General features: G+C 48.7%; 7 protein-coding genes across 7 annotated transcripts; 4 read left to right on the top strand and 3 right to left on the bottom strand.

Moving 5' to 3' along the window:
• The first annotated feature begins 15,944 nt into the window (after nucleotides 1–15,944).
• On the top strand, nucleotides 15,945–19,701 carry LOC138367045 (zonadhesin-like). Its single transcript, XM_069328439.1, has 2 exons — nucleotides 15,945–16,826; nucleotides 18,586–19,701. The coding sequence occupies exons 1-2, from the start codon at nucleotides 15,945–15,947 to the stop codon at nucleotides 19,699–19,701; spliced, it is 1,998 nt and encodes a 665-aa protein (XP_069184540.1).
• Nucleotides 19,702–21,541: 1,840 nt separating this feature from the next.
• On the top strand, nucleotides 21,542–22,834 carry LOC138367046 (oviduct-specific glycoprotein-like). Its single transcript, XM_069328440.1, has one exon. It carries the CDS (start codon nucleotides 21,542–21,544, stop codon nucleotides 22,832–22,834), a length of 1,293 nt encoding a protein of 430 aa, XP_069184541.1.
• A 10-nt stretch (nucleotides 22,835–22,844) lies between these two features.
• LOC138367047 (oviduct-specific glycoprotein-like) lies at nucleotides 22,845–23,219 on the top strand. The gene has a single exon (XM_069328442.1). The coding sequence runs from the start codon at nucleotides 22,845–22,847 to the stop codon at nucleotides 23,217–23,219; it is 375 nt and encodes a 124-aa protein (XP_069184543.1).
• Nucleotides 23,220–23,943: 724 nt separating this feature from the next.
• LOC138367048 (uncharacterized) lies at nucleotides 23,944–24,555 on the bottom strand. Its single transcript, XM_069328443.1, has one exon. It carries the CDS (start codon nucleotides 24,553–24,555, stop codon nucleotides 23,944–23,946), a length of 612 nt encoding a protein of 203 aa, XP_069184544.1.
• Nucleotides 24,556–24,575: 20 nt separating this feature from the next.
• LOC138367049 (oviduct-specific glycoprotein-like) lies at nucleotides 24,576–24,971 on the top strand. The gene has a single exon (XM_069328444.1). It carries the CDS (start codon nucleotides 24,576–24,578, stop codon nucleotides 24,969–24,971), a length of 396 nt encoding a protein of 131 aa, XP_069184545.1.
• Nucleotides 24,972–38,955: 13,984 nt separating this feature from the next.
• Nucleotides 38,956–48,448, bottom strand: LOC138367050 (filaggrin-2-like). Its single transcript, XM_069328445.1, has 10 exons — nucleotides 47,332–48,448; nucleotides 46,819–47,034; nucleotides 46,392–46,526; nucleotides 45,771–46,283; nucleotides 44,480–44,722; nucleotides 43,675–44,187; nucleotides 42,865–43,080; nucleotides 42,411–42,653; nucleotides 39,802–40,071; nucleotides 38,956–39,509 (listed from the first exon to the last, which is right to left on the bottom strand). The coding sequence occupies exons 1-10, from the start codon at nucleotides 48,446–48,448 to the stop codon at nucleotides 38,956–38,958; spliced, it is 4,020 nt and encodes a 1,339-aa protein (XP_069184546.1).
• Nucleotides 48,449–48,527: 79 nt separating this feature from the next.
• Nucleotides 48,528–52,188, bottom strand: LOC138367051 (uncharacterized protein DKFZp434B061-like). The gene is made up of 3 exons (XM_069328446.1): nucleotides 51,261–52,188; nucleotides 49,725–50,048; nucleotides 48,528–49,063 (listed from the first exon to the last, which is right to left on the bottom strand). Exons 1-3 carry the CDS (start codon nucleotides 52,186–52,188, stop codon nucleotides 48,528–48,530), a joined length of 1,788 nt encoding a protein of 595 aa, XP_069184547.1.
• Between the last annotated feature and the right edge of the window lie 17,368 nt (nucleotides 52,189–69,556).

Consider the following 69,556-nt stretch of genomic DNA (forward strand, 5'->3'; position numbering starts at 1 on the left):
GGTATACTTTTCAATCGTGTGCCCATATACCTTACAGTAGCGGCAATATAGTGAGTAGTTCACATCAGCAGAACTCACTTTAGCAGGACTGGTTCAAAATGATTTACTGGAATATGTTTCTGAGGATGATCTGTGGATTATACTGTAGGTGTAAGCCAACTGCGCACATTTAGTAAGGTTGGTCTCTCCTTTGACTGAAAGATAAAGACGTATGGGGGGAAGATAAAATGATGAAGGAATTCTTCCATCAGGATGAGGTTGAGCAGGTCTGCAAAGGTGGTGATCTGGGCTGACTCCAGCCACTTCATTAAATATCTTGTCTTCTCTTGTTTTGGGCGAATTCTAAATTGGTGGTTATCTTGAGGTTATCTTGAGATGATTTCGGGGCTTATGCGTCCCCGCGGCCCGGTCCTCGACCAGGCCTCCACCACCAGGAAGCAGCCCATGACAGCTGACTAACACCCAGGTACCTATTTTACTGCTAGGTAATAGGGGCATAGGGTGAAAGAAACTCTGCCCATTGTTTCTCGCCGGCACCCGGGATCGAACCCGGGACCACAGGATCACAAGTCCAGCGTGCTGTCCGCTCGGCCGACCGGCTCCCGGCTATTATGGTGGCACTCGATTTGATATAATCCCTAAATCTACGTCTGTAGCTCTCAACTGACAAAGGATAGGCATTAAGCACTGCCAGTTTCAGCACATGTAACCAGTCTCTGTAGCAAGAGAACTGAGGGACAAGGTAGATCTACCTGTCAAATGGGATCGGAGGAGTATCGACCATTGATCTTGAGGCCAATTGAGTTGGTTACTTAAAACCTCAAATGAGGTAAAAAAAACATGCATTCACCTCAGTTCCTACAAAAGGTGGCATCAACTTTATACAGTGAGACACACTGAAACGTACCGGGAAGTGAGCTTCAGCTTCCTGGTGCTGAGTGACGTGGGCAGTTTCAAGGTCAAACTCCTGACGTCGGAGCTCAAGAGCGGCGGCAGCCTTCTCTTGTTCCAAACGGAGCTTCTCATGTTCCAACTGGAGGACAAGTGCAGCTTCCTGTTCTTTTACCTGAAGAGTTTCTCGTTCACGTTGGAATGCAGCTTGTTCTTTCTGAAGGGCAACTTATTCTTTATGGAGGGCAGCTTGTTCTTGCTGACGTTGAAGTTCCGTGCGAGCTAATTTGATTTTCAGCTTTACGACTGCTAGTGCAGTCTTATCGGTTATTTAATGTTGTTCGTGCATCTCCAAAGTGAACATGTCGTTATCAGTTAAGTAATCGAGAATCATACTATGAAATTCAGTTTTGGTGGCTTCGGGTGGGGGGGGGGGGGGTGATGAGATGATACTCGGTGGTAATATTCGGTAACTCTGCTTCGGTGGCGCAGACGAGGGTACCCACTTCATCATCTGGGTTGTAACGGAAGGCGGCTAGACGAAACAAAGTTACATCAAAAATTAATTGATTGGTGATTAAGTCATGAATGAACTAAAAATGAACTAAAAAACTAAAAAAAAGTCCACTTATGGATGTCAACCAACAAACTAACGCTTAACATAGGAAAGACCTACTACACCCTATTCGGAAGCAAATCTACAAATGCAATTCAGCTTCAGATTGACAATGTAAACATTAGCAATAAAAATGATGGAAAGTTTCTTGGCATATTCCTAGACAAGAGACTCAACTTCAGTACCCACATACAACACATAACTAAGAAAGTCTCTAAAACAGTTGGTATACTCTCCAAAATCAGATATTATGTTCCTAACTCTGCTCTCATCTCTCTATATTATGTACTAATCTATCCCTATCTCAACTATGGTATCTGTGCATGGGGTTCAACCACTGCAAACCACCTGAAGTCCATCATCACCCAGCAAAAATCTGCTATCAGAATAATATCAAATTCTGCTTTCAGACAACACACAGCCCCCTTGTTTAACTCCCTAAACATGCTAAACATAATCTCACTCCACAAATTCTCTTGTGTCAACTACATTTACAAAACACTGTTCTTAAATGCAAATCCTTGTCTGAAACTCTTCCTGGACAGATGTAATAGGACCCATTATCACCACACCAGAAATAAATATCTCTTTGATATCCCCAGAGTTAAACTTAATCTGTGTAAACACTCTATGCAAATAAAGGGACCCAGTTTATGGAACTCACTCCCTACTGAATTGAAAAGCTGTCCAACTTTTACATCATTCAAAATCAGTACTAAAAAATACCTAATTTCATCTTCATAGTTTTTCACTTTTTGCCTTAAAATTGCACTGTATCAATTGCTACCCAATCTCCCAACCTTTATGTTCCCAATTTGAACATCTTTACCATTGTGATCATTGCTGTTTTCTTATATGTGCTGCCAATCTGTTGTATGGTGTTTATAAATCTTGTTTATCTGTATCTTCTGCTACCCAGTTTCCCAATCTTTATGTACCCAATCTGAACATCTTTACCATTGTGATCATTGCTGTCTTATATGTGCTGTCAATCTGCTGTATGGTGTCTATTAACCTTATTTAAATTACTAATCAAGCTGTCAATGTAATCAATCAGAGCTTTAATATAACAATGTGCTTTAATATACTTACTTATCTCTCTCATCTCATTTTTCTCTTGTAATGTATCTTTATCATTTATCAATTCTGATTGAAATTACCTACTTAAAATTATCTGTTAGATTAAGGACCTGCCCGAAACGCTGTGCGTACTAGTGGCTTTACAAGAATGTAAATACTGTACTATCCAATGTATTCTCACAAACCCAATGTACCTTCTTGTATATATATAAATAAATAAATAAATAAATAAATAAATAAATAAATAAATGAACTGTGAAACAAAATGTTTCGAGGTAGTACAAAAGAATGTAGGGAATTCTATACCCGGTATTATATAAATGACGAGGATAAGGGCAAGAGGTGTCCTACTGAGACTAGGTAATACTTACAGAGTTACAATTCTTTGTGCTCTGGAAAGGAATGGTAAACGCCCTACTTGGGTAAGTAATTACAAACTTTGAACGAAAGCATAGGGTTGCAGCGAGTGTCAATACTGACGAGAACTGCTTTATGTGTTCCAAAGGTACAGTGAAGTCCTAGATGTGAAAGTAACTAAAGTCCGATGCGTCCTCCTACGTTTGTACTGCAAAGTTGAACAGAATACCCTGGAGACAGATAAAAGTACCAGAGTACCCGAGGGGGTGGTCTGTCTGAGTGAGAAGCTTCTTTCGGGACGATACCAAGGTGGATAAACAGGACAGAGCAAAGGTTATCGGATTAACTAACCATTACGAGTATAAATTTGTGCATAAAACATCACGTAATCTAAAGTCAATCCAATAGTAACAAATTGCTACATCTGAAATATATAAAGCATTAGTCAGTATTAAATACTCAAAAAGAGTTCCGAAAACAAACATGTGTTAAAGCCAGGTAACAATTGTACACAACTTTAAGTAATGGAACTAGGAGCATTACCTGAGAAAAGACTCCTAGGACAGGTCCCCCAAATTAATGTGACGTGCTCGGTGATAGGGCAGCCACTATCCTGGCAGGTGATGAGTGCCAAACGTACAATAATAAAAAAAAGGTAACAAAGTAAAATAAACTGCTAATCCATTACGTTGTGTGAGTAAGTCGCAGGGAATAAACAAAATAATAAACAATTTAAATATTTTACTTTAACGAAACTTAACAAAAATTTACTTAAATTGTATAGAAAATAATAATAAACAGTTAATGACAAAAATCCTTGAACCATTTGGCTTATCACAAACAAAGAAAAAGTATGTATAAGGTACATTACATTAATAATAATGTTGAATGATGCACTTTATACAAAATGCTCTAAGCGTCGTCCGTCACCCATCATAAGAACGTTGAGGTGCGGGAAGATGTGAGCTTAATACGAGCACCAGAAGGGTTCTGCTCGACCAGGCCGCTGGCAAGTGCTTATATTCAAAATGGTGACGTCAGACAGGTAAGGTGGCAGGGGCTGGAATGAGAGCCGGCAGAGTAATGGTCATTAAAGGGGTGGTGAAATGGCAGCCGGAAGCACCATTTGGTCACCACTTGGTCCGGGAGACATCTCCCGTCACGCAGGGTGCAGTTGCGCCTCCACAGATCTCCAGTATCATCTTTTGATACTGGTAATGGCTCGAAAGGGCCACCACTTACGGGCTATTCATGCCCGTGCCACCTCTTGGGTGGCTTAATCTTCATCAATCAATCGGCAGCCGGAAAGTCTCATGTGGGCGGTTCTCGTGGAAGGTGGTGGTGGTGGGTAGCGGGGTGGTGTGAAGGAAAGATTGGACAATACCTTTTGAAACGTATTACTGGCGATTCCTGATGTTGAAGGGTAGCATGCTGATATTGAAGACGGTCGGAAGGGGCAGAATCCACTGCTATGCAGGGGGATAACCGTAACAATAGTCGACACTTCCTGCTGTTGGAAAAACACAATCATTTCTTACTTAATATAATGCACTGGAACAGAATGTACTGAGAAGCATTTGGAATATTCCTAATGCACAATGGAATCTTGTTTCAAACACCACAGATAAACTATGAGTGCGGGAATGGCAGCCAACTCATCTTTTATCAAGTCATTGAAAGTAGCAATAATTAATAAACTGGGTTCTTCCCCCTGTTAAAACACTATTATTGTATAGAAAAGTAATTACCAGGAATAATCTACGTAACTTGGGGGTGCATAATAACCCATACAACAGTAGCCAAAGTAGGAGAAAATGGGATGTTTGTTTACATTTGGGCGACAGCAGCGCGACTTGTGACAATGGCACGATGCTTAGGTGGACCCCACAACAAAAATGACGATGTCCGGAGGCCGACGGTAATGCAGAGACGATGATAATACGATGCTGTTTGCCTCACTAGCTTGGCAAAGTTCACTGATGGGTGATGGCGACAGGAGTGGCGGCATGATTGGCGGCGGTGTGGCTGGTGGCATCATTCTTCAAGCGCAGGCGTCACAAATTGTTCTTCAAAAACTGCACAATACATCTGATGAGCAGTTGAAGCTGGAGATGATAATTGACGACGATTGCACTAGCTAGAACAGAAAGGCAAACATACACATGGCTTGTGGTTTGTGGGTGTGTTACGGACCCAAGCCCAGCGTCCGAGCACGGAGCAGTGACGACCGCGCCATCTGTGGGTAGGCTCCCGAAACCCCCTCCAAATGGACGATGCCATCTAGTGAGAACGAGATATACCGGCCACAGAGGCTGGTTTCCCGTCCTAATCAGCTCGTAACATAGCCGCTGCTGACCTCTGGTGAGGTGGCGCTTAGACAGTAACGCCATCTATGGAGTGGATAGGTGGACGTTTGTGTCTAAGCCTGTAAGTGAGGTGCCGTAGAGTGTAACCAGTACTGATGACACGTCTGATTACAGAGTCAACCTGGGACTGCTGAATCGGACGGAGGATCAGTCTACCCAAGGCAGCCATAGGATCTCCACGAGTTTGCTGTAGAAGCTGTGAGTCACCCCCCGGATGAACACTATTGTGTTAGCCTGCCTGTGACGTGGCAGTTGAGGAATTGTCGTGCCCGGGGCTGACTGGCGGAGAAGACTAGCCACTGGGGTGTTGTGAGAGGAGAGTGATCAGCGAAATCACACGAGGCTCCTGCCTAGGGCTCGCAACCCTAGTACCGGTCATGGAGTGGCCTACGCAGCAGAGCTCATTGGAACCTGCCAGCTACAGGCTTGATTTGTGGTTGAAGGCCTCCACGACGGTGCACCCAGTGGGACTGTGATTTGGCTGGCCTGTGGCCAGGGTAGACTCGTTAAGAGAATCTAAGGATTCATCGAGAGGCCACGAGACGAGGACCAGGGCTACGCGTCTTGAGCACCGTGAAACCTCCTGAGTCTTCAGAGGAAGACCATTCTGTGTACATAAGTGTAGTCATAGTAACCGCGTGTGACTGTTTATATATTTATTTATGGTGGTGGTGTAATTATATATTTAATTTTGTGCAGTTTTATCCCTTCCCCTTTAATTTACTTGCGTTATGGAACACACTCCTTGAAAGCCACTACTAACTTGGGGCCGGATACCCAAACTCTAATAACATCAGAGAAAGAACCTAGTTGCGACCCAATAGGGCCGTAACAGGGTGGCACGGGAAATTCAAAATGGCTGGCGTTGGAAGTGTCCTCTCCTCTCACTAATGAAATGGCATTCTCGCTTCTAAATAGTGTACTTATTTTGAGAATGTTGACCTAGAGTAGTAGTTGATAATAGAACCCAGGACTGGTACAATATTGGTGACGAGAAGGTGTAGTGGTGGCGGGTCTAGACACGTGGCAAGTCTGGCAAATTCGAGTTTCTGGCTCAGAAAAAAAATAAGATCCCACTGCTGCTACCAGCACTGGGATCTGTGTGGCGGAGGACAGTGTGGCAGAGGACAGTTTGGCGGAGGACTGAGAGGTGGAAGACTGTTTGACGGGTACGTGTACCCGGGAAGTGTGTACCCGGAAAGTGTGTACCCGGAAAGTGTGTACCCGGAAAGTGTGTACCCGGAAAGCGTGTACCCGGGAAGCGTGTACCCGGGAAGCGTGTACCCGGGAAGCGTGTACCCGGGAAGCGTGTACCCGGGAAGCGTGTACCCGGGTACACACTTCCCTCACTCATCATTACACTCGCCGCGGGTGCAGGATGGGGGAGGAGTGGTTGAGGTAGACAGTGAGGGAGCCCCTCCTCCAGTATAATGTTTTTTTTTATTTTGTTGCTAAATAATTATTAATGATGAGACATGGAAAGTCTCCATGCGAAGATGGGATGTGTATAATAATATTGCTCATCCTTTTGTTTCCCTGTTAGTTTATTTTGATGTTGATATTGTGAACGAGGGAATTGACAGATGATAGATGCGCCATAGTTGTTGGTGGGAGTGACTCCTGGAGCTAGAGGGGGATGCCACCAGATGTGGTGGCGATGGTATGGTGGTAGGAGCATGGTTAGTACCTCAAACGTCTCACTACACTCCAGTCTTCAGCTTGACAAGGCTGTAATGGGATAGAATCTGCGTTTGACCTGATGGAGGGCTGACAGAGGAGACCTTAGGCTAGTGTGTGGTTTTAAGACTCCAGGCTTAATGTGAGTGTTTGTGTTCAACCTCTGGTCTACAAATGAACCAGAAACATTGTTATGTTCATACTCATACATCAAGCGTTTGACATGTGGCGTTGGTGGTAGCTCCAGCACGGGGTACATTCACCTCCTTCTGTACTGCAAAAAACCTTTCAACATCAATATGGAGCAGCCTACCTGACAACCTACACTCACCAAAAACAGTCATCTCCTCCTCCAGCTATTGTGCATGAGGTTTTAAACTAACTCACTCTCACTCTCATGGATCTGTGGATGGGTCTGCCACCAAATTCTGCAGGTCTCAATGCAATAGTAGGGGAAAAATTCCCTGACTATTGTTGTTGTTGCGATTGAGAAGAACTGCATTCAGTCTGATGGCATAAGGAATTGGCAAGTGATTGATGATGCCAGGGGGTGGAGGGAGGGAGCAGGAGGGAGGGGGGAGAGATGTTAATAGAGAGAGAGATGCCTTTTAACCCTCCAGTTTAGTAATGTCACACCTACTACTTCGCGAAGATGTCTCGGGATCCTCGTCTGACTTAGAAACGTTTAGGGGTGACGGACCGCACCCGGACTCCAGGAGTTTTTCTTCTTTTCCGACGTGAAATGGGATATACAGAAAAATACACCAGACGCCCCTGCCGAGATGTAACGTTTAATTACTATGTCATGTGTGAGAAGTCTGGAAGGTAGAAGCCAGGTAATGTCCAAAACACCTTGCTATACTACTGACCATCAGATTGACAAGTCTATGTGCTTGTGTAATACCCAGTAACTGCTCTGATCTGCAGGAGACCTGATGAAGGGAAGACCTTGACAGACCCTTGGTTAGTGTATGGTTTTAATATTCCGAGCCTGTGTGAGAGGGTTGTGGTGGACAGCTAACATTACCGGACATATGACCGCACGCTCCCCTCCCTCACCCCCACCCCATTATTATCCCACACCTCCCTAACCTAACCTTCCACATACTGCACCTGGTCTCCTAGGTCTGGAGATGCCATGTGCTGCCAGCATGCAGAATTCTATACCCTCCCATGCTTAACACTATCTCTAAGCATACACACCTGTACATCTCTACATTCCAAATACATTCACTTTCAATATACACACCTGCACACATGCTACACACCTGCAACACATGCTCACTCTATCCTTACATCATCCCCTCCCACCCCCATTAAACACTTGGTGACGTAAAACGTCCGCGAGCGGGGCACTTCTCTCCCTCTCCCCCACCTGGACAGACGCCACCACAGGTGGCACGGATGCTCTATGTCACAATTTATTCTACTCTCAGCATGCACGAAGGACGACTTGGCGTGCACGGAGGACAGCTTGGCGTGCACGCCGGACGGCTTGGCGTGTATGCAGGACAGCTTGGCATGCACAGAGGACAGCTTGGCGTGCACAGAGGACGGCTTGGCGTGTACGCAGGACGGCTTGGCGTGCACAGAGGACGGCTTGGCGTGTACGCAGGACGGCTTGGCGTGCACAGAGGACGGCTTGACGTGTAGACAGGACGGCTTGGCGTGCACAGAAGACGGCTTTGCGTGCACGTGAGACAGCTTGCCGTGCACGGTGAACAGCCTGTTGTGCACGAAGGTAGGATTGACGTACACGGTGGACGTCCTGGTGTGCACGGAGAATGGCTTAGCGTGTACAGAAGATGGTTTGGTATGCACGGAGGACGGCTTTGCGTGAACAGAGGACGGCTTACTTTGCATGGAGGAGAGCTTGGCGTGCACGGAGAACACGCTCCGGTGCTCATTTGGAGTCTCAGATTCGCTCCCTTTCCTACATTCATCTTTCTCTCTGCTCGTCGTCTCTTTACTTGGGTTTCACGTGGCGGGTTCCTGATGATCTCCTTGGCAGTGACCATTTCCCCATCCTTGTTACCTTTTTCTCTTTTCACCCTCCCCTCTTCTTCCCTAGGTGGCAGTTTGCTAAGGCAGACTGGAACCTATTTACCCTCAGTGCTGCTCTCTCCACCCTTTCCATTCTGCCTCTCCTTCGCGCTCTCCTCCTTTTTCATAACACCATCTTTGACGCTGCCCTCCACTCTATTTCTCGTTCTTCCTTTCGTGGAACGCGGAAGTGCGTTCCCTGGTGGAATGCGGACTATGCTCGGGCTATCCGCTGTAAGCGTGCAGCCTGGAAGAGACACCGCCGCCGGCAGACGGCTGATTCTTTTCTTTTGTTTCGGAAGGCGAGTGCGGTGGCCCATAGGACCATCCGTACAGCTAAGCTTGAGTGTTGAAAGTGTTATGTTTCCACCATTACATCTGAAACTCCTCGGCCGCAGATCTGGAAGTGTAACCGCAAGATAGCAGGTAAGTTCGTTCCTGATGTCTCGCCGGTCCTTCACCTCTGTGGTACTCTTGTGGTGGATCCGTTTAGGTCGTAACGAAACTGGGTTCCCACTTTTCTTCTGTTAGCTCTGGTTCTCATCTTCCTCAACCTTTCCTTCTTCGTAAGCCTGTTCTTGAATCTCGTCTTTTATATTTCTGCACCCATCTTCGTCTTCCCTATAACGACCTCTTCTCTCTCTCTGAACTTCAATCTGCCCTGGCCCTCTGCGGTTCTATGGCAGTGGGCTCCGATGGCTATCATTATGAGATTCTTTGCCATCTCCCTCCGTGCACGTCTCAGTATTTACTGAGTCTGTATAATTAGGTCTGGGAGTCGTCGTCAGTCCCTGAGGACTGGCTCGATGCTGGTGTCCTCCCTGGTTAACGTTCGTCTGAAGTGGTTCTTAGAACACTATCACCGCCTCATCCCTTCTCAATTTGGTTTTTGCAACTGACGCAGCACAACAGATGTCCTGATGAACTTGGAGGTCTATATTCGTACTGCTTTTGCTGCGAAGACCTCCATTGTTACCGTTCTTTTTTACCTGGAAAAGGCTTACGACACAACCTGGTGATATCATATTCTGTCCCACCTTCATTCTTTTGGCCTTCGTGGTAATCTCCCTCGCTTTCTCCTAAGCTTCCTCTCTTGTCGTTCCTTTTGAGTGAGGCTTGGTACCACTCCCTCTGCCTCTTTTCGGCAATATGAGGGTGTACCACAGGGTTGTGTTCTGAGCACTACTTTTTTTCTAGTTGCCTTCAATGGTCTTCTTTCCTCCCTTCTTTCTGGCATCTTCTCCGCTCTCTATGTCGACGATCTTACCCTTTGTTGTCATGGTGTAATTTGCCTCTCCTTCAACTTGTGATTGATTCCATGTCATCTTGGGCCACCGATTATGGCTTCCGGTTCTCTACGTCAAAGACTTGTGCTATGACTTTTACTCAGAAGCATGTCGTTCTTCGTCTCTCTCTGTCGTTCTATTGTCATCCTGTTGAGTACAAGGATTCCACTACGCTTTTGGAGTTAATCTTTGACACTCGTTTGTCTTGGTCGCCCATTATCTCTTACCTCAGAGTTGAATGCTCTATGGCCCTTACCATCCTTAAGGTTTGGTCCTGTACTTCTTGGGGAGCGGATAGGCGCACTCTCCTCGCTTTACATTTCTCTCTCGTCCTGTTTAAACCCGATTATAGCTGCCCTGCTTACTCGTCTGCTTCTCCTTCTACTCTTCTCTGCCTTGATGCTTTGCACCCTACTGGATTGCACTTCAGCTTTGGTGCCTTTCGTTCGACTCCCGCCCTCAGCTTGTATGTTGACACTGGCTTCCTATCTCTCCGGGACCGCCGTGATCGCAACTGTCTTCGCTATCTTGTGCGGTCCATACAACATCCTTCCTCTCGCCTCTGTCATGCTTTGACTTTTACCCCTCCTGTAGTTTCTGTTCCTCCTCACCATCTCCCTCTTTCTGTCCGGTTATCTCACTTACAGGATTCTCTTTCAGTTCGTATTTCTAATGTTTCTCCTCCTGTTGTTTCTTCCTTGTCCCCATGGAGTCCCCCTTCCAAAGTTTTGCACATCCTTAACCTGCATCACTAAATCTTTTACCCCTCCTACGGTTCTGAAACGCCTTTTCCTTGAGCATTTTCTTCGTACTCCCGCTCGGTTTCTATCTTCACCAATGGGTCTAAGTCTGCAGACGGTGTAGGCTACGATGTTGTTTTTCCTGACAACACTTATGTGTCGTCTACCTCCGGAGACCAGCATCTTCACAGCGGAACTTTATGCTATTCTCTATGCTCTTCGTCTCCTGCTTTCTCGTTTTCAATCTTCCTCTGTATTTGTCGTTGACTCTCTTAGTGCCTTCATGGCTCTCGGGTCCTTTAATCCAGTCCATCCATTGGTTGTCGAGATTCAGCAGTGGCTGTTTCTTATTTCCTGTAAATTTAAATCAGTTGAGTTTTGCTGGGTTCCCAGCCATATTGGTGTCTCTTTAAATGAGCATGCAGATGCTGCCACTAGAGAAGCTGTCCGCTCTTGTCTCATCTCCCGTAAAGGTATTCCTTATTCCGACTTTTACCCAGTTTACGATTTCAAAGGATTTCTCCATCCTTACCCGTTGGCAGGATTGTTGGTCTTCTGTTACTGGTAACAATCTGCGTACTCTTAAGAGTAGTGTGTCCTCATGGCCGTCCTCCTGCCACTGTAACCGGTGAAGGGACGTGGCTCTGGTAAGGTTGCGTATTGGCCATACACATTTAACTCACGGTCACTTGATGGAGCGCCACCCTGCTCCTTATTGTTCAAATTGCATTGTCCCTCTTACAGTCATGCATATCTTTGCTGAATGTCCTGACTTCCATGACGAGCCATAGAAGTCTTGTTTTCCGACCGTCCCTCGCGGTCGCTTGTCCCTCGATAGAATTCTTGGTGAATCAGATAATATGGATTTGGTTCGCCTTATGCGTTTCTGTTCTCGTATTAGCAACGTTGGTGATATTTAGCGCCCTCTGATTATTCCGCACATTTGATGGTGCAACATAGCCTTCCCAGTTTGGTGCCTTCTTTTGATACTTACTTACTTGTTGTGCACAGAGGATGGCTTGGCGTGAAGGGAGGATAGCTTGGCACGCAAGAAAGGATTGCTTGGTGTGCATGGAGGATGGCTTAGCGTGCATGGATGATGGATTGGCATTTACGGAGGATGGATTGGCATGCACGGAGGATGGATTGGCATGCACGGAGGACGGCTTAGCATGCACGGAGGATGGCTTGCATGCACGGAGAACGGCTCGGCGTGCACGGAGGACGTCTTGGCGTGCACAGAGGATAGAATGGCGTGCATGAAGGATGGCTTAGCGTGCACGGAGGACACCATGGAGTGCACGGAGTATTGCTTGACGTGCATGGAGAATCGCTTGACGTGCATGGAGTATGGCTTTGATTTCACGAAGGACGGCTTTGCGTGATCGGAGAACAGCTTTACGTGCAAGGAGGATGCCATGGCATGCACGGAGGATAGCTTGCATGATCGGAGAACAGCTTTGAGTGCTCGGAGGATGGCTTGGCGTGCATGAGGGACGAATTTGTGCACGGAAGATGGCTTGGCGTGCACGGAGTATGGCTTGCCGTGCACGGAGGATGGCTTGGCGTGCATGGAGTTTTACTAGGCGTGCACGGAGGACGGCTTATCGTGCACGGAAGATGGTTATTGTGCACGGAGGACGGCTTGACGTGCACGAAGGATGGCTTATCATTCACGGAGGATGGCTTTGCGTGCACAGAGGATGGCTTTGCGTGCACGAAGGACGGCTTTGTCCACACGCATGATTGCTAGACGTGCATGGAAAACAGCTTTGCGTGCACGGAGGACAGCTTATTGTGCACGGAGGATGGCTTGGCGTGAACAGAGAATGGCTTGGTGGGCACCGAGGACGGATTGGCGTGCATGGAGAATCACTTGCTGTGTGTTGGAAATAACCAACAGTTTCATAAATCTCTTGTATTTTTGTACAATATTTTCTATTAACAACAAGTAGTTACTAAAAATTACTAACTTGTAAAATTAATCATTATCAGGATTTTATAATACGCAGTATTTACCAAATCCTTCCTACTACGTGTCCCAACAGGCAGCACCAGGAAATATCTCCACATTGTTGTATTTAAAACAGAGTCCAGTTTATTATTGCCTTTACTAAGGATAATTACTTACTAATAAGTTTGTTTTCGAAGCACATTGCTGCTTACTGGAACTCCCTTATTTAGTTGATATTAAACATTCCAGGGGAAATTATTTAAGTGTAAAATGATTCCACTTTATATTCTTCATTTATTTACGTAGCTTTAATAAACCCGACTTATGCTATGAGGAGTTATATTATAACATGAAAGATTTAAACGTGACATAAATACTCGTCACAATCTCTTCTTTCCTTAGTTAATTCAGAAACATATAAATTCATTTACGCTCGAGGTATCTACCGAGAGCCGCGCATGCGCAATCGGGAGGAGGAAGAAGACGAGAGAGCGTCGATAGCTACCACCTGAGAGAGAGACGCCATTAACAACGTGCCTCTACGAGAGAGAGAGACGTCATTAACAGCGTACTGCAGAACGCATCAACACTTGCCTCTCCGACGCCATTACAGGGAAGCGTGGGCAACTATCTTGCCAAGTTACTGTGTTGCACAACTCCTACTTAACGACTCATAGTTACGTCATCCTACCATCAGCGGGTGCCAGAGTTTGTGGAGATCTACATCTGCATGCAACACAATTTCGGGAGAGCATAATTCAAGTTCCTACTGATGTTTGTGATATAAGTGCACTTAGTAATATTTTTCATATGTAGGTTGCTCGTTCGTTATGCCACACAACAACAACTAAAACAAAGTTAGTTGAATTCAATCTAGACTCCCACTTTTCAATGAGAAATATTGATATTAACGATAGTCTAGACAACTGTTATAAAAAAATGGTGGTCTTGCTATGGGGAAACTAGTGCTATTCAGGGGTAAGGTCAGTCAGAATAAAGATGTATCTATTTGGGGAGATCAGTAAGGCCCGGCCCCCATGGAAACTAGAAGTAGTGCTGACTACTTGGCTACACAACAAGGTCAGTCTAGGGAATGATCAAGATCTCCTACACAGGAAGAACGATACTCTTATAATTCATGTACTTATTTATTAATCCCTTAACAGCCCGCCATATACATTCACACCAATAACAATAATAATAATAACTTTACCACCCTACCTTACGTTAAAAGCCTTGGTCCACATAAGCAGGATACAAGGTTTTACACTGAACACAAGCTAGGGTAAAGCTCTACTATTGAATAACTTGAAGTTAGAGTCAGCTTAGGGTAGGGGACCACGTGGTTCCAATGGGACCCCCTTTAGAATAACTAGTAATATAAACTCTAAACACACCTACTAGACACAAAATATACTACTCTACACATAGAACATGAGTATGCCAGACATGGAATAATAACTCAGTTGGTACTTATCTTGAACAAGACACAGAAATAAGGAAACGAAGAGGAGGGAGAGAAGGTTCCTTTCACCACAGCCAGCCAGCAGAGAAGACCGCTTCAGCCCCGATCATGCAGCCTCCCGCATCGTGTGGTGCCGGGAAGAGCCTAAATGATCGTGCAGCTAAGCACATTAAAACATTTTCCCCTATGCCTCCTATTGTTACTTTACTCGTTCTAAGGATAGTTAATCTTATAACAATGTTACTTAATCCACAACAAGCTCAAGAGTCTGACTGCTTTGTGAGCAACAAGAATTGTCTTACGTCTGGCAGGGAAGATACAAACAAAGACACATTGAGTTGCGCTTTGCTACTCTAACGTAGCCTATTTAGTTAAATTTTGACCTCTGGTTTCCACTGAAGAACCCAGGGTCGTAACAACAACCTTTACATTTAATTTGCCTTCCAGCTTGACTGGGAGCGGCGTGAAGGAGAAGAATTAATTTCATTCCATGTGCTTGCTCGACACGGCGTTGCAATAAGTGTGCTGTCGTTATCGCCCCACATGCTTCCAATTAATTCAGTCGAACAGCTAAACTGACTTGATTTTCTAGTAGTGTAGTATTAGATATACTAACATCTAGTTACATGAATGATTTCCTTCCAAACTGCCATGACAGTTATACTATTTACTAACTACATTTATTTGATTTATATATGATCCATGATATTAATTTGCATACATATTTCTTTCTGACGATTGAACCAGCGTCGGATTATTGGTGCTAGAACTTAATTGTATCCTAGCGCTCGTACCCCCAATTTGTGAAAGTTAATTTGACTCTCATTTCATAATACAGTTTCACTAAGATCCATAGGACACATGTTCTTGGTATCAATCTAATCCACTATCTCTTTTGCTTTTTGTCTCTTCATTTTAATTACAAACATTGTAATTAAAACAATATTGTATCGTGCACGAAGGGTGGCTCGGCGTGCACGGAGGATGGCTTGTCGTGCACGGAGGATGGCGTGGCGTGCACGGAGGACGGCTTGGCGTGCACGGAGGATGGCTTGTCGTTCACGGAGGATGGCGTGGCGTGCACGGACGACGGCTTGGCGTGCACAGAGGACGGCGTGGCGTGCACGGAGTCCTGGGCTGACTCCTTGTCTTCGTTTAGGGAACGGTTATTGCGTGAGGTGTGACCTGGTGGAGGAGGGGCTGGGGAGGCGCCCCCGAGGTACACTGTGTCTCACTGTAACCTCCTGGACGCTCCTTCCTGGACCCGTGTGATGGTGTGAGGCCATTGTGAGAGGAAACTTGCAGGGGACATCAACACTGGTAACCACGACCAAGGAGACGTTGATCCCAGCGAGTTTGTTACCATCATTATTGTGGTTCATGTGTTGCCACAGTTGTCCTCCACCTCGCCCAGCTTGGTCACCTCCATGGTCGCTAGAGTGACCATCATGGTCGCTAGAGTGACCACCATGGTCGCTAAAATGTACACGAGGGTCGCTAAAGTGACCACCATGGTCGCTAAAGTGACCACTATGGTAGCTAAAGTGACCACTATGGTCGCTAAAGTGACCACCATGGTCGCTAAAATGAACACCATGGTCGCTAAAGTGACCACCATGGTCGCTAAAGTGACCACCATGGTCGCTAAAGTGACCACCATGGTCGCTAAAGTGACCAACATGGTCGCTAAAGTAAGCACCATGGTCGCTAAAGTAACCACCATGGTCACTAAAGTGACAACCATGGTTGCTCAAGTGACCAACATGGTCGCTAAAGTAAGCAACATGGTCGCTAAAGTGACCACCATGGTCGCTAAAGTGACGTCCATGGTCGCTAAAGTGACCACCATGGTCGCTAAAGTGACCACCATGGTTGCTAAAGTGACCACCATGGTCGCTAAAGTGACCACCATGGTCGCTAAAGTGACCACCATGGTCTGTAAAGTGACATCCATGGTCGCTAAAGTGACCAACATGGTCGCTAAAGTGACCATGGTCACTAGGGTGACCTCCATGGTCGCTAAAGTGATCACCATGGTCGCTAAAGTGACGTCCATGGTCGCTAGAGTGACCACCATGGTCGCTAAAGTGACGTCCATGGTCACTAAAGTGACCACCATGGTCGCTAAAGTGACCAAGATAGTCGCTAGAGAGACGTCCATGGTCGCTAAAGTTACCATCATGGTCGCTAAAGTGACGTCCATGGTCACTAGGGTGACCTCCATGGTCGCTAAAGTTACCATCATGGTCGCTAAAGTGACGTCCATGGTCACTAAAGTGACCATCATGGTCGCTAAAGTGACCACCATAATTGCTAAAGTGACGTCCATGGTCGCTAAAGTGACCACCATGGTTACCTTGAGATGCTTCCGGGGCTTAGTTTCCCCGCGGCCCGGTCGTCGACCAGGCCTCCTGGTTGCTGGACTGATCAACCAGGCTGTTGGACGCGGCTGCTCGCAGCCTGACGTATGAGTCACAGCCTGGTTGATCAGGTATCCTTTGGAGGTGCATATCCAGTTCTCTCTTGAACACTGTGAGGGGTCGGCCAGTTATGCCCCTTATGTGTAGTGGAAGCGTGTTGAACAGTCTCGGGCCTCCGATGTTGATAGAGTTCTCTCTCAGAGTACCTGTTGCACCTCTGCTTTTCAACGGGGGTATTCTGCACATCCTGCCATGCCTCCTGGTCTCATGTGATGTTATTTCTGTGTACAGGTTTGGGACCAGCCCCTCTAACATTTTCCACGTGTAAATTATTATGTATCTCTCCCGCCTGCGTTCAAGGGAGTACAGATTTAGGCTCTTTAGTCGGTCCCAGTAATTTAGATGTTTTACTGAGTGGATTCTAGCTGTAAAGGATCTCTGCACGCTCTCCAGGTCAGCAATTTCTCCAGCTTTGAAAGGGGCTGTCATTGTGCAGCAGTACTCCACTCTAGAGAGCACAAGCGTTTTGAAAAGTATCATCATCGGTATAGCTTCTCTACTGTGAAAAGTTCTTGTCATCCAACCTGTCATTTTTCTTGCAGTTGTGACGGCTACTTTATTGTGTTCTTTAAAGGTAAGGTCTTCCGACATGAGTACACCCAGATCCTTTACATTGCCTTTTCGTTCTATGTTATGATTTGCCTGAGTTTTGTACGTGGCTTCCGTTTTTATATTTTCAATTTTTCCGTAGCGCATGAGCTGGAACTTATCCTCGTTAAACACTATATTATTTTCTGTAGCCCATAGAAAGACCTGATCTACATCTGATTGGAGGTTTGCCGTGTCCTCTATGTTGCCAACTCTCATGAAAATCCTAGTGTCATCTGCAAAGGATGATACAGTGCTATAGGTTGTGTTCTGGTCTATGTCCGATATGAGGATGAGAAAAAGTACTGGAGCAAACACAGTACCCTGGGGACTGAGCTCTTCACGGTTGATGGGCTGGATTTTATTTTGTTGACTATTACACATTGGGTTCTGTTAGTCAGGAAATTGTAGATCCATCTGCCTATTTTCCCGGTAATTCCTTTTGAACGCATTTTATGTGCAATAACACCATGGTAACATTTATCAAAGGCTTTTGCGAAATTTGTGTAAATTACATCAGCATTTTGTTTGTCTTCCATAGCATCTAATGCCATATCATAGTGGTCCAGCAACTGCGACAGGCAAGAGCGCCCTGTTCTGAAACCATGTTGTCCGGGGTTATGGAGATGCTGTGATTCCATGTATTTTGTGATCTTACTTCTTAGCACTCTCTCAAAATTTTTCATGATGTGCGATGTTAGTGCTATCGGTCTGTAATTTTTTGCCTCTGCCTTATTTCCTTCTCTATGGAGTGGTGCTATCTCTGCTGTTTTTAGTATGTTAGGAATAACGCCAGTATCTAGGCTTTGTCTCCACAGAATGTGGAGGGCCTGCGATAGGGTTTTTTTACAGTTCTTGATGAATATGGAGTTCCAAGAATCCGGGCCTGGTGCAGAGTGCATAGGCATACTGTTTATGGCTTCTTCAAAATCAAGTGGTTATAGGGCGACGTCTGATATATGATTTGATGTTGGTATCATATCCATGAAAAATTCATTTGGGTTATCAATTTTTAGTGCATTTAATAGCTCGCTGAAAACAGAGTCGTACTGCTTCCTCAATAACTTCCGTACTGGTCGCTAAAGTGACCACAATAGTCACTATAGTGACGACCATGGTCGCTAAAGTGACGACCATGGTCGCTAAAGTGACCACCATGGTCGCTAAAGTGACCACCATGGTCACTAAAGTGACCACCATGGTCGCTAAACTGACGTCCATGGTCGCTAAACTGACGTCCATGGTCGCTAAAGTGACCACCATGGTCGCTAAAGTGACCACCATGGTCACTAAAGTGACCACCATGGTCACTAAAGTGACCACCATGGTCGCTAAACTGACGTCCATGGTCGCTAAAGTGACCACAATGGTCGCTAAAGTGACGTCCATGGTCACTAAAGTGACCACCATGGTCGCTAAAGTGACCAAGATGGTCGCTAAAGTGACGTCCATGATCGCTAAAGTGACCACCATGGTCGCTAGAGTGACCACCATGGTCGCTAAAGTGACCACTATAGTCGCTAAAGTGACCACCATGGTCGCTAGAGTGACCACTATGGTCGCTAGAGTGACCACCATGGCCGCTAGAGTGACCACCATGGTAGCTAAAGTGACCACAAAGGTCGCTAAAGCGACCTTTATGGTCACTAAAGTGACCACCATGGTCGCAAAAGTGACCACCATGGTAGCTAAAGTGACCACCATGGTCGCTAAAGTGACCACGATGGTCGCTAAAGTGACCACTATGGTCGCTAAAGTGACCACAATGCTCGCTAAAGTGACCACCATGGTCGCTAAAGTGCCCATAATGGTCGCTAACGTGACCACTATAATAGCTAAAGTGACTACCATGGTCGCTAAAGTGACTACCATGGTCGCTAAAGTGACCACCATGGTTGCTAATGTGACCACCATGGTCGCTAAAGTGACCACAATGGCAGCTAAAGTGACCACCATGGTCGCTAAAGTGACCACTATGGTCGCTAAAGTGACCAATATGGTAGCTAAAGTGACCACTATGGTCGCTAATGTGACCACCGTGGTTGCTAGAGTGACCACCATGGCCGCTAGAGTGATCACAATGGTCGCTAAAGTGGCCACCAAGGTCGCTAAAGTGACCATCATGGTCGCTAAATCAGCACCATGGTCGCTAAAGTGACCACCATGACCGCTAGAGTGACCACTATGGTAGCTAAAGTGACCATCAAATTCGCTAAAGTGACCATCATGGTCGCTAAGGTGACCACCATGGTCGCTAAAGTGACCACCATGGTCGCTAAGGTGACCACCATGGTCGCTAAAGTGACCACTATGGTCAGTAAAAATTATCTTGAGATTATCTTGAGATGATTTCGGGGCTTTTTAGTGTCCCCGCGGCCCGGTCCTCGACCAGGCCTCCACCCCAGGAAGAAGCCCGTGACAGCTGACTATTTTACCCAGGTACCTATTTTACTGCTAGGTAACAGGGGCATAGGATGAAAGAAACTCTGCCCATTGTTTCTCGCTGGCGCCTGGGATCGAACCCAGGACCACAGGATCACAAGACCAGCGTGCTGTCCACTTGGCCGACCGGCTCCCTACCATGGTCGCTAAAGTGACTCCAAGGTCGCTAAAGTGACCACCATGGTCGCTAAAGTAAGCACCATGGTCGCTAAAGTGACCACCATTGTCGCTAAAGTGACCATAATGGTCGTTAAAGGGACCACCATGGTAGCTACAGTGACCACCATGGTCGCTAAAGTGACCACCATGGTCGCTAGAGTGACCACCATGGTCGCTAAATTGACCACCATCGTCGCAAAAGTGACCACAGTGGTCGGTAGGGTGACAACCATGGTCGCTAAAGTGACCACCATGGTAGCTAAAGTGAACACCAAGGTCGCAAAAAGTGACCAGTATGGTAGCTAAAGTGACCACCATGGTCGCTAAAGCGACCACTATGGTCGCTAAAATGAACACCATAGTCGCTATATTGACCATCATGGTAGATAAAGTGACCACCAAGGTCGCTAATGTGCAAACCATGGTAGCTAAAGTGACTACCATGGTAGCTAAAGTGACCACCATGGTAGCTAAAGTGACCACCATGGTAGCTAAAGTGACCACAATGATTACCTTGAGGTTACCTTGAGGTGCTTCCGGGGCTTAGTGTCCCCGCGGCCCGGTCGTCGACCAGGCCTCCTGGTTGCTGGACTGATCAACCAGGCTGTTAGACGCGGCTGCTCGCAGCCTGACGTATGAGTCACAGCCTGGTTGATCAGGTATCCTATGGAGGTGCTTATCCAGTTCTCTCCTGAACACTGTGAGGGGTCGGCCAGTTATGCCCCTTATGTGTAGTGGAAGCGTGTTGAACAGTCTCGGGCCTCTGATGTTGATAGAGTTCTCTCTCAGAGTACCTGTTGGTCGCTAAAGTGACCACCATGGTAGCTAAAGTGACCATTATGATAGCGAAAGGGACCACAATGTTCGCTAAAGTGACCACAATGATCGCTAAAGTGACCACCATGGTAGCTAAAGTGACCACCATGGTCGCTAAAGTGAACACCATGGTCGCTAAAGTGACCACCATGGTAGCTAGTGACCACCATGGTAGCTAAAGTGACCACCATTGTAGCTAAAGTGACCACCATGGTCGCTAAAGTGACCACGATGGTCGCTAAAGTGACCACCATGGTAGCTAGTGACCACCATGGTAGCTAAAGTGACCACCATGGTAGCTAGTGACCACCATGGTAGCTAAAGTGACCACCATGGTCGTTAAAGTAAGCACCATGGTCGCTAAAGTGACCACCATTGTCGCTAAAGCACCATGGTCGCTATAGTGACCATAATGGTAGTTAAAAGGACCACCATGGTCGCTAAAGTGACCACCATGGTAGCTAAAGGGACCACTATGGTCGGTAAAGTGACCATAATGGTCGCTAAAGAGACCACCATGGTCGCAAAAAGTGACAACTATAGTAGCTAAAGTGACCACCAAATTCGCTAAAGTGACCATCATGGTCGCTAAAGTAAGCACCATGGACGCTAAAGTGACCACCGTGGTCGCTAAAGTGACCACTATGGTCGCTAAAGTAAGCACCATGGTTGCTAAAGTAACCACCATGGTCACTAATGTAACAACCATGGTTGCTCAAGTGACCAACATGGTCGCTAAAGTAAGCAACATGGTCGCTAAAGCGATCACCATGGTCGCAAAAGTGACGTCCATGGACGCTGAAGTGACCACCATGGTCGCTACAGTGACCATTATGGTTGCTAAAGTGACCATCATGGTCGCTAAAGTGAACAACATGGTCGCTAAAGTGATCACTATGGTCGCTAAAGTGAACACTATGGTCGCTAAAGTCACCACAATGGTCGTTAAAGTGACCACCATAGTCGCTAAAGTGACCATCATGGTCGCTAAAGTGACCACCATGGTCGCTAAAGTGACCACCATGGTCGCTAAAGTGACATCTATGGTCGCTAAAGTGACCAACATGGTCGCTAAAGTGACCAACATGGTCGCTAAAGTGACGTTCATGGTCACTAGAGTGACCATAATGGTCGCTAAAGTGATCACCATGGTCGTTAAAGTGACGTCCATGGTCGCTAGAGTTACCACCATGGTCGCTAAAGTGACGTCCATTGTCACTAAATTGACCATCATGGTCGCTAAAGTGACCACCATAGTTGCTAAAGTGACGTCCATGGTCGCTAAAGTGACCACCATGGTCGCTAAAGTGACCACAATAGTCACTAAAGTGACGACCATGGTCGCTAAAGTGACTACGATGGTCGCTAAAGTGACCACCAAGGTCACTAAATTGACGTCCATGGTCCCTAAAGTGACGTCCATGGTCACTATAGTGACCACCATGGTCGCTAAAGTGACTTCCATGGTCACTAAAGTGACCACCATGGTCGCTAAAGTGACCAAGATGGTCGCTAAATTGACGTCCATGGTCGCTAAAGTGACCACCATGGTCGCTAAAGTGACGTCCATGGTCACTAAAGTGACCATTATGGTCGCTAAAGTGACCACCATGGTCGCTAAAGTTACCATAATGGTCGCTAAAGTGACCACTATAGTCGCTAAAGTGACCACCATGGTCGCTAGAGTGACCACCATGGTCGCTAGAGTGACCACCATGGTCGCTAGAGTGACCACCATGGTCGCTAGAGTGACCAACATGGTCGCTAGAGTGACCACAATGGTAGCTAAAGTGACCACCATGGTCGCTAAAGTGATCACGATGGTCGCTAAAGTGACCACCATGGTCGCAAAAAGTGACCCCAATGGTTGCTAAAGTGACCATCATGGTCGCTAAAGTGACTATAATGGTCGCTAAAGTGACCACTATAACAGCTAAAGTGACCACCATGGTCGCTAAAGTGACCACCATGGTAGCTAAAGTGACCACCAAATTCGCTAAAGTGACCATCATGGTCGCCAAAGTAAGCACCATGGTCGCCAAAGTAAGCACCATGGTCGCTAAAGTGACCACCATGGTCGCTAAAGTGACCACCATGGTCGCTAAAGTAACCACTATGGTCGCTAAAGTGACCATCATGGTCGCTAAGGTGACCACCATGGTCGCTAAAGTGACCACCATGGTCGCTAAAATAACCACTATGGTCGCTAAAGTGATCACCATGGTCGGTAAAAATTATCTTGAGATTATCTTGAGATGATTTTGGGGCTTTTTAGTGTCCCCGCGGCCCGGTCCTCGACCTGGCCTCCACCCCAGGAAGAAGCCCGTGACAGCTGACTAACACCCAGGTACCTATTTTACTGCTAGGTAACAGGGGTATAGGGTGAAAGAAACTTTGCCCATTGTTCTCGCTGGCGCCTGGGATGGAACCCAGGACCACAGGATCACAAGTCCAGCGTGCTGCCCACTTGGCCGACCGGCTCCCTACCATGGTCGCTAAAGTGACTCCAAGGTCGCTAAAGTGACCACCATGGTCGCTAAAGTGACTCCAAGGTCGCTAAAGTGACCACCATGGTCGCTAAAGTAAGCACCATGGTCGCTAAAGCACCATGGTCGCTAAAGTGACTCCAAGGTCGCTAAAGTGACCACCATGGTCGCTAAAGTAAGCACCATGGTCGCTAAAGCACCATGGTCGCTAAAGTGACCACCAAGGCCGCTAAAGTGACCACCATGGTCGCTTATTGACCTCCATTTAATTATTAGTAATATTGAATTACTTGAAGCAGAGAGATATTACCAGAAATCTAGATTGAGTAATAATACTTTGATGGCCAACTATGTGTAGTTTCCATTGTAAATTGTATTAACGAGATGTCATGCAAATAATGTAGATAGCTAACACGGTGGTTGCAGCCATGCTGTTTTACCCCTCAGACTAATTGTAAAGTTTATCTTGTACCTAGTAATTGCACTAAAGAAAACCCTTACATGTAATCTTTAGCGAACTTCGTGGCCGCTAAAGTCACCTCCATGGTCGATAAAGTGACCCTCATGGTTGCTAAAGTGACCTGGACACATGAGGATTCTGTAATCCGTCGGGGACTGTGCCGGACACATGAGGGGTTCTGTGATCCGTCGGGGACTGTGCTGGACACATGAGGGGTTCTGTGATCCGTCGGGGACTGTGCTGGACACATGGTCGCTAAAGTGACTTCCATGGTCACTAAAGTGACCACCATGGTCGCTAAAGTGACCAAGATGGTCGCTAAATTGACGTCCATGGTCGCTAAAGTGACCACCATGGTCGCTAAAGTGACGTCCATGGTCACTAAAGTGACCATTATGGTCGCTAAAGTGACCACCATGGTCGCTAAAGTTACCATAATGGTCGCTAAAGTGACCACTATAGTCGCTAAAGTGACCACCATGGTCGCTAGAGTGACCACCATGGTCGCTAGAGTGACCACCATGGTCGCTAGAGTGACCACCATGGTCGCTAGAGTGACCAACATGGTCGCTAGAGTGACCACAATGGTAGCTAAAGTGACCACCATGGTCGCTAAAGTGATCACGATGGTCGCTAAAGTGACCACCATGGTCGCAAAAAGTGACCCCAATGGTTGCTAAAGTGACCATCATGGTCGCTAAAGTGACTATAATGGTCGCTAAAGTGACCACTATAACAGCTAAAGTGACCACCATGGTCGCTAAAGTGACCACCATGGTAGCTAAAGTGACCACCAAATTCGCTAAAGTGACCATCATGGTCGCCAAAGTAAGCACCATGGTCGCCAAAGTAAGCACCATGGTCGCTAAAGTGACCACCATGGTCGCTAAAGTGACCACCATGGTCGCTAAAGTAACCACTATGGTCGCTAAAGTGACCATCATGGTCGCTAAGGTGACCACCATGGTCGCTAAAGTGACCACCATGGTCGCTAAAATAACCACTATGGTCGCTAAAGTGATCACCATGGTCGGTAAAAATTATCTTGAGATTATCTTGAGATGATTTTGGGGCTTTTTAGTGTCCCCGCGGCCCGGTCCTCGACCTGGCCTCCACCCCAGGAAGAAGCCCGTGACAGCTGACTAACACCCAGGTACCTATTTTACTGCTAGGTAACAGGGGTATAGGGTGAAAGAAACTTTGCCCATTGTTCTCGCTGGCGCCTGGGATGGAACCCAGGACCACAGGATCACAAGTCCAGCGTGCTGCCCACTTGGCCGACCGGCTCCCTACCATGGTCGCTAAAGTGACTCCAAGGTCGCTAAAGTGACCACCATGGTCGCTAAAGTGACTCCAAGGTCGCTAAAGTGACCACCATGGTCGCTAAAGTGACTCCAAGGTCGCTAAAGTGACCACCATGGTCGCTAAAGTAAGCACCATGGTCGCTAAAGCACCATGGTCGCTAAAGTGACCACCAAGGCCGCTAAAGTGACCACCATGGTCGCTTATTGACCTCCATTTAATTATTAGTAATATTGAATTACTTGAAGCAGAGAGATATTACCAGAAATCTAGATTGAGTAATAATACTTTGATGGCCAACTATGTGTAGTTTCCATTGTAAATTGTATTAACGAGATGTCATGCAAATAATGTAGATAGCTAACACGGTGGTTGCAGCCATGCTGTTTTACCCCTCAGACTAATTGTAAAGTTTATCTTGTACCTAGTAATTGCACTAAAGAAAACCCTTACATGTAATCTTTAGCGAACTTCGTGGCCGCTAAAGTCACCTCCATGGTCGATAAAGTGACCCTCATGGTTGCTAAAGTGACCTGGACACATGAGGATTCTGTAATCCGTCGGGGACTGTGCCGGACACATGAGGGGTTCTGTGATCCGTCGGGGACTGTGCTGGACACATGAGGGGTTCTGTGATCCGTCGGGGACTGTGCTGGACACATGAGGGGTTCTGTGATCCGTCGGGGACTGTCCTGGACACATGAGGGGTTCTGTGATCCGTCGGGGACTGTGCTGGACACATGAGGGGTTCTGTGATCCTTCGGGGACTGTCCTGGACACATGAGGGGTTCTGTGATCCGTCGGGGACTGTGCCGGACACATGAGGATTCTGTGATCCGTCGGGGACTGTGCCGGACACATGAGGGGTTCTGTGATCCGTCGGGGACTGTGCCGGACACATGAGGGGTTCTGTGATCCGTCGGGGACTGTGCTGGACACATGAGGGGTTCTGTGATCCGTCGGGGACTGTGCTGGACACATGAGGGGTTCTGTGATCCGTCGGGGACTGTCCTGGACACATGAGGGGTTCTGTGATCCGTCGGGGACTGTCCTGGACACATGAGGGGTTCTGTGATCCGTCGGGGACTGTGCTGGACACATGAGGGGTTCTGTGATCCTTCGGGGACTGTCCTGGACACATGAGGGGTTCTGTGATCCGTCGGGGACTGTCCTGGACACATGAGGGGTTCTGTGATCCGTCGGGGACTGTCCTGGACACATGAGGGGTTCTGTGATCCGTCGGGGACTGTCCTGGACACATGAGGGGTTCTGTGATCCGTCGGGGACTGTCCTGGACACACGAGGGGTTCTGTGATCCGTCGGGGACTGTGCTGGACACATGAGGGGTTCTGTGATCCGTCGGGGACTGTGCTGGACACATGAGGGGTTCTGTGATCCGTCGGGGACTGTCCTGGACACATGAGGGGTTCTGTGATCCGTCGGGGACTGTCCTGGACACATGAGGGGTTCTGTGATCCGTCGGGGACTGTCCTGGACACATGAGGGGTTCTGTGATCCGTCGGGGACTGTCCTGGACACATGAGGGGTTCTGTGATCCGTCGGGGACTGTCCTGGACACATGAGGGGTTCTGTGATCCGTCGGGGACTGTCCTGGACACATGAGGGGTTCTGTGATCCGTCGGGGACTGTCCTGGACACATGAGGGGTTCTGTGATCCGTCGGGGACTGTCCTGGACACATGAGGGGTTCTGTGATCCGTCGGGGACTGTCCTGGACACCTGAGAGGTTCTCACATAACAAACATAGAATGTTTTGTTACTGTCCTCGAGGTCGTCATTAGCTCGTCTACCTCCGTAAGTTAGAATAATTGGTAGAGTTAAGGGGAGCGATCCTCACCCGGGGGTCACTCCCTAACACGTGCTGCAGCAGCGGCCAGGTCAGCCTTCCTCACCTTATATTTTCCAGACCTTCTAGATCCTTCGTCTTAGACATGTTCGCTCAACTCCATCAAGTTATTACCTAGGAACATTAACCAGTCATATTTGGACCCGTTCTCCATGGACTGCCCCAAGCCTCGCCCTGGTTGGTCCATGTTCTCGGTGCCACATGAGCCAACCAATCACAGCCGGCCACGTCATGTTGTTCACTAAGAGTCACAAAGCTGGCCGCTGGAGCCCGTCCTCGGCAGCCATCATTAAGTTGGTAGAATTTACAAACAAATAATTCAAATTGAACCTAATGACAGCCAAGAACATATGAACCACGTCAGAACAAATATTAGTTGGAATGTTTACTTTATGATAAGAGTAGAGGTACGACTCTCGTAGAGAGAGGGAGGGAGGGAGAGAGGCAGGCAGGAAGCCGGCAGGGAGGCAGGCAGGCAGGCAGGCTGGCAGGCAGGGAGGGAGGCAGGCAGGCTGGCAGGCAGGGAGGGAGGCAGGCAGGCAGGCAGGCTGGCAGGCAGGGAGGGAGGCAGGCAGGCAGGCAGGCAGGCTGGCAGGCAGGGAGGGAGGCAGGCAGGCAGGGATGCAGGCAAGCAGGTAGGGAGGCAGGCAGGGAGGCAGGCAGGTAGGCAGGGAGGTAGGCAGGGAGGCAGGCAGGGAGGCAGGCAGGCCGGGAGGTAGGGAGGCAGGCAGGGAGGGAGGCAGGCAGGCAGGCAGGCTGGCAGGCAGGGAGGGAGGGAGGCAGGCTGGCAGGCAGGCAGGCAGGGAGGCAGGCAGGCAGGCAGGGAGGCAGGCAGGCAGGTAGGGAGGAAGGCAGGCAGGGGAGGCAGGCAGGCAGGCAGGGAGGGAGGCAGGGAGGCAGGCAGGCAGGCTGGCAGGCAGGGAGGCAGGGAGGCAGGCAGGCAGGTAGGGAGGGAGGCAGGCAGGCTGGCAGGCAGGGAGGCTGGCAGGCAGGGGAGGCAGGCAGGCAGGGAGGCGGGCAGGCTGGCAGGCAGGGAGGGAGGGAGGGAGGCAGACAGGCAGGTAATGAAGCAGGCAGGCAGGTAGGGAGACAGGCAGGGAGGCAGGCAGCCAGGCAGGCAGGCAGGCAGGCAGGCAGGGAGGTAGGTAGGCAGGCAGGCAGGGAGGCAGGCATGGAGGCAGGCGAGCAGGCAGGCAGGTAATGAGGCAGGCAGGCAGGCAGGGAGGCAGGCAGGCAGGAAGGCAGGGAGGCAGGCAGGCAGGGAGGCAGACAGGCAGGTAATGAAGCAGGCAGGCAGGTAGGGAGACAGGCAGGGAGGCAGGCAGGCAGGCAGGCAGGCAGGCAGGCAGGCAGGCAGGGAGACAGGCAGGGAGGCAGGCAGGTAGGCAGGCAGGCAGGGAGGCAGGCAGGGAGGCAGGCGAGCAGGCAGGCAGGTAATGAGGCAGGCAGGCAGGCAGGCAGGCAGGCAGACAGGAAGGCAGGGAGGGAGGGAGGCAGGCAGGCAGGCTGGGAGGCAGGCAGGGAAGCAGGCAGGGAGGCAGGCAGGGAGGCAGGCAGAGATTCAGGCAGGCAGGTAGGCAGGCAGGGAGACAGGCAGACAGGCAGACAGGTCGGCAGGCAGGCTGGCAATGTTGGCAGGCAGGTAGGGAGGCAGGCAGGGAGGCTGGCAGGCAGGCAGGAAGGCAGGTAGGGAGGCAGGCAGGGAGGCAGGCAGGGAGGGAGGCAGGCAGGCAGGGAGGCAGGCGAGCAGGCAGGCAGGGAGGGAGGCAGGCAGGCAGGCAGAGAGGCAGGCAGGGAGGCAGGCAGGGAGGCAGGCAGGCAGGCAGGCAGGCAGGCAGACAGGCAGGGAGGTAGGGAGGCAGGCAGGCAGGGAGGCAGGCAGGCAGGGAGGCAGGCAGGCAGACAGGCAGGGAGGCTGGCAGGCAGGCAGAGAGGCAGGCTGGGAGGGAGGGAGGGAGAGAGATATAGATAGATATATAGAGGAGCGTCTTTTTGACTCTGTAAGATATATCACGAGAACAGTTTTCTTAGTCAATAAATAACTACTTTTCTTTATTATGTTTTGCGATCGTTTGTGAACGGCTCTGAGCCGTCGGCAACATGTCGGCAACGGCTCAGAACCGTCGGCAACATGTAGGCAACGGCTCTGAGCCGTCGGCAACATGTAGACAACGGCTCTGAGCCGTCGGCAACATGTAGACAACGGCTCTGAGCCGTCGGCAACATGTAGACAACGGCTCTGAGTCGTCGGCAACATGTAGACAACGGCTCTGAGCCGTCGGCAACATGCACACTTGCATTAATAATTACTTTGTTATGGTGGTTATCATGCATCATTAGCAGCTTACAAGTATGCTGTTGGGTAATTAATACCAGCTGTGAGGGGTTTAGGGCCACATATATCCCAGGTCCCAACCAGCTGAGCCTCCTGTGTCCCAGAGTGGACACTTGTGTTGCTGCTCATGCCAGACATGTGTGAAGCTCGCACTCTTGACACATGTGTGAAGCTCGCACTCTTGACACATGTGTGAAGCTCGCACTCTTGACACATGTGTGAAGCACGCACTCTTGAGACATGAGTGAAGCACGCACTCTTGAGACATGCGTGAAGCTCGCACTCTTGACACATGTGTGAAGCTCGCACTCTTGACACATGTGTGAAGCTCGCACTCTTGACACATGTGTGAAGCACGCACTCTTGACACATGTGTGAAGCACGCACTCTTGAGACATGAGTGAAGCACGCACTCTTGAGACATGCGTGAAGCTCGCACTCTTGACACATGTGTGAAGCACGCACTCTTGACACATGAGTGAAGCACGCACTCTTGACACATGTGTGAAGCACGCACTCTTGACACATGAGTGAAGCACGCACTCTTGAGACATGTGTGAAGCTCGCACTCTTGACACATGTGTGAAGCACACACTCTTGAGACATGCGTGAAGCTCGCACTCTTGACACATGTGTGAAGCACGCACTCTTGAGACATGCGTGAAGCTCGCACTCTTGACACATGTGTGAAGCACGCACTCTTGACACATGTGTGAAGCTCGCACTCTTGACACATGTGTGAAGCACGCACTCTTGACACAAGTGTGAAGCTCGCACTCTTGGCACATGTGTGAAGCACGCACTCTTGACACATGTGTGAAGCACGCACTCTTGAGACATGCGTGAAGCTCGCACTCTTGACACATGCGTGAAGCTCGCACTCTTGACACATGTGTGAAGCACGCACTCTTGACACATGTGTGAAGCATGCACTCTTGACACATGTGTGAAGCACGCACTCTTGACACATGTGTGAAGCTCGCACTCTTGACACATGTGTGAAGCACGCACTCTTGACACATGTGTGAAGCACGCACTCTTGACACATGTGTGAAGCACGCACTCTTGAGACATGTGTGAAGCACGCACTCTTGACACATGTATGAAGCTCGCACTCTTGACACATGTGTGAAGTACGCACTCTTGACACATGTGTGAAGTACGCACTCTTGACACATGTGTGAAGTACGCACTCTTGACACATGTATGAAGCTCGCACTCTTGACACATGTGTGAAGTACGCACTCTTGACACATGTGTGAAGTACGCACTCTTGACACATGTGTGAAGTACGCACTCTTGACACATGTGTGAAGTACGCACTCTTGACACATGTATTCGTTTGCCTTGTTCGGGAAGAATGTAGACACAGTAGTCGCTTCTGTATATTTATTGACCGAGACAACAAGGTATATATCTGGCCAGCCGAGGTCCACCTACTCTGGGTCTGTCTAGAGAACTGAGCCTGCTCCAAGCATGGCTGATGCTCCTCTGTCTGGCATGACGTCAGAGGTCTACTTGCCTGTGATTGGTTACATTTCAACTGACAGAATTTGAGTATAACACCGCTCGGACACGCTACCAAGTCGACGTCCCTTGTCGACAAGCTCTGGCTAGCTATATAGTTACAATGATACTGAAAGGACCTCGGTGGCATTCAATAATGGCTTACATGTGAAATTTGCATAATAAAACATTGAAAGAAGATCAGGTGTGCGTAATACTAACAACTCGGCATATGCACCAAAAAAAAAATTCATCATAATAGGTGAAAATCATGGTAACAATGCTTTGATTTAACCAGAGTATTAAGAACATGTGGATGTCTACTGATCAGATATGAACAATACAACTCAAGGTGTTGCCTAAAAAAAATTATTAACATGTGTCAATGGCATGTGCTTGAAAACCATACAAAATTAAACAATTATTACATTAATGGAACAAAGTTCTGACCTAACAACCATAAATGAATTTTAAGATTAGATAATGTGGATTTTTTTCTCTTTTTTTTTCTCTGAAATATACAATATATTTACAAGACCAATGTACAATATATTTAATGTGCAATATATTTACAAGCTATATACAAGACCTGGATCAAGAAGACTAACATCTGCGTGATAGCAGTCAGGATTCACTGGCCATAATTTGGTTGCTAGAACAATAATAACTCTTATGACAAGCACTGTAAAAATACAAATGGTAGTAGACTTAACAATGGCATCTAATTTATAACAAAATAAAGTTGAGAAGAACTATACATTATATATAATGGTAATAATAAGACACATGTGGTAGAAATACTGCAAATGATTTTTTTTTTTTTTCAAAACAAACAGAATAACTGCAGAGTGCACTCAATTATAAATTCTGCGGATATCTACACCTAGCTCATCCAGAGCACTATACAACTCTGGCTCTGACTGAAGGTCCGGAACAGATGAAACTTCATGTGACAAACTATCATCTTGAGAGATATCCTCGTTAACATCTAGCCAATGGACATGTGGTGAGTGCACGGTTGAAACGAGAGGATCTAGATCTAAGATTATAAGTGCTGGTATGGGGTTGCTGAACATCAAGTGGTCTGTCAACCACAGAAGGTGGTGTCCGAGTAGGAGTATCTGTCTGGGTAAGTTCATTGTCATCTTCTTCATCAGTCTCGTCAACAGTCATTTTAGCTAACTTCATGTGGTCTAAATGTTCATTTATATGCTCTCCTGTTACTAAGTTCTTTAGTCTGTATTTGTTACCTTTAATAAGCTCGATTTCCTTATATGGACCCAAAAATTTCTTAGTTAACTTATACATAGGACCAGACCTGTGTTGGTTAAGTATCATTACTACAGATCCAATAGTTATTTTACTGGGTTTAGCTCGTGCATTCCTTGCCAGAGTGAACTCGGCTGTAGCTTTGGACAGTTGTTCTCGTATTTTCTTGAATACTAATTGCATCTGTCTACGCTTCACTTGAACAAAGTCATCTACGTTATATAAGGGAGTAGGAGGTACGTTAATCAATTCATTAAGGAGGATCTTATCTGTACCATAAAGAATAGCGTGAGGTGTGTCACCTGTAGAAACATTAATTGAAGAATTTATAGCACACTGAATTAAGGGTATAAAATCATCCCAATTGTTGTTATCAAAATTCAACGTGACTCTCAAGGAATCTAACACTTTCCTGTTAGTACGTTCAGCTAGTCCATTACTTGCTGGATTATAAGGCATGATGCTACATTTTCTAATGTTATATACATCACACAAGCTAGTTAAAATACTATTACTGAATTCTGGACCATTATCTGAAAGGATTACTTTAGGCATACTATATCTACAAATTATTTGGTCATGGAATGCACTGGCTATAGTTTCTGCTGTTTTGTTCGGGATAGGAACTAGTTCGCAAAACCGTGAAAAATTATCGACCATTACAAGCAAATGTTTGTTCCCTCTCTCTGTTTTCGCAAAATTTGTCAATAAATCCATCGATATTCGTTCCCAAGGAGCTTTAGTTGCTGGGTACACCTGAATTGGATTAGGTCCTGAAACATGTCCCTTGTGCTGTAAACAAGTTAAACATCTGGCAACATAATGAGCAATCTCCTTGGCCATTTTTGGCCAAAAATACTTCAATCGACCTTGTTGGAGTGTACGATCCTTTCCTGGATGTGCACTTGCAGGAGCATCATGGATAATTTTTAACACAGTTGGTACCAAGACAGCTGGAACAACTAACTGATAACATTTCCTCGGGGCTGTTCCTAGCTTTACTACTCTAAACAGTAAATTGTCCAACATAACTAATTCTTTCAATGGTACTGGCGGTTTATGAATCGGGCGAGTGTTTTGCTTAGGCAAAAATTTAATGACGGATGCCCATATGGGGTCTTGTCTCTGTTCCGTTTCTACTACTGTAGCATCTAATGCTGGGTAATTTAACTGAATCGCAGCTACTTGTCGAGAAAACGCATCGGCTACAACATTTTGCTTCCCTGGAATATATCCAAATGTGGGATTGAATTCTTGAATTGTGAGCAAATATCTAGCAAACTTTCCAACTGGATTCTTATTTTTGAACAAGGGAATTAATGGTTGGTAATCTGTCAGAACATGAACTGGGTAATTATAAATTGTATCTCTGAAATGTTTAAGTGCCCAGACAACTGCCAAGGCTTCTCGTTCTGTTGCGTTATAATTTTTCTCTTCTTTAGATAATGTACGGCTAGCATAAGCAATTGTTGATCTCTGTGACCTTCTGTTTGAAGTAATGCAGCACCTAGACCTATGTCACTAGCATCTGTAACCAACGTAAAAGGTTTAGAAAAATCTGGATACCTAAGGACAGGTGACGAAATCAAGGCTGCTTTGAGTTTTTTGAATGACTGATCCTGGGCCTCTCCTCAAACAAAGGGTTCATCTTTTCTTTGCAACTTGTAAAGCGGAGCGGCTATAATAGAGAATCCAGCAATAAATGAACGATAAAATCATACAAGACCTGTGAACTGTCTTACGGCTTCTGTGGTACGAGGTGTTGGTAAATCACGGGCAGCAATAATTTTTTATTCATTCAATGTAATACCTGAAGGTGTAACTGTATGACCTGGGAAATTAATCTTTTGCTTTAAAAATGAACATTTTGCTAGCTTTATTTTTAAATTAGCTTCTGCAAGCTTTGCAAGTACTTTCTCAAGGTTCTGGAAATGAGTCTGAACATCTTGCGGCATGATTATGAGATCATCAAGGTAAACTAGAAGTGTACTTCCTATCAATCTACAAAATAGATTTGTCATGAGCCGTGAAAAGGTTATTAGACTACTCCGCAAACCAAATGGCATTCTTTTGAAATGAAAATGACCATTGGGAGTACTAAAGGCTGTCAATTGTTTACTTTCCTCATTAAGGGGGATTTACCAGAATCCCTGCAACAAATCTAACGTTGAGAATACTTTGTTTCGACCAATACTTTGCAACAAATCATTTAGAACTGGAAGTGGGAAACGATCAGGTATTGTTACTCTGTTAAGCTTGCGATAATCGATTAGAGGTCTCCAAGTCCCATCTCGCTTTGGTACAAGAATCAATGGAGCGTTCCATGGCGAATTACTCGATTCAATTACATCACTCTGTAACATTTCCTCTACAAGTCTATCGGCTTCTGCTCTCTGAGAATGGGGAAGACGGTAAGCTGGTACATAAATAGGCGTAGTTCCTTGTTCAAGGGGAATTTTATGTGTAATAAGAGGAGTGAGACCTAATTTTTCTCCTGGTAGAGCAACAACGGCTCTATTCCTGTTCAAAATTTCCAAAAACTGAGCCACAGAGTCAGGAAAATCAGTAGGACTGAGGTGTTGCACTTGCACCTTTGGCTGAGATCCCTGTTCTCCTGGTGTGAGTGTACAGACAGTATGATCCATGGAGACATCATCCACAACTCGCACCGGTAACGAGTAATGGGCAAAATCTACAACATGGGTACCAGACTGAAGATGGATGTCGGCATTACTAGTGTTTGCAATAAATAATGTAACAGTACCATCCTGCATTGTGTGCCAGGAGGGTTTAACAAATGTACCAATCACTTTACATGTTTCACTTTCCGCAATCACATCCGACAACTCAGGCACTCCCTGAACCTTAACTCTTATTCTGGTGAGAGAATGAGGGTGTAGCACAGTGTCAGTAGCCGTGGAACCACTGACTTCAGAGATGGAAGATGCCAGGCGAGTGAGACAACGAGAATCCGTTAGGGCGTCTCCTTCCAGAAAGTCCCGATACTCACTCTCCTTAACAACTGCACAACTACGGTGCGTCAATCGAGTGCCTGTTTTCTCGGGCATACTACCACGACAAGGATCTGACAAACCTACGCTAGCAAGGCGGGTGTCAACAAAATTAACGTAATCTGATTGAAGGTTGAACTCATGGCCCTGTCGATACATGCTACACAAAGGTATAACGTGGTCTTTGATACTAATGTTCCAACGATGGGGAAACAATGCAATATTTTCATCAATCATGGTGTACAGACCTAGGAGAATGTCTCCAGGAAAATGAATAATGTCAACAACTAAACATGTTATAGACAATGTGACATCATTGAACTTGAGTGGGAGGTCAATTTCACCCTGAACTTTTACTTTATTTCCTGAAATACCACTTAGAAAAGGTATGTGTGACTGTTTTAAAGTAGTAGGGTGCCTACTTTCAATGTCTCTAAGAGCTGAGGGCTTGACAATATTAATTTTTGCACCCGAGTCAAGAAAAACTGGCCTGGGAGCATGTGTCTAGATGTGCGACGTGGGAGCATGTGTCTAGGAGTGTGACCTGAGAGTATGTGTCTTGGAGTGTGACCTGGGAGCAGGTGTCTACGTTTCTGACCTGGGAGCATGTGTCTAGGAGTGTGTCCTGAAAGCATGTGTCTAGGAGTGTGACCTGAGAGCATGTGTCTAGGAGTGTGACCTGGGAGCATGTGTCTAGGTGTGTGACCTGAGAGCATATGTCTAGGAGTGTGACCTGAGAGCATGTGTCAAGGTGTGTGACCTGAGAGCATGTGTCTAGGAGTGTAACCTGGAAGTATGTGTCTAGAAGTGTGACCTGGGAGCATGTGTCTGGAAGTGTGGCCTGGGAGCATGTGTCTAGGAGTGTGACCTAAGAGCATGTGTCTAGGAGTGTGACCTGAGAGCATGTGTCTAAGAGTGTGACCTGAGAGCATGTGTCTAGGAGTGTGACCTGAGAGAATGTGTCTAGGAGTGTGACATGAAAGAATGTGTCAAGGAGCATGACCTGGAAGCATGTGTCTAGGAGTGGGACCTGGAAGCATGCATCTAGGAGTGTGACCTTGGAGCATGTGTCTAGGAGTTTGGCCTGAGAACATGTGTCTACAAGTGTGACCTGAGAGAATGTGTCTAGAAGTGTGACCTGGGATCATGTGTCTAGGTGTGTGACCTGAGAGCATGTGTCTAGGAGTGTGACCTGGGAGCATGAGTCTAGGAGTGTGACCTGAGAGAATGTGTCTGGGAGTGTGTCCTAAGAGCATGTGTCTAGGAGTGTGTCCTAAGAGCATGTGTCTAGGAGTGTGACCTGAGAGAATATGTCTAGGAGTGTGACCTGGAAGCATGTGTCTAGGAGTGTGACCTGGGAGCATGCATCTAGGAGTGTGACCTGGGAGCATATGTCTAGGAGTTTGGCCTGAGAACATGTGTCTAGGAGTGTGATCTGAGAGCATGTGTATAGGAGTGTGATCTGAGAGCATGTGTATAGGAGTGTGAAATGGGAGCATGTGTCTATAATTCTGGAAGTTTGTCACTAGGAGTGTGACCTGAAAGACTGTTCCTAGGAGTGTGACCTGAGAGTATGTATCTAGCAGTGTGACCTGGGAGCATGTGTTTAGGAGAGTGACCTGGGAGCATGTGTCTAGGAGTGTGACCTGACAGACTGTGTCTAGGAGTGTGACATGGGAGCATGTGTGAAGGAGTTTGACCTGGGAGCACGCGTCTAGGGGTGTGACATGGGAGCATGAGTCTAAGAGTGTGACCTGAGAACATGTGTCTAGTAGTGTGACCTAGGAGCATGTGTCAAGAAGTGTGACCTAGAAGCATGTTTCTAGGAGTGTAACCTGGGAGCATGTGTCTAGGAGTGTGACCTGAGAGTATGTATCTAGGAGTGTGACCTGGGAGCATGTGTCTAGGAGTGTGACCTGACAGACTGTGTCTAGGGGTGTGACATGGGAGCATGAGTCTAAGAGTGTGACCTGAGAACATGTGTCTAGTAGTGTGACCTAGGAGCATGTGTCAAGAAGTGTGACCTAGAAGCATGTTTCTAGGAGTGTAACCTGGGAGCATGTGTCTAGGAGTGTGACCTGGGAGCATGCATCTAGGAGTGTGACCGGGGAGCAAGTGTCTAGGTGTGTTACCTCGGAGCATGTGTCTAGGAGTGTGACCTGGGAGCATGTGTCTAGGAGTGTGTCCTGCGAGCATGCATCTAAGAGTGCGACCTAAGAGCATGAGTCTAGGAGTGTGACCTGGTAGAATGTGTCTAGGTGTGTGACCTGGGAGGATGTGTCTAGGAGTGTAACCTGGGAGCATGTGTCTAGGAGTGTGACCTGAGAGTATGTATCTAGGAGTGTGACCTGGGAGCATGTGTCTAGGAGTGTGTCCTGAGAGCATGTGTCTAGGAGTGTGACCTGAGAGCATGTGTCTAGAAGTGTGATCTGGGAGCATGTGTCTAGGTGTGTGACCTGGGAGCATGTGTGTAGGAGTGTGACCTGAGAACATGTGTCTAGGAGTGTGACCTGAGAGCATGTGTCTAGGAGTGTAACCAGGAAGCATGTGTCTAGAAGTTAGACCTGGGAGCATGTGTCTGGAAGTGTGGCCTGGGATCATGTGTCTAGGAGTGTGACCTGAGAGCATGTGTCTAATAGTGTGACCTGAGAGCATGTGTCTAAGAGTGTGACCTGAGAGCATGTGTCTAGGAGTGTGACCTGAGAAAATGTGTCTAGGAGTGTGACCTGAGAGAATGTGTCTAGGAGCGTGACCTGGAAGCATGCGTCTAGGAGTGTGACCTTGCAGTATGTGTCTAGGAGTGTGATCTCAGAGCATGTGTATAGGAGTGTGACCTGGGATCATGTGTCTAGGTAGGTGACCTGGGAGCCTTTGTCTAAGAGTGTGTCCTGGGAGACTGTGTCAAGGATTCTGGGAGATAGTGTCAAGGAGTGTGACCTGAGAGCATGTGCCTTGGAGTCTGACCTGGGAGCATGTGTCTAGAAGTGTGACCTGGGAGAATGTGTCTAAGAGTGTGACCTGGGATCATGTGTCTAGGTGTGTGACCTGAGAGCATGTGTCTAGGCGTGTGACCTGGAAGCATGTGTCTAGTAGTGTGACCAGACAATATGTGTCTAATAGTGTGACCTGGGAGCATGCATCTAGGAGTGTGACCTGGGAGCATATGTCTAGGAGTTTGGCCTGAGAACATGTGTCTAGGAGTGTGATCTGAGAGCATGTGTCTAGGAGAGTGACCTGGGAGCATGTGTCTACGTTTCTGACCTGGGAGTATGTGTCTAGGAGTGTGACCTGAGAGACTGTTCCTAGGAGTGTGACCTGAGAGTATGTATCTAGCAGTGTGACCTGGGGGCATGTGTCTAGGAGTGTGACCTGAGAGCATGTGTCTAGGAGTTTGACCTGACAGACTGTGTCTAGGAGTGTGACCTGAGAGACTGGGTCTAGGAGTGTGACATGGGAGCATGTGTCAAGGAGTTTAACCTGGGAGCACGCGTCTAGGAGTGTTACCTGGGAGCATGTTTCAAGGAGTGTGACCTGAGAGACTGTGCCTAGGAGTGTGACCTGAGAGTATGTATCTAGGTGTGTGACCTGGGAGCATGTGTTTAGGAGTGTGACCTGAGAGACTGTGCCTAGGAGTGTGACCTGAGAGTATGTATCTAGGAGTGTGACATGGGAGCATGTGTCTAGGAGTGTGACCTGACAGACTGTGTCTAGGAGTGTGACCTGAAAGACTGTGTCTAAGAGTGTGACATGGGAGCATGTGTCAAGGAGTTTGACCTTGGAGGACGCGTCTAGAAGTGTGACCTGGGAGCATGTGTCTAGGAGTGTGACCTGAGAACATGTGTCTAATAGTGTGACCTAGGAGCATGTGTCTAGGAGTGTGACCTGGGAGCATGCATCTAAGAGTGCGACCTGAATGCATGTGTCTAGGAGTGTGACCTGGTAGAATGTGTCTAGGTGTGTGACCTGGGAGCATGTGTCTAGGAGTGTGTCCTGAGAGCCTGTGTCTAGGAGTGTGACCTGAGATCATGTGTCTAGGAGTGTGACCTGGGAGCATGTGTCTAGGTGTGTGACCTGGGAGCATGTGTTTAGGAGTGTGACCTGAGAGCATGTGTCTAGGAGTGTGACCTGAGAGCAAGTGTCTAGGAGTGTAACCTGGAAGCATGTGTCTAGAAGTTAGACCTGGGAGCATGTGTCTGGAAGTGTGGCCTGGGATCATGTGTCTAGGAGTGTCACCTAAGAGCATGTGTCTAGGAGTGTGACGTGAGAGCATGTGTCTAAGAGTGTGACCTGAGAGCATGTGTCTAGGAGTGTGACCTGAGAAAATGTGTCTAGAAGTGTGACCTGAGAGAATGTGTCTAGGAGCGTGACCTGGAAGCATGTGTCTAGGAGTGTAACCTTGCAGTATGTGTCTAGGGGTGTGACCTGGGAGCATGCATCTAGGAGTGTGACCTGGGAGCATGTGTCTAGGAGTATGGCCTGAGAACATGTGTCTAGGTGTGTGACCTGGGAGCCTTTGTCTAGGAGTGTGACCTGGGAGACTGTGTCAAGGATTCTGGGAGATTGTGTCAAGGAGTGTGACCTGAGAGCATGTGTCTTGGAATCTGACCTGGGAGCATGTGTCTAGGAATGTGACCTGAGATAATGTGTCTAAGAGTGTGACCTGGGATCATGTGTCTAGGTGTGTGACCAGAGAGCATGTGTCTAGGCGTGTGACCTTGAAGCATCTGTCTAGTAGTGTGACCAGGCAATATGTGTCTCGGAGTGTGACCTGGGAGCATGCATCTAGGAGTGTGACCTGGGAGCATATGTCTAGGAGTTTGGCCTGAGAACATGTGTCTAGGAGTGTGATCTGAGAGCAAGTGTGTAGGAGTGTGATCTGAGAGCATGTGTATAGGAGTGTGACAAAGGAGCATGTGTCTATAATTCTGGAAGTTTGTGACTAGGAGTGTGACCTGAGAGACTGTTCCTAGGAGTGTGACCTGGGAGCATATGTCTAGGAGTTTGACCTGACAGACTGTGTCTAGGAGTGTGACCTGAGAGACTGAGTCTAGGAGTGTGACATGGGAGCATGTGTCAAGGAGTTTCACCTGGGAGCACGCGTCCAGGAGTGTGACCTGGGAGCATGTTTCTAGGAGTGTGACCTGAGAGACTGTGCCTAGGAGTGTGACCTGAGAGTATGTATCTAGGAGTGTGACCTGGGAGCATGTGTTTAGGAGTGTGACCTGAGAGACTGTGCCTAGGAGTGTGACCTGAGAGTATGTATCAAGGATTGTGACGGGGGAGCATGTGTCTAGGAGTGTGACCTGACAGACTGTGTCTTGGAGTGTGACCTGAGAGACTGTATGTAGGAGTGTGACATTGGAGCATGTGTCAAGGAGTTTGACCTGGGAGGACGCGTCTAGGAGTGTGACCTGGGAGCATGTGTCTAGGAGTGTGACCTGAGAACATGTGTCTAGAAGTGTGACCTAGGAGCATGTGTCAAGGAGTGTGACCTAGGAGCATGTTTCTAGGAGTGTAACCTGGGAGCATGTGTCTAGGAATGTGACCTGAGATAATGTGTCTAAGAGTGTGACCTGGGATCATGTGTCTAGGTGTGTGACCAGAGAGTATGTGTCTAGGCGTGTGACCTTGAAGCATCTGTCTAGTAGTGTGACCAGGCAATATGTGTCTCGGAGTGTGATTTGGGAGCATGCATCTAGGAGTGTGACCTGGGAGCATATGTCTAGGAGTTTGGCCTGAGAACATGTGTCTAGGAGTGTGATCTGAGAGCATGTGTGTAGGAGTGTGATCTGAGAGCATGTGTATAGGAGTGTGACAAAGGAGCATGTGTCTATAATTCTGGAAGTTTGTGACTAGGAGTGTGACCTGAGAGACTGTTCCTAGGAGTGTGACCTGGGAGCATATGTCTAGAAGTTTGACCTGACAGACTGTGTCTAGGAGTGTGACCTGAGAGACTGAGTCTAGGAGTGTGACATGGGAGCATGTGTCAAGGAGTTTCACCTGGGAGCACGCGTCCAGGAGTGTGACCTGGGAGCATGTTTCTAGGAGTGTGACCTGAGAGACTGTGCCTAGGAGTGTGACCTGAGAGTATGTATCTAGGAGTGTGACCTGAGAGCATGTGTTTAGGAGTGTGACCTGAGAGACTGTGCCTAGGAGTGTGACCTGAGAGTATGTATCAAGGATTGTGACGGGGGAGCATGTGTCTAGGAGTGTGACCTGACAGACTGTGTCTTGGAGTGTGACCTGAGAGACTGTATGTAGGAGTGTGACATTGGAGCATGTGTCAAGGAGTTTGACCTGGGAGGACGCGTCTAGGAGTGTGACCTGGGAGCATGTGTCTAGGAGTGTGACCTGAAAACATGTGTCTAGAAGTGTGACCTAGGAGCATGTGTCAAGGAGTGTGACCTAGGAGCATGTTTCTAGGAGTGTAACCTGGGAGCATGTGTCTAGGAGTGTGACCTGGGAGCATGCATCTAAGAGTGTGACCTGGGAGCAAGTGTCTAGGAGTGTTACCTCGGAACATGTGTCTAGGAGTGTGACCTGGGAGCATGTGTCTAGGAGTGTGTCCTGCGAGTATGCATCTAAGAGTGCGACCTGAAAGCATGTGTCTAGGAGTGTGACCTGGTAGAATGTGTCTAGGTGTGTGACCTGGGAGGATGTGTCTAGGAGTGTGACCTCAGAGCATGTGTCTATGAGTGTGACCTGAGAGCATGTGTCTAATAGTGTGACCTGGGAGCATGTGTCTAGATATGTGATGTGGGAGCATGTGTCTTGGAGAGTGACCTGAGAGTATGTGTCTAGGAGTGTGACCTGGGAGCATGTGTCTAGGAGTGTGTCCTGAGAGCATGTGTCTAGGAGTGTGACCTGAGATCATGTGTCTAGGAGTGTGACCTGAGAGCATGTGTCTACGTTTCTAACCTGGGAGCAAGTGTCTAGGAGTGTGTCCTGCGAGCATGCATCTAAGAGTGCGACCTGAGAGCATGAGTGTAGGAGTGTGACCTGGTAGAATGTGTCTAGGTGTGTGACATGGGAGGATGTGTCTAGGAGTGTGACCTGGGAGCATGTGTCTACGTTTCTGACCTAGGAGCATGTGTCTAGGAGTGTGTCCTGAGAGCATGTGTCTAGGAGTGTGACATGAGAGCATGTGTCTAGAAGTGTGACCTGGGAGCATGTGTCTAGGTGTGTGACCTGGGAGCATGTGTGTAGGAGTGTGACCTGAGAACATGTGTCTAGGAGTGTGACCTGAGAGCATTTGTCTAGGAGTGTAACCTGGAAGCATGTGTCTAGAAGTTAGACCTGGGAGCATGTGTCTGGAAGTGTGGCCTGGGATCATGTGTCTAGGAGTGTGACCTGAGAGCATGTGTCTAATAGTGTGACCTGAGAGCATGTGTCTAAGAGTGTGACCTGAGAGCATGTGTCTAGGAGTGTGACCTGAGAGAATGTGTCTAGGAGCGTGACCTGGAAGCATGTGTCTAGGAGTGTGACCTTGCAGTATGTGTCTAGGAGTGTGATCTCAGAGCGTGTGTATAGGAGTGTGACCTGGGATCATGTGTCTAGGTAGGTGACCTGGGAGCCTTTGTCTAGGAGTGTGACCTGGGAGACTGTGTCAAGGATTCTGGGAGATAGTGTCAAGGAGTGTGACCTGAGAGCATGTGCCTTGGAGTCTGACCTGGGAGCATGTGTCTAGAAGTGTGACCTGGGAGAATGTGTCTAAGAGTGTGACCTGGGATCATGTGTCTAGGTGTGTGACCTGAGAGCATGTGTCTAGGCGTGTGACCTGGAAGCATGTGTCTAGTAGTGTGACCAGACAATATGTGTCTAATAGTGTGACCTGGGAGCATGCATCTAGGAGTGTGACCTGGGAGCATATGTCTATGCGTTTGGCCTGAAAACATGTGTCTAGGAGTGTGATCTGAGAGCATGTGTCTAGGAGAGTGACCTGGGAGCATGTGTCTACGTTTCTGACCTAAGAGTATGTGTCTAGTAGTGTGACCTGAGAGACTGTTCCTAGGAGTGTGACCTGAGAGTATGTATCTAGCAGTGTGACCTGGGAGCATGTGTCTAGGAGTGTGACCTGAGAGCATGTGTCTAGGAGTTTGACCTGACAGACTGTGTCTAGGAGTGTGACCTGAGAGACTGGGTCTAGGAGTGTGACATGGGAGCATGTGTCAAGGAGTTTAACCTGGGAGCACGCATCTAGGAGTGTGACCTGGGAGCATGTTTCTAGGAGTGTGACCTGAGAGACTGTGCCTAGGAGTGTGACCTGAGAGTATGTATCAAGGTGTGTGACCTGGGAGCATGTGTTTAGGAGTGTGACCTGAGAGACTGTGCCTAGGAGTGTGACCTGAGAGTATGTATCTAGGAGTGTGACATGGGAGCATGTGTCTAGGAGTGTGACCTGACAGACTGTGTCTAGGAGTGTGACCTGAAAGACTGTGTCTAAGAGTGTGACATGGGAGCATGTGTCAAGGAGTTTGACCTTGGAGGACGCGTCTAGAAGTGTAACCTGGGAGCATGTGTCTAGGAGTGTGACCTGAGAACATGTGTCTAATAGTGTGACCTAGGAGCATGTGTCTAGGAGTGTGACCTGGGAGCATGCATCTAAGAGTGCGACCTGAATGCATGTGTCTAGGAGTGTGACCTGGTAGAATGTGTCTAGGTGTGTGACCTGGGAGCATGTGTCTAGGAGTGTGTCCTGAGAGCCTGTGTCTAGGAGTGTGACCTGAGATCATGTGTCTAGGAGTGTGACCTGGGAGCATGTGTCTAGGTGTGTGACCTGGGAGCATGTGTTTAGGAGTGTGACCTGAGAGCATGTGTCTAGGAGTGTGACCTGAGAGCAAGTGTCTAGAAGTTAGACCTGGGAGCATGTGTCTGGAAGTGTGGCCTGGGATCATGTGTCTAGGAGTGTCACCTAAGAGCATGTGTCTAGGAGTGTGACGTGAGAGCATGTGTCTAAGAGTGTGACCTGAGAGCATGTGTCTAGGAGTGTGACCTGAGAAAATGTGTCTAGAAGTGTGACCTGAGAGAATGTGTCTAGGAGCGTGGCCTGGAAGCATGTGTCTAGGAGTGTAACCTTGCAGTATGTGTCTACGGGTGTGACCTGGGAGCATGCATCTAGGAGTGTGACCTGGGAGCATGTGTCTAGGAGTTTGGCCTGAGAACATGTGTCTAGGTGTGTGACCTGGGAGCCTTTGTCTAGGAGTGTGACCTGGGAGACTGTGTCAAGGATTCTGGGAGATTGTGTCAAGGAGTGTGACCTGAGAGCATGTGTCTTGGAATCTGACCTGGGAGCATGTGTCTAGGAATGTGACCTGAGATAATGTGTCTAAGAGTGTGACCTGGGATCATGTGTCTAGGTGTGTGACCAGAGAGCATGTGTCTAGGCGTGTGACCTTGAAGCATCTGTCTAGTAGTGTGACCAGGCAATATGTGTCTCGGAGTGTGACCTGGGAGCATGCATCTAGGAGTGTGACCTGGGAGCATATGTCTAGGAGTTTGGCCTGAGAACATGTGTCTAGGAGTGTGATCTGAGAGTATGTATCTAGGAGTGTGACATAGGAGCATGTGTCTATAATTCTGGAAGTTTGTGACTAGGAGTGTGACCTGAGAGACTGTTCCTAGGAGTGTGACCTGAGAGTATGTATCTAGCAGTGTGACCTGGGAGCATGTGTCTAGGAGTGTGACCTGGGAGCATATGTCTAGGAGTTTGACCTGACAGACTGTGTCTAGGAGTGTGACCTGAGAGACTGAGTCTAGGAGTGTGACATGGGAGCATGTGTCAAGGAGTTTCACCTGGGAGCACGCGTCTAGGAGTGTGACCTGGGAGCATGTTTCTAGGAGTGTGACCTGAGAGACTGTGCCTAGGAGTGTGACCTGAGAGTATGTATCTAGGAGTGTGACCTGGGAGCATGTGTTTAGGAGTGTGACCTGAGAGACTGTGCCTAGGAGTGTGACCTGAGAGTATGTATCAAGGATTGTGACGGGGGAGCATGTGTCTAGGAGTGTGACCTGACAGACTGTGTCTTGGAGTGTGACCTGAGAGACTGTATGTAGGAGTGTGACATTGGAGCATGTGTCAAGGAGTTTGACCTGGGAGGACGCGTCTAGGAGTGTGACCTGGGAGCATGTGTCTAGGAGTGTGACCTGAGAACATGTGTCTAGAAGTGTAACCTGGGAGCATGTGTCTAGGAGTGTGACCTGGGAGCTTGCATCTAAGAGTGTGACCTGGGAGCAAGTGTCTAGGAGTGTTACCTCGGAACATGTGTCTAGGAGTGTGACCTGGGAGCATGTGTCTAGGAGTGTGTCCTGCGAGTATGCATCTAAGAGTGCGACCTGAAAGCATGTGTCTAGGAGTGTGACCTGGTAGAATGTGTCTAGGTGTGTGACCTGGGAGGATGTGTCTAGGAGTGTGACCTCAGAGCATGTGTCTATGAGTGTGACCTGAGAGCATGTGTCTAATAGTGTGACCTGGGAGCATGTGTCTAGATATGTGATGTGGGAGCATGTGTCTTGGAGTGTGACCTGAGAGTATGTGTCTAGGAGTGTGACCTGGGAGCATGTGTCTACGTTTCTAACCTGGGAGCATGTGTCTAGGAGTGTGTCCTGAGAGCATGTGTCTAGGAGTGTGACCTGAGATCATGTGTCTAGGAGTGTGACCTGGGAGCATGTTTCTAGGTGTGTGACCTGGGTGCATGTGTGTAGGAGTGTGACCTGAGAGCATGTGTCTAGGAGTGTAACCTGGAAGCATGTGTCTAGAAGTGTGACCTGGGAGCATGTGTCTGGAAGTGTGGCCTGGGATCATGTGTCTAGGAGTGTGACCTAAGAGCATGTGTCTAGGAGTGTGACCTGAGAGCATGTGTCTAAGAGTGTGACGTGGGAGCATGTGTCTAGGAGTGTGACCGGGGAGCAAGTGTCTAGGAGTGTGTCCTGCGAGCATGCATCTAAGAGTGCGACCTGAGAGCATGAGTCTAGGAGTGTGACCTGGTAGAATGTGTCTAGGTGTGTGACATGGGAGGATGTGTCTAGGATTGTGACCTGGGAGCATGTGTCTACGTTTCTGACCTAGGAGCATGTGTCTAGGAGTGTGTCCTGAGAGCATGTGTCTAGGAGTGTGACATGAGAGCATGTGTCTAGAAGTGTGACCTGGGAGCATGTGTCTAGGTGTGTGACCTGGGAGCATGTGTGTAGGAGTGTGACCTGAGAACATGTGTCTAGGAGTGTGACCTGAGAGCATGTGTCTAGGAGTGTAACCTGGAAGCATGTGTCTAGAAGTTAGACCTGGGAGCATGTGTCTGGAAGTGTGGCCTGGGATCATGTGTCTAGGAGTGTGACCTGAGAGCATGTGTCTAATAGTGTGACCTGAGAGCATGTGTCTAAGAGTGTGACCTGAGAGCATGTGTCTAGGAGTGTGACCTGAGAGAATGTGTCTAGGAGTGTGACCTTGCAGTATGTGTCTAGGAGTGTGATCTCAGAGCGTGTGTATAGGAGTGTGACCTGGGATCATGTGTCTAGGTAGGTGACCTGGGAGCCTTTGTCTAGGAGTGTGACCTGGGAGACTGTGTCAAAGATTCTGGGAGATAGTGTCAAGGAGTGTGACCTGAGAGCATGTGCCTTGGAGTCTGACCTGGGAGCATGTGTCTAGAAGTGTGACCTGGGAGAATGTGTCTAAGAGTGTGACCTGGGATCATGTGTCTAGGTGTGTGACCTGAGAGCATGTGTCTAGGCGTGTGACCTGGAAGCATGTGTCTAGTAGTGTGACCAGACAATATGTGTCTAATAGTGTGACCTGGGAGCATGCATCTAGGAGTGTGACCTGGGAGCATATGTCTATGAGTTTGGCCTGAAAACATGTGTCTAGGAGTGTGATCTGAGATCATGTGTCTAGGAGTGTGACCTGGGAGCATGTTTCTAGGTGTGTGACCTGGGAGCATGTGTTTAGGAGTGTGACCTGAGAGCATGTGTCTAGGAGAGTAACCTGGAAGCATGTGTCTAGAAGTGTGACCTGAGAGAATGTGTCAGGAAGTGTGGCCTGGGATCATGTGTCTTGGAGTGTGACCTAAGAGCATGTGTCTAAGAGTGTGACGTGGGAGCATGCATCTAGGAGTGTGACCGGGGAGCAAGTGTCTAGGTGTGTTACCTCGGAGCATGTGTCTAGGAGTGTGACCTGGGAGCATGTGTCTAGGAGTGTGTCCTGCGAGCATGCATCTAAGAGTGCGACCTGAGAGCATGAGTCTAGGAGTGTGACCTGGTAGAATGTGTCTAGGTGTGTGACCTGGGAGGATGTGTCTAGGAGTGTGACCTGGGAGCATGTGTCTACGTTTCTGACCTAGGAGCATGTGTCTAGGAGTGTGTCCTGAGAGCATGTGTCTAGGAGTGTGACCTGAGAGCATTTGTCTAGAAGTGTGACCTGGGAGCATGTGTCTAGGTGTGTGACCTGGGAGCATGTGTGTAGGAGTGTGACCTGAGAACATGTGTCTAGGAGTGTGACCTGAGAGCATGTGTCTAGGAGTGTAACCTGGAAGCATGTGTCTAGAAGTTAGACCTGGGAGCATGTGTCTGGAAGTGTGGCCTGGGATCATGTGTCTAGGAGTGTGACCTGAGAGCATGTGTCTAATAGTGTGACCTGAGAGCATGTGTCTAAGAGTGTGACCTGAGAGCATGTGTCTAGGAGTGTGACCTGAGAGAATGTGTCTAGGAGCGTGACCTGGAAGCATGTGTCTAGGAGTGTAACCTTGCAGTATGTGTCTAGGAGTGTGACCTTGGAGCATGCATCTAGGAGTGTGACCTGGGAGCATGTCTCTAGGAGTTTGGCCTGAGAACATGTGTCTACGAGTGTGATCTGAGAGCATGTGTGTAGGAGTGTGATCTGAGAGCATGTGTATAGGAGTGTGACCTGGGAGCATGTGTCTGGAAGTGTGGCCTTGGATCATGTGTCTAGGAGTGTGACCTAAGAGCATGTGTCTAAGAGTGTGACCTGAGAGCATGTGTCTACGAGTGTGACCTGAGAAAATGTGTCTAGAAGTGTGACCTGAGAGAATGTGTCTAGGAGCGGGACCTGGAAGCATGTGTCTAGGAGTGTAACCTTGCAGTATGTGTCTAGGAGTGTGACCTGGGAGCATGCATCTAGGAGTGTGACCTGGGAGCATGTGTCTAGGAGTTTGGCCTGAGAACATGTGTCTACGAGTGTGATCTGAGAGCATGTGTGTAGGAGTGTGATCTGAGAGCATGTGTATAGGAGTGTGACCTGGGATCATGTGTCTAGGTGTGTGACCTGGGAGCCTTTGTCTAGGAGTGTGACCTGGGAGACTGTGTCAAGGATTCTGGGAGATTGTGTCAAGGAGTGTGACCTGAGAGCATGTGTCTTGGAATCTGACCTGGGAGCATGTGTCTAGGAATGTGACCTGAGATAATGTGTCTAAGAGTGTGACCTGGGATCATGTGTCTAGGTGTGTGACCAGAGAGCATGTGTCTAGGCGTGTGACCTTGAAGCATCTGTCTAGTAGTGTGACCAGGCAATATGTGTCTCGGAGTGTGACCTGGGAGCATGCATCTAGGAGTGTGACCTGGGAGCATATGTCTAGGAGTTTGGCCTGAGAACATGTGTCTAGGAGTGTGATCTGAGAGCATGTGTGTAGGAGTGTGATCTGAGAGCATGTGTATGGGAGTGTGACATGGGAGCATGTGTCTATAATTCTGGAAGTTTGTGACTAGGAGTGTGACCTGAGAGACTGTTCCTAGGAGTGTGACCTGAGAGTATGTATCTAGCAGTGTGACCTGGGAGCATGTGTCTAGGAGTGTGACCTGGGAGTATATGTCTAGGAGTTTGACCTGACAGACTGTGTCTAGGAGTGTGACCTGAGAGACTGAGTCTAGGAGTGTGACATGGGAGCATGTGTCAAGGAGTTTCACCTGGGAGCACGCGTCTAGGAGTGTGACCTGGGAGCATGTTTCTAGGAGTGTGACCTGAGAGACTGTCCCTAGGAGTGTGACCTGAGAGTATGTATCTAGGAGTGTGACCTGGGAGCATGTGTTTAGGAGTGTGACCTGAGAGACTGTGCCTAGGAGTGTGACCTGGGAGTATGTATCAAGGATTGTGACCTGGGAGCATGTGTCTAGGAGTGTGACCTGACAGACTGTGTCTTGGAGTGTGACCTGAGAGACTGTGCCTAGGAGTGTGACCTGAGAGTATGTATCAAGGATTGTGACCTGGGAGCATGTGTCTAGGAGTGTGACCTGACAGACTGTGTCTTGGAGTGTGACCTGAGAGACTGTATCTAGGAGTGTGACATTGGAGCATGTGTCAAGGAGTTTGACCTGGGAGGACGCGTCTAGGAGTGTGACCTGGGAGCATGTGTCTAGGAGTGTGACCTGAGAACATGTGTCTAGAAGTGTGACCTAGGAGCATGTGTCAAGGAGTGTGACCTAGGAGCATGTTTCTAGGAGTGTAACCTGAGAGCATGTGTCTAAGAGTGTGACCTGGGAGCATGCATCTAAGAGTGTGACCTGGGAGCAAGTGTCTAGGAGTGTTACCTCGGAGCATGTGTCTAGGAGTGTGACCTGGGAGCATGTGTCTAGGAGTGTGTCCTGCGAGTATGCATCTAAGAGTGCGACCTGAAAGCATGTGTCTAGGAGTGTGACCTGGTAGAATGTGTCTAGGTGTGTGACCTGAGAGCATGTGTCTAGGCGTGTGACCTGGAAGCATCTGTCTAGTAGTGTGACCAGGCAATATGTGTCTCGGAGTGTGACCTGGGAGCATGCATCTAGGAGTGTGACCTGGGAGCATATGTCTAGGAGTTTGGCCTGAGAACATGTGTTTAGGAGTGTGATCTGAGAGCATGTGTGTCGGAGTGTGATCTGAGAGCATGTGCATAGGAGTGTGACATGGGAGCATGTGTCTATAATTCTGGAAGTTTGTGATTAGGAGTGTGACCTGAGAGACTGTTCCTAGGAGTGTGACCTGAGAGTATGTATCTAGCAGTGTGACCTGGGAGCATGTGTCTAGGAGTGTGACCTGGGAGCATATGTCTAGGAGTTTGACCTGACAGACTGTGTCTAGGAGTGTGACCTGTGAGACTGAGTCTAGGAGTGTGACATGGGAGCATGTGTCAAGGAGTTTCACCTGGGAGCACGCGTCTAGGAGTGTGACCTGGGAGCATGTTTCTATTAGTGTGACCTGAGAGACTGTGCCTAGAAGTGTGACCTGGGAGCATGTGTTTAGGAGTGTGACCTGAGAGACTGTGCCTAGAAGTGTGACCTGAGAGTATGTATCAAGGATTGTGACCTGGGAGCATGAGTCTAGGACTGTGACCTGACAGACTGTGTCTAGGAGTGTGACCTGAGAGACTGTGTCTAGGAGTGTGACATTGGAGCATGTGTCATGGAATTTAACCTGGGAGGACGCGTCTAGGAGTGTGACCTGGGAGCATGTGTCTAGGAGTGTGACCTGAGAACATGTGTCTAGAAGTGTGACCTAGGAGCATGTGTCAAGGAGTGTGACCTAGGAGCATGTTTCTAAGAGTGTAACCTGGGAGCATATGTGTCTAGGAGTGTGACCTGGGAGCATGCATCTAGGAGTGTGACCTGGGAGCAAGTGTCTAAGAGTGTTACCTCGGAGCATGTGTCTAGGAGTGTGACCTGGGAGCATGTGTCTAGGAGTGTGTCGTGCGAGTATGCATCTAAGAGTGCGACCTGAAAGCATGTGTCTAGGAGTGTGACCTGGTAGAATGTGTCTAGGTGTGTGACCTGGGAGGATGTGTCTAGGAGTGTGACCTCAGAGCATGTGTCAATGAGTGTGACCTGAGAGCATGTGTCTAAGAGTGTGACCTGGGAGCATGTGTCAAGATATGTGACGTGGGAGCATGTGTCTTGGAGTGTGACCTGAGAGTATGTGTCTAGGAGTGTGACCTGGGAGCATGTGTCTACGTTTCTAACCTGGGAGCATGTGTCTAGGAGTGTGTCCTGAGAGCATGTGTCTAGGAGTGTGACTTGAGATCATGTGTCTAGGAGTGTGACCTGGGAGCATGTTTCTAGGTGTGTGACCTGGGAGCATGTGTGTAGGAGTGTGACCTGAGAGCATGTGTCTAGGAGTGTAACCTGGAAGCATGTGTCTAGAAGTGTGACCTGGGAGCATGTGTCTGGAAGTGTGGCCTGGGATCATGTGTCTAGGAGTGTGACCTAAGAGCATGTGTCTAGGAGTGTGACCTGAGAGCATGTGTCTAAGAGTGTGACCTGAGAGCATGTGTCTAGAAGTGTGACCTAAGAGAATTTGTCTAGGAGTGTGACCTGAGAGAATGTGTCTAGGAGCGTGACCTGGGAGCATGTGTCTAGGAGTGGGACCTGGAAGCATGTGTCTAGGAGTGTGACCTGGCAGTATGTGTCTAGGAGTGTGACCTAGAAGCATGCATCTAGGAGTGCAACCTTGGAGCATGTGTCTAGGAGTTTGGCCTGAGAACATGTGTCTACGAGTGTGACCTGAGAGAATGTGTCTAGAAGTGTGACCTGGGATCATGTGTCTAGGTGTGTGACCTGAGAGCATGTGTCTAGGAGTGTGACCTGGAAGCATGTGTCTAGGAGTGTGACCTGGGAGCATTTGTCTAAGAGTGTGACCTGAGAGAATGTGTCTGGGAGTGTGTCCTAAGAGCATGTGTCTAGGAGTGTGACCTGAGAGCATGTGTCTAAGAATGTGACCTGAGAGCATGTGTCTAGGAGTGTGACCAGAGAGAATGTGTCTAGGGGTGTGACCTGAGAGAATGTGTCTAGGAGCGTGAGCTGGAAGCACGTGTCTAGGAGTGTGACCTGGAAGCATGTGTTTAGGAGTGTGACCTGGCAGTATGTGTCTAGGAGTGTGACCTGGGAGCATGCATCTAGGAGTGTGACCTGGGAGCATGTGTCTAGGAGTTTGGCCTGAGAACATGTGTCTACGAGTGTGATCGGAGAGCATGTGTGTAGGAGTGTCATCTGAGAGAATGTGTATAGGAGTGTGACCTGGGAGCATGTGTCTAGGAGTGTGACCTGGGAGGATGTGTCTAAGAGTGTGACCTGGGAGCCTTTGTCTATGAGTGTGACCTGGGAGACTGTGTCAAGGATTCTGGGAGATTGTGTCTAGGAGTGTGACCTGAGAGCATGTGTCTTGAAGTCTGACCTGGGACCATGTGTCTAGGAGTGTGACCTGGGAGCATGCATCTAGGAGTGTGACCTGGGAGCAAGTGTCTAGGAGTGTGACCTGGGAGCATGTGTGTAGGAGTGTGTCCTGCGAGCATGCATCTAAGTGTGCGACCTGAAAGCATGTGTCTAGGAGTGTGACCTAGTAGAATGTGTCTAGGCGTGTGACCTGGGAGCATGTGTTTATGAGTGTGACCTGAGAGCATGTGTCTAGGAGTGTGACCTGAGAGCATGTGTCTAGGAGTGTAACCTGGAAGCATGAGTCTAGAAGTGTGACCTGGTAGCATGTGTCTGGAAGTGTGGCCTGGGACCATGTGTCTAGGAGTGTGACCTAAGAGCATGTGTCTAGGAGTGTAACCTGAGAGCATGTGTCTAAGAGTGTGACCTGAGAGCATGTGTCTAGGAGTGTAACCTGAGAGAATGTGTCTAGGAGTGTGACCTGAGAGCATGTGTCTAAGAGTGTGACCTGAGAGCATGTGTCTAAGAGTGTGACCTGAGAGCATGTGTCTAGGAGTGTAACCTGAGAGAATGTGTCTAGGAGTGTGACCTGAGAGAATGTGTCTAGGAGTGTGACCTGAGAGAATGTGTCTAGGAGCGTGACCTGAGAGAATGTGTCTAGGAGCGTGACCTGGAAGCATGTGGCTAGGAGTGGGACCTGTAAGCATGCGTCTATAAGAGTGTGACCTGGCAGTATGTGTCTAGGAGTGTGACCTAGAAGCATGCATCTAGGAGTGCAACCTTGGAGCATGTGTCTAGGAGTTTGGCCTGAGAACATGTGTCTACGAGTGTGACCTGAGAGAATGTGTCTAGAAGTGTGTGACCTGAGAGCATGTGTCTAGGAGTGTAACCTGGGAGCATGCATCTAGGAGTGTGACCTGAGAGAATGTGTCTAGGAGCGTGACCTGGAAGCATGTGTCTAGGAGTGTAACTTTGGAGTATGTGTCTAGGAGTGTGACCTGGGAGCATGCATCTAGGAGTGTGACCTGGGAGCATGTGTCTAGGAGTTCTCCTGAGATCATGTGTCTACGAGTGTGATCTGAGAGCATGTGTGTAGGAGTGTGATCTGAGAGCATGTGTATAGGAGTGTGACCTGGGATCATGTGTCTAGGTGTGTGACCGGGGAGCCTTTGTCTAGGAGTGTGACCTGAGAGACTGTGCATAGGAGTGTGACCTGAGAGTATGTATCTAGGAGTGTGACCTGAGAGACTGTGCCTAGGAGTGTGACCTGAGAGTATGTATCTAGGAGTGTGACCTGGGAGCATGTGTCTAGGAGTGTGACCTGACAGACTGTGTCTAGGAGTGTGACCTGAGAGACTGTGTCTAGGAGTGTGACATTGGGGCATGTGTCAAGGAGTTTGACCTGGGAGGACGCGTCTAGGAGTGTGACCTGGGAGCATGTGTCTAGGAGTGTGACCTGAGAACATGTGTCTAGAAGTGTGACCTAGGAGCATGTGTCAAGGAGTGTGACCTAGGAGCATGTTTCTAGGAGTGTAACCTGGGAGCATGTGTCTAGGAGTGTGACCTGGGAGCATGCATCTAGGAGTGTGACCTGGGAGCAAGTGTCTAGGAGTGTGACCTGGGAGCATGTGTGTAGGAGTGTTTCCTGCGAGCATGCATCTAAGAGTGCGACCTGAAAGCATGTGTCTAGGAGTGTGACCTAGTAGAATGTGTCTAGGTGTGTGACCTGGGAGCATGTGTTTATGAGTGTGACCTGAGAGCATGTGTCTAGGAGTGTGACCTGAGAGCAAGTGTCTAGGAGTGTAACCTGGAAGCATGAGTCTAGAAGTGTGACCTGGGAGCATGTGTCTGGAAGTGTGGCCTGGGACCATGTGTCTAGGAGTGTGATCTAAGAGCATGTGTCTAGGAGTGTAACCTGAGAGAATGTGTCTAGGAGTGTGACCTGAGAGAATGTGTCTAGGAGCATGACCTGGAAGCATGTGGCTAGGAGTGGGACCTGTAAGCATGCGTCTATAAGAGTGTGACCTGGCAGTATGTGTCTAGGAGTGTGACCTTGAAGCATGCATCTTGGAGTGGAACCTTGGAGCATGTGTCTAGAAGTTTGGCCTGAGAACATGTGTCTACGAGTGTGACCTGAGAGAATGTATCTAGAAGTGTGTGACCTGAGAGCATGTGTCTAGGAGTGTAACCTGGGAGCATGTGTCTGGAAGTGTGGCCTGGGATCATGTGTCTAAGAGTGTGACCTGAGAGCATGTGTCTAGGAGTGTGACCTGAGAAAATGTGTCTAGGAGTGTGACCTGAGAGAATGTGTCTAGGAGCGTGACCTGGAAGCATGTGTCTAGGAGTGTAACCTTGGAGTATGTGTCTAGGAGTGTGACCTGGGAGCATGCATCTAGGAGTGTGACCTGGGAGCATGTGTCTAGGAGTTCTCCTGAGATCATGTGTCTACGAGTGTGATCTGAGAGCATGTGTGTAGGAGTGTGATCTGAGAGCATGTGTATAGGAGTGTGACCTGGGATCATGTGTCTAGGTGTGTGACCGGGGAGCCTTTGTCTAGGAGTGTGACCTGGGAGACTGTGTCAAGGATTCTGGGAGATTGTGTCAAGGAGTGTGACCTGAGAGCATGTGTCTTGGAGTCTGACCTGGGAGCATGTGTCTAGGAGTGTGACCTGAGAGAATGTGTCTAAGAGTGTGACCTGGGATGATGTGTCTAGGTGTGTGACCTGAGAGCATGTGTCTAGACGTGTGACCTTTAAGCATGTGTCTAGTAGTGTGACCAGGCAATATGTGTCTAGGAGTGTGACCTGGGAGCATGCATCTAGGAGTGTGACCTGGGAGCATATGTCTAGGAGTTTGGCCTGAGAACATGTGTCTAGGAGTGTGATCTGAGAGCATGTGTGTAGGAGTGTGATCTGAGAGCATGTGTATAGGAGTGTGACATGGGAGCATGTGTCTATAATTCTGGAAGTTTGTGACTAGGAGTGTGACCTGAGAGTATGTATCTAGCAGTGTGACCTGGGAGCATGTGTCTAGGAGTGTGACCTGGGAGCATATGTCTAGGAGTTTGACCTGACAGACTGTGTCTAGGAGTGTGACCTGAGAGACTGAGTCTAGGAGTGTGATTTGGGAGCATGTGTCAAGGAGTGTGACCTGAGTGACTGTGCATAGGAGTGTGACCTGAGAGTATGTATCTAGGAGTGTGACCTGAGAGACTGTGCCTAGGAGTGTGACCTGAGAGTATGTATCTAGGAGTGTGACCTGGGAGCATGTGTCTAGGAGTGTGACCTAACAGACTGTGTCTAGGAGAGTGACCTGAGAGACTGTGTCTAGGAGTGTGACATTGGGGCATGTGTCAAGGAGTTTGACCTGGGAGGACGCGTCTAGGAGTGTGACCTGGGAGCATGTGTCTAGGAGTGTGACCTGAGAACATATGTCTAGAAGTGTGACCTAGGAGCATGTGTCAAGGAGTGTGACCTAGGAGCATGTTTCTAGGAGTGTAACCTGGGAGCATGTGTCTAGGAGTGTGACCTGGGAGCATGCATCTAGGAGTGTGACCTGGGAGCAAGTGTCTAAGAGTGTTACCTCGGAGCATGTGTCTAGGAGTGTGACCTGGGAGCATGTGTCAAGGAGTGTGTCCTGCGAGTATTCATCTATGAGTGCGACCTGAAAGCATGTGTCTAGGAGTGTGACCTGGTAGAATGTGTCTAGGTGTGTGACCTGGGAGGATGTGTCTAGGAGTGTGACTTCAGAGCATGTGTCTATGAGTGTGACCTGAGAGCATGTGTCTAAGAGTGTGACCTGGGAGCATGTGTCTAGATATGTGACATGGGAGCATATGTCTAGGAGTGTGTCCTGAGAGCATGTGTCTGGGAGTGTGACCTGAGATCATGTGTCTAGGAGTGTGACCTGGAAGCATGTTTCTAGGTGTGACCTGGGAGCATGTGTGTAGGAGTGTGACCTGAGAGCATGTGTCTAGGAGTGTGACCTGAGAGCATGTGTCTAGGAGTGTAACCTGGAAGCATGTGTCTGGAAGTGTGACCTGGGATCATGTGTCTAGGAGTGTGACCTAAGAGCATGTGTCTAGGAGTGTGACCTGAGAGCATGTGTCTAAGAGTGTGACCTGAGAGCATGTGTCTAGGAGTGTGACCTGGGAGAATGTGTCTAGGAGTGTGACCTGAGAGAATGTGTCTAGGAGCGTGACCTGGAAGCATGTGTCTAGGAGTGGGACCTGTAAGCATGCGTCTATAAGAGTGTGACCTGGCAGTATGTGTCTACGAGTGTGACCTAGAAGCATGAATCTAGGAGTGCAACCTTGGAGCATGTGTCTAGGAGTTTGGCCTGAGAACATGTGTCTACGAGTGTGATCTGAGAGCATGTGTGTAGGAGCGTGACCTGGAAGCATGTGTCTAGGAGTGTAACCTTGCAGTATGTGTCTAGGAGTGTGACCTGGGAGCATGCATCTAGGAGTGTGACCTGGGAGCATGTGTCTAGGAGTTTGGCCTGAGAACATGTGTCTACGAGTGTGATCTGAGAGCATGTGTGTAGGAGTGTGATCTGAGAGCATGTGTATAGGAGTGTGACCTGGGATCATGTGTCTAGGTGTGTGACCGGGGAGCCTTTGTCTAGGAGTGTGACCTGGGAGACTGTGTCAAGGATTCTGGGAGATTGTGTCAAGGAGTGTGACCTGAGAGCACGTGTCTTGGAGGCTGACCTGGGAGCATGTGTCTAGGAGTGTGACCTGAGAGAATGTGTCTAGGAGTGTGACCTGGGATCATGTGTCTAGGTGTGTGACCTGAGAGCATGTGTCTAGGCGTGTGACCTGGAAGCATGTGTCTAGTAGTGTGACCAGGCAATATGTGTCTAGGAGTGTGACCTGGGAGCATGCATCTAGGAGTGTGACCTGGGAGCATGTGTCTAGGAGTGTGACCTGACAGACTGTGTCTAGGAGTGTGACCTGAGAGACTGTGTCTAGGAGTGTGACATTGGGGCATGTGTCAAGGAGTTTGACCTGGGAGGACGCGTCTAGGAGTGTGACCTGGGAGCATGTGTCTAGGAGTGTGACCTGAGAACATGTGTCTAGAAGTGTGACCTAGGAGCATGTGTCAAGGAGTGTGACCTAGGAGCATGTTTCTAGGAGTGTAACCTGGGAGCATGTGTCTAGGAGTGTGACCTGGGAGCATGCATCTAGGAGTGTGACCTGGGAGCAAGTGTCTAGGAGTGTGACCTGGGAGCATGTGTGTAGGAGTGTTTCCTGCGAGCATGCATCTAAGAGTGCGACCTGAAAGCATGTGTCTAGGAGTGTGACCTAGTAGAATGTGTCTAGGTGTGTGACCTGGGAGCATGTGTTTATGAGTGTGACCTGAGAGCATGTGTCTAGGAGTGTGACCTGAGAGCAAGTGTCTAGGAGTGTAACCTGGAAGCATGAGTCTAGAAGTGTGACCTGGGAGCATGTGTCTGGAAGTGTGGCCTGGGACCATGTGTCTAGGAGTGTGACCTAAGAGCATGTGTCTAGGAGTGTAACCTGAGAGAATGTGTCTAGGAGTGTGACCTGAGAGAATGTGTCTAGGAGCATGACCTGGAAGCATGTGGCTAGGAGTGGGACCTGTAAGCATGCGTCTATAAGAGTGTGACCTGGCAGTATGTGTCTAGGAGTGTGACCTTGAAGCATGCATCTAGGAGTGCAACTTTGGAGCATGTGTCTAGAAGTTTGGCCTGAGAACATGTGTCTACGAGTGTGACCTGAGAGAATGTATCTAGAAGTGTGTGACCTGAGAGCATGTGTCTAGGAGTGTAACCTGGGAGCATGTGTCTGGAAGTGTGGCCTGGGATCATGTGTCTAAGAGTGTGACCTGAGAGCATGTGTCTAGGATGTGACCTGAGAAAATGTGTCTAGGAGTGTGACCTGAGAGAATGTGTCTAGGAGCGTGACCTGGAAGCATGTGTCTAGGAGTGTAACCTTGGAGTATGTGTCTAGGAGTGTGACCTGGGAGCATGCATCTAGGAGTGTGACCTGGGAGCATGTGTCTAGGAGTTCTCCTGAGATCATGTGTCTACGAGTGTGATCTGAGAGCATGTGTGTAGGAGTGTGATCTGAGAGCATGTGTATAGGAGTGTGACCTGGGATCATGTGTCTAGGTGTGTGACCGGGGAGCCTTTGCCTAGGAGTGTGACCTGGGAGACTGTGTCAAGGATTCTGGGAGATTGTGTCAAGGAGTGTGACCTGAGAGCATGTGTCTTGGAGTCTGACCTGGGAGCATGTGTCTAGGAGTGTGACCTGAGAGAATGTGTCTAAGAGTGTGACCTGGGATGATGTGTCTAGGTGTGTGACCTGAGAGCATGTGTCTAGACGTGTGACCTTTAAGCATGTGTCTAGTAGTGTGACCAGGCAATATGTGTCTAGGAGTGTGACCTGGGAGCATGCATCTAGGAGTGTGACCTGGGAGCATATGTCTAGGAGTTTGGCCTGAGAACATGTGTCTAGGAGTGTGATCTGAGAGCATGTGTGTAGGAGTGTGATCTGAGAGCATGTGTATAGGAGTGTGACATGGGAGCATGTGTCTATAATTCTGGAAGTTTGTGACTAGGAGTGTGACCTGAGAGTATGTATCTAGCAGTGTGACCTGGGAGCATGTGTCTAGGAGTGTGACCTGAGAGCACGTGTCTTGGAGGCTGACCTGGGAGCATGTGTCTAGGAGTGTGACCTGAGAGAATGTGTCTAAGAGTGTGACCTGGGATCATGTGTCTAGGTGTGTGACCTGAGAGCATGTGTCTAGGCGTGTGACCTGGAAGCATGTGTCTAGTAGTGTGACCAGGCAATATGTGTCTAGGAGTGTGACCTGGGAGCATGCATCTAGGAGTGTGACCTGGGAGCATGTGTCTAGGAGTGTGACCTGACAGACTGTGTCTAGGAGTGTGACCTGAGAGACTGTGTCTAGGAGTGTGACATTGGGGCATGTGTCAAGGAGTTTGACCTGGGAGGACGCGTCTAGGAGTGTGACCTGGGAGCATGTGTCTAGGAGTGTGACCTGAGAACATGTGTCTAGAAGTGTGACCTAGGAGCATGTGTCAAGGAGTGTGACCTAGGAGCATGTTTCTAGGAGTGTAACCTGGGAGCATGTGTCTAGGAGTGTGACCTGGGAGCATGCATCTAGGAGTGTGACCTGGGAGCAAGTGTCTAGGAGTGTGACCTGGGAGCATGTGTGTAGGAGTGTTTCCTGCGAGCATGCATCTAAGAGTGCGACCTGAAAGCATGTGTCTAGGAGTGTGACCTAGTAGAATGTGTCTAGGTGTGTGACCTGGGAGCATGTGTTTATGAGTGTGACCTGAGAGCATGTGTCTAGGAGTGTGACCTGAGAGCAAGTGTCTAGGAGTGTAACCTGGAAGCATGAGTCTAGAAGTGTGACCTGGGAGCATGTGTCTGGAAGTGTGGCCTGGGACCATGTGTCTAGGAGTGTGACCTAAGAGCATGTGTCTAGGAGTGTAACCTGAGAGAATGTGTCTAGGAGTGTGACCTGAGAGAATGTGTCTAGGAGCATGACCTGGAAGCATGTGGCTAGGAGTGGGACCTGTAAGCATGCGTCTATAAGAGTGTGACCTGGCAGTATGTGTCTAGGAGTGTGACCTTGAAGCATGCATCTAGGAGTGCAACCTTGGAGCATGTGTCTAGAAGTTTGGCCTGAGAACATGTGTCTACGAGTGTGACCTGAGAGAATGTATCTAGAAGTGTGTGACCTGAGAGCATGTGTCTAGGAGTGTAACCTGGGAGCATGTGTCTGGAAGTGTGGCCTGGGATCATGTGTCTAAGAGTGTGACCTGAGAGCATGTGTCTAGGATGTGACCTGAGAAAATGTGTCTAGGAGTGTGACCTGAGAGAATGTGTCTAGGAGCGTGACCTGGAAGCATGTGTCTAGGAGTGTAACCTTGGAGTATGTGTCTAGGAGTGTGACCTGGGAGCATGCATCTAGGAGTGTGACCTGGGAGCATGTGTCTAGGAGTTCTCCTGAGATCATGTGTCTACGAGTGTGATCTGAGAGCATGTGTGTAGGAGTGTGATCTGAGAGCATGTGTATAGGAGTGTGACCTGGGATCATGTGTCTAGGTGTGTGACCGGGAAGCCTTTGTCTAGGAGTGTGACCTGGGAGACTGTGTCAAGGATTCTGGGAGATTGTGTCAAGGAGTGTGACCTGAGAGCATGTGTCTTGGAGTCTGACCTGGGAGCATGTGTCTAGGAGTGTGACCTGAGAGAATGTGTCTAAGAGTGTGACCTGGGATGATGTGTCTAGGTGTGTGACCTGAGAGCATGTGTCTAGACGTGTGACCTTTAAGCATGTGTCTAGTAGTGTGACCAGGCAATATGTGTCTAGGAGTGTGACCTGGGAGCATGCATCTAGGAGTGTGACCTGGGAGCATATGTCTAGGAGTTTGGCCTGAGAACATGTGTCTAGGAGTGTGATCTGAGAGCATGTGTGTAGGAGTGTGATCTGAGAGCATGTGTATAGGAGTGTGACATGGGAGCATGTGTCTATAATTCTGGAAGTTTGTGACTAGGAGTGTGACCTGAGAGTATGTATCTAGCAGTGTGACCTGGGAGCATGTGTCTAGGAGTGTGACCTGGGAGCATATGTCTAGGAGTTTGACCTGACAGACTGTGTCTAGGAGTGTGACCTGAGAGACTGAGTCTAGGAGTGTGATTTGGGAGCATGTGTCAAGGAGTGTGACCTGAGTGACTGTGCATAGGAGTGTGACCTGAGAGTATGTATCTAGGAGTGTGACCTGAGAGACTGTGCCTAGGAGTGTGACCTGAGAGTATGTATCTAGGAGTGTGACCTGGGAGCATGTGTCTAGGAGTGTGACCTAACAGACTGTGTCTAGGAGAGTGACCTGAGAGACTGTGTCTAGGAGTGTGACATTGGGGCATGTGTCAAGGAGTTTGACCTGGGAGGACGCGTCTAGGAGTGTGACCTGGGAGCATGTGTCTAGGAGTGTGACCTGAGAACATGTGTCTAGAAGTGTGACCTAGGAGCATGTGTCAAGGAGTGTGACCTAGGAGCATGTTTCTAGGAGTGTAACCTGGGAGCATGTGTCTAGGAGTGTGACCTGGGAGCATGCATCTAGGAGTGTGACCTGGGAGCAAGTGTCTAAGAGTGTTACCTCGGAGCATGTGTCTAGGAGTGTGACCTGGGAGCATGTGTCAAGGAGTGTGTCCTGCGAGTATTCATCTATGAGTGCGACCTGAAAGCATGTGTCTAGGAGTGTGACCTGGTAGAATGTGTCTAGGTGTGTGACCTGGGAGGATGTGTCTAGGAGTGTGACTTCAGAGCATGTGTCTATGAGTGTGACCTGAGAGCATGTGTCTAAGAGTGTGACCTGGGAGCATGTGTCTAGATATGTGACCTGGGAGCATATGTCTAGGAGTGTGTCCTGAGAGCATGTGTCTGGGAGTGTGACCTGAGATCATGTGTCTAGGAGTGTGACCTGGAAGCATGTTTCTAGGTGTGACCTGGGAGCATGTGTCTGGAAGTGTGACCTGGGATCATGTGTCTAGGAGTGTGACCTAAGAGCATGTGTCTAGGAGTGTGACCTGAGAGCATGTGTCTAAGAGTGTGACCTGAGAGCATGTGTCTAGGAGTGTGACCTGGGAGAATGTGTCTAGGAGTGTGACCTGAGAGAATGTGTCTAGGAGCGTGACCTGGAAGCATGTGTCTAGGAGTGGGACCTGTAAGCATGCGTCTATAAGAGTGTGACCTGGCAGTATGTGTCTACGAGTGTGACCTAGAAGCATGAATCTAGGAGTGCAACCTTGGAGCATGTGTCTAGGAGTTTGGCCTGAGAACATGTGTCTACGAGTGTGATCTGAGAGCATGTGTGTAGGAGCGTGACCTGGAAGCATGTGTCTAGGAGTGTAACCTTGCAGTATGTGTCTAGGAGTGTGACCTGGGAGCATGCATCTAGGAGTGTGACCTGGGAGCATGTGTCTAGGAGTTTGGCCTGAGAACATGTGTCTACGAGTGTGATCTGAGAGCATGTGTCTAGGTGTGTGACCGGGGAGCCTTTGTCTAGGAGTGTGACCTGGGAGACTGTGTCAAGGATTCTGGGAGATTGTGTCAAGGAGTGTGACCTGAGAGCATGTGTCTTGGAGGCTGACCTGGGAGCATGTGTCTAGGAGTGTGACCTGAGAGAATGTGTCTAAGAGTGTGACCTGGGATCATGTGTCTAGGTGTGTGACCTGAGAGCATGTGTCTAGGCGTGTGACCTGGAAGCATGTGTCTAGTAGTGTGACCAGGCAATATGTGTCTAGGAGTGTGACTTGGGAGCATGCATCTAGGAGTGTGACCTGGGAGCATATGTCTAGGAGTTTGGCCTGAGAACATGTGTTTAGGAGTGTGATCTGAGAGCATGTGTGTAGGAGTGTGATCTGAGAGCATGTGTATAGGAGTGTGACATGGGAGCATGTGTCTATAATTCTGGAAGTTTGTGACTAGGAGTGTGACCTGAGAGACTGTTCCTAGAAGTGTGACCTGAGAGTATGTATCTAGCTGTGTGACCTGGGAGCATGTGTCTAGGAGTGTGACCTGGGAGCATATGTCTAGGAGTTTGACCTGACAGACTGTGTCTAGGAGTGTGACCTGAGAGACTGAGTCTAGGAGTGTGACCTGGGAGCATGTGTCTAGGAGTGTGACCTGGGAGCATATGTCTAGGAGTTTGACCTGACAGACTGTGTCTAGGAGTGTGACCTGAGGGACTGAGTCTAGGAGTGTGACATGGGAGCATGTGTCAAGGAGTTTCACCTGGGAGCATGTTTCTAGGAGTGTGACCTGAGAGACTGTGCCTAGGAGTGTGACCTGAGAGTATGTATCTAGGAGTGTGACCTGGGAGCATGTGTTTAGGAGTGTGACCTGAGGGACTGTGCCTAGGAGTGTGACCTGAGAGTATGTATCAAGGATTGTGACCTGGGAGCATGTGTCTAGGAGTGTGACCTGACAGACTGTGTCTAGGGGTGTGACCTGGGAGGACGCGTCTAGGAGTGTGACATTGGAGCATGTGTCAAGGAGTTTGACCTGGGTGGACGCGTCTAAGAGTGTGACCTGGGAGCATGTGTCTAGGAGTGTTACCTGAGAACATGTGTCTAGAAGTGTGACCTAGGAGCATGTGTCAAGGAGTGTGACCTAGGAGCATGTTTCTAGGAGTGTAACCTGGGAGCATGTGTCTAGGAGTGTGACCTGGGAGCATGCATCTAGAAGTGTGACCTGGGAGCAAGTGTCTAAGAGTGTTACCTCGGAGCATGTGTCTAGGAGTGTGACCTGGGAGCATGTGTCTAGGAGTGTGTCCTGCGAGTATGCATCTAAGAGTGCGACCTGAAAGCATGTGTCTAGGAGTGTGACTTTGGTAGAATGTGTCTAGGTGTGTGACCTGGGAGGATGTGTCTAGGAGTGTGACCTCAGAGCATGTGTCTATGAGTGTGACCTGAGAGCATGTGTCTAAGTGTGTGACCTGGGAGCATGTGTCTAGATATGTGACGTGGGAGCATGTGTCTTGGAGTGTGACCTGAGAGTATGTGTCTAGGAGTGTGACCTGGGAGCATGTGTCTAGGAGTGTGACCTGAGAGAATGTGTCTAGGAGTGTGACCTGAGAGAATGTGTCTATAAGCGTGACCTGGAAGCATGTGTCTAGGAGTGGGACCTGTAAGCATGCGTCTATAAGAGTGTGACCTGGCAGTATGTGTCTAGGAGTGTGACCTAGAAGCATGCATCTAGGAGTGCAACCTTGGAGCATGTGTCTAGGAGTTTGGCCTGAGAACATGTGTCTACGAGTGTGACCTGAGAGAATGTGTCTAGAAGTGTGTGACCTGAGAGCATGTGTCTAGGAGTGTGACCTGAGAAAATGTGTCTAGGAGTGTGACCTGAGAGAATGTGTCTAGGAGCGTGAACTGGAAGCATCTGTCTAGGAGTGTAACCTTGCAGTATGTGTCTAGGAGTGTGACCTGGGAGCATGCATCTAGGAGTGTGACCTGGGAGCATGTGTCTAGGAGTTTGGCCTGAGAACATGTGTCTACGAGTGTGATCTGAGAGCATGTGTGTAGGAGTGTGTGACCTGAAAGCATGTGTCTAGGAGTGTAACCTGGAAGCATGTGTCTAGAAGTTGGACCTGGGAGCATGTGTCTGGAAGTGTGACCTGGGATCATGTGTCTAGGAGTGTGACCTAAGAGCATGTGTCTAGGAGTGTGACCTGAGAGCATGTGTCTAAGAGTGTGACCTGAGAGCATGTGTCTAGGAGTGTGACCTGAGAAAATGTGTCTAGAAGTGTGACCTGAGAGAATGTGTCTAGGAGCGTGACCTGGAAGCATGTGTCTAGGAGTGTAACCTTGCAGTATGTGTCTAGGAGTGTGACCTGGGAGCATGCATCTAGGAGTGTGACCTGGGAGCATGTGTCTAGGAGTTTGGCCTGAGAACATGTGTCTACGAGTGTGATCTGAGAGCATGTGTGTAGGAGTGTGATCTGAGAGCATATGTATAGGAGTGTGACCTGGGATCATGTGTCTAGGTGTGTGACCTGGGAGCCTTTGTCTAGGAGTGTGACCTGGGAGACTGTGTCAAGGATTCTGGGAGATTGTGTCAAGGAGTGTGACCTGAGAGCATGTGTCTTGGAGTCTGACCTGGGAGCATGTGTCTAGGAGTGTGACCTGAGAGAATGTGTCTAAGAGTGTAACCTGGGATCATGTGTCTAGGTGTGTGACCTGAGAGCATGTGTCTAGGCGTGTGACCTGGAAGCATCTGTCTAGTAGTGTGACCAGGCAATTTGTGTCTCGGAGTGTGACCTGGGAGCATGCATCTAGGAGTGTGACCTGGGAGCATATGTCTAGGAGTTTGGCCTGAGAACATGTGTTTAGGAGTGTGATCTGAGAGCATGTGTGTAGGAGTGTGATCTGAGAGCATGTGCATAGGAGTGTGACATGGGAGCATGTGTCTATAATTCTGGAAGTTTGTGATTAGGAGTGTGACCTGAGAGACTGTTCCTAGGAGTGTGACCTGAGAGTATGTATCTAGCAGTGTGACCTGGGAGCATGTGTCTAGGAGTGTGACCTGGGAGCATATGTCTAGGAGTTTGACCTGGCAGACTGTGTCTAGGAGTGTGACCTGTGAGACTGAGTCTAGGAGTGTGACATGGGAGCATGTGTCAAGGAGTTTCACCTGGGAGCACGCGTCTAGGAGTGTGACCTGGGAGCATGTTTCTATTAGTGTGACCTGAGAGACTGTGCCTAGAAGTGTGACCTGGGAGCATGTGTTTAGGAGTGTGACCTGAGAGACTGTGCCTAGAAGTGTGACCTGAGAGTATGTATCAAGGATTGTGACCTGGGAGCATGAGTCTAGGACTGTGACCTGACAGACTGTGTCTAGGAGTGTGACCTGAGAGACTGTGTCTAGGAGTGTGACATTGGAGCATGTGTCATGGAATTTAACCTGGGAGGACGCGTCTAGGAGTGTGACCTGGGAGCATGTGTCTAGGAGTGTGACCTGAGAACATGTGTCTAGGAGTGTGACCTGGGAGCATGTGTCTAGGAGTGTGTCGTGCGAGTATGCATCTAAGAGTGCGACCTGAAAGCATGTGTCTAGGAGTGTGACCTGGTAGAATGTGTCTAGGTGTGTGACCTGGGAGGATGTGTCTAGGAGTGTGACCTCAGAGCATGTGTCTATGAGTGTGACCTGAGAGCATGTGTCTAAGAGTGTGACCTGGGAGCATGTGTCAAGATATGTGACGTGGGAGCATGTGTCTTGGAGTGTGACCTGAGAGTATGTGTCTAGGAGTGTGACCTGGGAGCATGTGTCTACGTTTCTAACCTGGGAGCATGTGTCTAGGAGTGTGTCCTGAGAGCATGTGTCTAGGAGTGTGACCTGAGATCATGTGTCTAGGAGTGTGACCTGGGAGCATGTTTCTAGGTGTGTGACCTGGGAGCATGTGTGTAGGAGTGTGACCTGAGAGCATGTGTCTAGGAGTGTAACCTGGAAGCATGTGTCTAGAAGTGTGACCTGGGAGCATGTGTCTGGAAGTGTGGCCTGGGATCATGTGTCTAGGAGTGTGACCTAAGAGCATGTGTCTAGGAGTGTGACCTGAGAGCATGTGTCTAAGAGTGTGACCTGAGAGCATGTGTCTAAGAGTGTGACCTAAGAGAATTTGTCTAGGAGTGTGACCTGAGAGAATGTGTCTAGGAGCGTGACCTGGGAGCATGTGTCTAGGAGTGGGACCTGGAAGCATGTGTCTAGGAGTGTGACCTGGCAGTATGTGTCTAGGAGTGTGACCTAGAAGCATGCATCTAGGAGTGCAACCTTGGAGCATGTGTCTAGGAGTTTGGCCTGAGAACATGTGTCTACGAGTGTGACCTGAGAGAATGTGTCTAGGAGTGTGACCTGGGAGCATTTGTCTAAGAGTGTGACCTGAGAGAATGTGTCTGGGAGTGTGTCCTAAGAGCATGTGTCTAGGAGTGTGACCTGAGAGCATGTGTCTAAGAATGTGACCTGAGAGCATGTGTCTAGGAGTGTGACCAGAGAGAATGTGTCTAGGGGTGTGACCTGAGAGAATGTGTCTAGGAGCGTGAGCTGGAAGCACGTGTCTAGGAGTGTGACCTGGAAGCATGTGTTTAGGAGTGTGACCTGGCAGTATGTGTCTAGGAGTGTGACCTGGGAGCATGCATCTAGGAGTGTGACCTGGGAGCATGTGTCTAGGAGTTTGGCCTGAGAACATGTGTCTACGAGTGTGATCGGAGAGCATGTGTGTAGGAGTGTCATCTGAGAGCATGTGTATAGGAGTGTGACCTGGGAGCATGTGTCTAGGAGTGTGACCTGGGAGGATGTGTCTAAGAGTGTGACCTGGGAGCCTTTGTCTATGAGTGTGACCTGGGAGACTGTGTCAAGGATTCTGGGAGATTGTGTCTAGGAGTGTGACCTGAGAGCATGTGTCTTGGAGTCTGACCTGGGACCATGTGTCTAGGAGTGTGACCTGGGAGCATGCATTTAGGAGTGTGACCTGGGAGCAAGTGTCTAGGAGTGTGACCTGGGAGCATGTGTGTAGGAGTGTGTCCTGCGAGCATGCATCTAAGTGTGCGACCTGAAAGCATGTGTCTAGGAGTGTGACCTAGTAGAATGTGTCTAGGTGTGTGACCTGGGAGCATGTGTTTATGAGTGTGACCTGAGAGCATGTGTCTAGGAGTGTGACCTGAGAGCAAGTGTCTAGGAGTGTAACCTGGAAGCATGAGTCTAGAAGTGTGACCTGGGAGCATGTGTCTGTAAGTGTGGCCTGGGACCATGTGTCTAGGAGTGTGACCTAAGAGCATGTGTCTAGGAGTGTAACCTGAGAGCATGTGTCTAAGAGTGTGACCTGAGAGCATGTGTCTAGGAGTGTAACCTGAGAGAATGTGTCTAGGAGTGTGACCTGAGAGCATGTGTCTAAGAGTGTGACCTGAGAGCATGTGTCTAAGAGTGTGACCTGAGAGCATGTGTCTAGGAGTGTAACCTGAGAGAATGTGTCTAGGAGTGTGACCTGAGAGAATGTGTCTAGGAGTGTGACCTGAGAGAATGTGTCTAGGAGCGTGACCTGAGAGAATGTGTCTAGGAGCGTGACCTGGAAGCATGTGGCTAGGAGTGGGACCTGTAAGCATGCGTCTATAAGAGTGTGACCTGGCAGTATGTGTCTAGGAGTGTGACCTAGAAGCATGCATCTAGGAGTGCAACCTTGGAGCATGTGTCTAGGAGTTTGGCCTGAGAACATGTGTCTACGAGTGTGACCTGAGAGAATGTGTCTAGAAGTGTGTGACCTGAGAGCATGTGTCTAGGAGTGTAACCTGGGAGCATGTGTCTGGAAGTGTGGCCTGGGATCATGTGTCTAAGAGTGTGACCTGAGAGCATGTGTCTAGGAGTGTGACCTGAGAAAATGTGTCTAGGAGTGTGACCTGAGAGAATGTTTCTAGGAGCGTGACCTGGAAGCATGTGTCTAGGAGTGTAACCTTGGAGTATGTGTCTAGGAGTGTGACCTGGGAGCATGCATCTAGGAGTGTGACCTGGGAGCATGTGTCTAGGAGTTCTCCTGAGATCATGTGTCTACGAGTGTGATCTGAGAGCATGTGTGTAGGAGTGTGATCTGAGAGCATGTGTATAGGAGTGTGACCTGGGATCATGTGTCTAGGTGTGTGACCGGGGAGCCTTTGTCTAGGAGTTTGACCTGGGAGACTGTGTCAAGGATTCTGGGAGATTGTGTCAAGGAGTGTGACCTGAGAGCATGTGTCTTGGAGTCTGACCTGGGAGCATGTGTCTAAGAGTGTGACCTGAGAGCATGTGTCTAGGAGTGTAACCTGAGAGAATGTGTCTAGGAGTGTGACCTGAGAGAATGTGTCTAGGAGTGTGACCTGAGAGAATGTGTCTAGGAGCGTGACCTGAGAGAATGTGTCTAGGAGCGTGACCTGGAAGCATGTGGCTAGGAGTGGGACCTGTAAGCATGCGTCTATAAGAGTGTGACCTGGCAGTATGTGTCTAGGAGTGTGACCTAGAAGCATGCATCTAGGAGTGCAACCTTGGAGCATGTGTCTAGGAGTTTGGCCTGAGAACATGTGTCTACGAGTGTGACCTGAGAGAATGTGTCTAGAAGTGTGTGACCTGAGAGCATGTGTCTAGGAGTGTAACCTGGGAGCATGTGTCTGGAAGTGTGGCCTGGGATCATGTGTCTAAGAGTGTGACCTGAGAGCATGTGTCTAGGAGTGTGACCTGAGAAAATGTGTCTAGGAGTGTGACCTGAGAGAATGTTTCTAGGAGCGTGACCTGGAAGCATGTGTCTAGGAGTGTAACCTTGGAGTATGTGTCTAGGAGTGTGACCTGGGAGCATGCATCTAGGAGTGTGACCTGGGAGCATGTGTCTAGGAGTTCTCCTGAGATCATGTGTCTACGAGTGTGATCTGAGAGCATGTGTGTAGGAGTGTGATCTGAGAGCATGTGTATAGGAGTGTGACCTGGGATCATGTGTCTAGGTGTGTGACCGGGGAGCCTTTGTCTAGGAGTTTGACCTGGGAGACTGTGTCAAGGATTCTGGGAGATTGTGTCAAGGAGTGTGACCTGAGAGCATGTGTCTTGGAGTCTGACCTGGGAGCATGTGTCTAGGAGTGTGACCTGAGAGAATGTGTCTAAGAGTGTGACCTGGGATGATGTGTCTAGGTGTGTGACCTGAGAGCATGTGTCTAGACGTGTGACCTTTAAGCATGTGTC

The sequence above is a fragment of the Procambarus clarkii genome, chromosome 21 (genome assembly GCF_040958095.1).
Source record: "Procambarus clarkii isolate CNS0578487 chromosome 21, FALCON_Pclarkii_2.0, whole genome shotgun sequence".
Lineage (NCBI taxonomy): Eukaryota > Metazoa > Arthropoda > Malacostraca > Decapoda > Cambaridae > Procambarus > Procambarus clarkii.

Bases quoted from the DNA above. Each gene is read 5' to 3' on its own strand.
- LOC138367045 (XM_069328439.1), top strand. From the start codon at position 15,945: ATGGTCGCTAAAATGTACACGAGGGTCGCTAAAGTGACCACCATGGTC. The intron at 16,827-18,585 runs GTTACCTTGAGA...CGCTGAAAACAG, and splicing joins TCGCTAAAGTGACCACCATG to AGTCGTACTGCTTCCTCAAT.
- LOC138367046 (XM_069328440.1), top strand. From the start codon at position 21,542: ATGGTCGCTAAAGTAAGCACCATGGACGCTAAAGTGACCACCGTGGTC.
- LOC138367047 (XM_069328442.1), top strand. From the start codon at position 22,845: ATGGTCGCTAAAGTGACTATAATGGTCGCTAAAGTGACCACTATAACA.
- LOC138367048 (XM_069328443.1), bottom strand. From the start codon at position 24,555: ATGGTGGTCACTTTAGCGACCATCGTGATCACTTTAGCGACCATGGTG.
- LOC138367049 (XM_069328444.1), top strand. From the start codon at position 24,576: ATGGTTGCTAAAGTGACCATCATGGTCGCTAAAGTGACTATAATGGTC.
- LOC138367050 (XM_069328445.1), bottom strand. From the start codon at position 48,448: ATGATCCCAGGTCACACTCCTATACACATGCTCTCAGATCACACTCCT. The intron at 47,035-47,331 runs GTAACACACCTA...ACATGTTTTCAG, and splicing joins TCCTAGACACATGCTCCGAG to GCCAAACTCATAGACATATG. The intron at 43,081-43,674 runs GTCAAACTCCTT...ACATGTTTTCAG, and splicing joins TTCTAGACGCGTCCTCCAAG to GCCAAACGCATAGACATATG.
- LOC138367051 (XM_069328446.1), bottom strand. From the start codon at position 52,188: ATGCTCCCAGGTCACACTCCTATACACATTCTCTCAGATGACACTCCT. The intron at 50,049-51,260 runs GTCACACTCCTA...ACATGCTCTCAG, and splicing joins TCCTAGACACATGCTCTCAG to ATCACACTCCGACACACATG. The intron at 49,064-49,724 runs GTAACACTCCTA...TCACACTCCTAG, and splicing joins TCCTAGACACATGCTCCGAG to ACTCAGTCTCTCAGGTCACA.